This window comes from Papio anubis, chromosome 6 (genome assembly GCF_008728515.1).
Source record: "Papio anubis isolate 15944 chromosome 6, Panubis1.0, whole genome shotgun sequence".
Classification (NCBI taxonomy): Eukaryota; Metazoa; Chordata; class Mammalia; order Primates; family Cercopithecidae; genus Papio; species Papio anubis.
This window is the reverse complement of record NC_044981.1, coordinates 63,493,793-63,565,881: the sequence shown is the minus strand read 5'-3', so window position 1 is coordinate 63,565,881 and position 72,089 is coordinate 63,493,793. Positions and strand designations below refer to the sequence as shown.

Here is a 72,089-nt window from a genome sequence, read left to right as displayed (position 1 = left end):
CGAATTTTTCTAAGCCTTTTGGCTTTCTTGCTTCTAGATTTGCTTGACATACAAAGGAGGACATCTACCTTGCTAGTATACTACCTTCATCGTCTAATAACTTGCATACTCCCAATGAAATAAAATCCTAGGCTGCTAATCTCCTTATGGGCTAGCCCCAGAAAGTGAACCTGGTATGTATTTGACTCTATAGCAGGGTCTAATTTTTACTCCTTAAATCATGTGATGAGACTAGCAAGTCAGGCAGTTAACCAAGGATTCAACAGGCTAACCATGCTCTTCATTCATCTCCATGGGCATATGTCTCTCAGAGGGAACATTTTTTTCTGAGATCTAAAATGCTCTGTTAGTTTCCGAATAGCTGCATTAATACCTCTATTATCTCTTGTTCTTTTGAGCATGCAAAACATATCCTGGAGGTCAGGGCCCTTGAAGGGTGACTTTTTGTAAGATAACTGCAGAATCACATGCAGTTACAAGTAGTTTTAAACATCTCTATTTAGATCATATTTGAACAACCCTTAATCTCATTCTAGACCAAAAGTAGTCGAATCCATAAAAAGGTTAAACAGTCATTTAAAATTACATGTAGTAACTGATGTAGGAAAATCCACATGATTCTCCTTAAATTAATAGCAAGTGCCTGCTTCAGATAACTTTGTATAATACCATTCTTTATGACACTATATTTAAATCATTTTTATTAACATGCTTCTAAATGGAACATCACAGTATTACTTACTCGTCATTTCAAAAAATTTATGAATACTCTATTATGCACATAAATTTTCCTGTACCCCAATAAGATGCAAAAAATATAGTAGCACATTATTTTTCTATTGAAGAAAATGTATTAAGGCCATAGCTGAATTCATATCTTTTCAGAATTAGTATGTGAAGATATTACTCATACTTACCTAACAATGGAATAAATATGAGAAAGTGAATCAAATCAGACCAGATCTAAGACTTATCTTTCAGGAATTTTACCAGTTACTTCACTAAAAAGAATTAAAAATGAATTACAGGACCACAAGGAAGCTTGTGTGTAATATATATTATATAATTATGCTTACACTCTCTGATGGAAGGGATTGCATAGACTCTATGTTGATCAGTTCTTAGCTCTAGGACTGAAACACATATACCACTAGCTTCTAGAGGTTGGCTGGCTACCTTGCTCAAAGTCATGACTTCTTTTTAGGGGTTGCTGCATCCAATGACTGGCCAGTGCCTAATAAGGTAAAGCCCCTTTGCCTGTCAGAAAGCTAACTCCATTTCAGACTGTGCTTTCCATTGAAGTTGATCTTCAACACCATTCTATACCCAGAGCTGTGCATAGGGTAAGGCATAAGGCACATAGTGGATGCCCAGTAAACATTTGCTTAAAGAGGTGCAGTGAAGGTAAATTGTACATAGAGTGGTCTTCAGGCTCTGAGTTATTTTCATTTTGACTTTCTCTAAAAGTTCATCAAAGATTTCAGAGAGGTGATACAATTTGATGTGACAAGATTAATTTTAATCAATATATTTCAGCTTTCCTCCTTTTTGAAGGTTTAGTGACAGTAAGATTTATTCCTTGATTATAATGATATGGGAAAGTTTCAGCACCTGTCACACTCAGGAACATAACAACCAAATATAAAAATATGGTTGACCCTCAGTTTAACTACTATTAGAAGTCAAGATCAAGTTATACTTAATTAAAGGAACAAGTGCTACATGCAATTAATTCCAGATTTGAAGTAATGAGTATTTGAAGAAAATGCTCATTCATTTTCAGGTAGTGAAATTTTAAAGTTTTGAAATTATGGCCAACTTATAATAATAATCACATTAACTTTGTGGAATAAAAGCATGTTTATGTTTTTTAGAAAAGAATTTATGGGTTGAATATTTATTTTGTAAAATTATTGATGTTTCATAAAACTCCCTGTTTTGGTGTAAATTTTCTTAAATGTAAAAGATGAACCACCAGGTGCAACATCTGTTACTATGAATAAAATGACATTCTCATTCAGCAGGAACAAATACAGCAACTGCAAGGTCTTCTCTTTGGAGGAAACTACATTAGGAAAAGTAAAGGCCCTGTAGAACTACCATGAACTGACATTGCATAGATATATTAACACATTCTTTAATATTTTGTATTGTGCATAAATGGCGAAAGTTAGAGTTTGGTTTATTTTCCTAACGTTTACAGATGTCTTAAAGTAAATGGTGTTTATCATTGGATATTAAAATAATATACAGGACATTTTATATCAACGATATGCATATGTTTTGCTGTTGCTTTTTTATTATTTTCCTTATATTGCCCACTATCACTCCAAAAATTGTTACATATCATACCTTTCAGATACAGATAATACTATATCCATCAGCGCAAAGTTATATCTGCAATAGTACAAAACACAAAGCATTTAGTAACTCAAACGTTTTAATTTAGGCAATGTGGAATAATTCCTGGGCTCTTTGTATATTGTGAATTCTGCATGGAGCTTTAATTTAAAGTCTTTTAGCTTGAGATAGAGACTTCTAATATTTTTGCTCATCCAATTCTTCCTTTACTCTAAGTAAAGGATGAGATTATATTTCCAAACTGTTTAAAAATACGTAGAAATGTAACTTCTCAAGCCAATGTATTTTGAGCAGAAGTAATATGCATCATTTCCTTAACAAAGCATGTAGTCAATGACTTAAGACCCCGCAATATTTCTTTTCCTGTTGCATTGCTGAAGACATCACATATTGTAGATAGTGCAGCAGCAGGCTGTGGATCCTCCATCAACCTAGAATTCTGAGGAGCCACGTGGAGGATGGTGTTCCTGGAAAGAATCCCAGGCCCAGAAAAGACAAGTGAAGAATTAATTCTTGTTAAGTCACTAGGATTTTCTGACTGTGGGTTGCCACATCATAATCCATTGTGTTCTGACTTTTGCATTCATGAAAACAACAAACTGGGACTCATGAAGGCATAATATAGGCATAAATAGCCAAATAATCATTAAATATAGGGAACCCATATGATAATGAATTAACCCAACTGATACTCAGTTTTCCTATTTGTAACATACCTGAAATATATGTTATAGGTTGGTGCAAAACTAATTGTGGTTTTCACTATTAAAAGTAATGGCAAAAACACAATTACTTTTGCACTAATTTAATATAAACTCTGTTTATGCTCAAAGGAGTTAATTGGAGTAAATGTGTTCTAGAAAGCTGAGGCAGAAATACTGGTTGATTTGTTGCTATTGCTGAAGTGGTAGAATTAAAGAGAGTGTCGTATATAAAAGACAAACTTTCTCAAACTATTCTAAGAATGAGTGGACTATGAGTTTTGGTAATATTATATGGTATTTGGCTTGATGTCTGATAGGGTTTGGCTGTGTTCCCACCCAAATCTCATTTTGAATTGTAACTGCCACAATTCCCACGTGTTGTGGGAGAAACTCAGTGGGAGGTAATTGAATCACAGGGGTGGATCTTTCCTGTGCTGTCCCCGTGATAGTGAATAAGTCTCATGAAATCTGATAGTTTTGAAAATGGGAGTTTCTATGCACAAGCTTTCTCTGTTTACCTGCCACCATCCATGTAGTATGTGACTTGCTCATTCTAGCCTTCCGCCATGATTGTGAGACCTCCCCAGCCACAAGGTGTAAAAGTAATTACACCAACCTAATAACATGTATTTCAGGTATATTACAAATAGGAACACTGGATATCAGATGGGTTAATTCATTATCATATGGGTTACCTTATGATAACAATTTAATGATTGTTTGGCTATTTATGCCTGTATTATGCCTTCAGACCACAAGTCTCAGTGTGTTGTTTTCACAAATGCAAAAGTCAGAACACAAGAGATTATGATGTGACAACCCACAGTATGAAAATCCCAGGGACTTAAATCCACTAAAACTCTTTTCCTTCCCAGTCTTGGGTATGTCTTTATCAGCAGCATGAAAACAGACTAATACAGTAAATTGGTACCAGTAGCATGGGGTGCTGCTGCAAAGATACCCAAAAATGTGGAAATGACTTTGGAACTGGGTAACAGGAAGAGGTTGGGAAAGTTTGGGGGGCTCAGAAGAAGACGGGAAAATGTGACAAAGTTTGAATCTTCCTAGAGACTTGTTGAATGACTTTGCCCAAAATGTTGATAGTGATATGGACGATAAAATTCAGGCTGAGGAGGCCTCAGATGGAAATGAGGAAATTGTTTGAAACTGGAGCAAAGGTGACTCTTACTATATTTTAGCTAAGTGACTGAAGGTATTTTGTCCCTGCCCTAGAGATCTGTGGAACTCTGAACTTGAAAGAGATGATTTAGGTATCTGGTGGAAGAAATTTCTAAGTAGCAAAGCATTCAAGAGGTGACTTGTGTGATATGAAACACATTCAGTTTTATAAGGAAAGTAGAGCATAAGAGTTTGGAAAATTTGTAGCCTGACAATGTGATAGAAAACGAAATCCTATTTTCTGAGGAGAAATCCAAGTCAGCTACGGAAATTTGCGTAAGTAATGAGTAGACAAATGTTAATCTCCAAGACAATGGGGGAAATGTCTCCAGAGCATGTCAGAGGTCTTCACGGCAGCCCCTCTCATCACAGACCCAGAGACCTAGGAGGAAAATGTGGTTTTGTGGGCTAGGCCAGTGGTCTCTGTGCTGTGTGCAGCCTAGGCACTTGGTGCCCTGCATCCCAGCCACTCTAGCCATGGCTGAAAGAGGTCGATATAGAGCTTGAGTTATGGCTTCAGAGGGTGCAAGTCCCAAGTCTTGGCAGCTTTCACATGGTGTTGAGCCTGCGAATGTAAAGAAGGCAAGAATTGGGGTTTGGGGACCTCTGTCTAGATTTCAGAAGATGTATGGAAATGCCTGGATATCCAGACAGAAGTTTGCTTCAGGGGTAGGGCCTTTATAGAGAATCTCTGCTAGGGCAGCACAGAAGGGAAATGTGTGGTTGGAGCCCTTCACTAGGTAGGGCACCACCTAGTGAAGCTGTGAGAAGAGGGCCACCATCCTCTAGACCCTAGAATGGTAGCTCCACTGACAGCTCTCACTGTGCACCTGAAAAAGCCTCAGATACTCAGTGCCAGCTCATGAAAGGAGGCAGGATGGGGTGGTTACATCCTGCAAAGCCACAGGATCAGAGCTGCCATGACCATGGGAACCCACTGCTTGCATCAGCATGACCTGGATGTGAGACATGGAGTCAAAGGAGATAATTTTGGAGCTTTAAGATTTTACTGCCTTGCTGGATTTTGGACTTGTGTGAAGCCCAGTAGCCCCTTTGTTTGGCCAATTTCTCCCATTTGAAATAGGTGTATTTACCCAATACCTGTATCCCCACTGTATCTAGGAAGTAATTCACTTGCTTTTGATTTTACAGGCTCATAAGCGGAATGGACTTATTTGTCTGAGATGAGGCTTTGGACTGTCAACTTTGGGGTTAATGCTGAAATGAGTTAAGACTTTGGGGAAATGTAGGAAGCATGACTAGTTTTGAAATATGATGACATGAGATTTGGGAGTGGCCAGGAGTGGAATTATATGGTTTGGCTGTGTCCCCACCCAAATCTTATCTTGAATTGTAACTCCCACAATTCCCATGTATCATGGGAGGAATCTGATGGGAGGTAATTGAATCATGGGGCAGGTCTTTCATGTTGTTCTCATGATAGTGAATAAGTCCCTTGAAATCTGATGGTTTTAAAAACGGGAGTTTCCCTGCACAAGCTCTCTCTCTTTCCCTGCCACCATTCATGTAAGATGTGACTTGCTCCTCCTAGCCTTCCACTATGATTGTGAGGCCTTCTCAGTCATGTGGAACTGTAAGTCCATTAAACCTCTTTTTCTTCCCAGTCTTGGGTATGTTTTTGTCAGCAGTGTGAAAATGCACTAATACAATATCCAAAGACCACCTGAATCTCATCAGACATTTGCTTCTTTTTCTGTAAAATTTCTGAGTGAGATACACAAAAAAGGCCCAATAACATAATGGAAGAAAATACTGCCTTATTTTTAGATGGGCCCATACCCTGATACTCAACTTCAAGGCTCTGGTAATACTGGATCTGAACAAATTCCTTCATCCGAAAGATCAGTTAGGGTCTATTATCTCCTTATGTATGTCATAATTCCGCCAAAAAATAAAGCCAGCAGGAGAAAAAAATGCGTGTGTGCATGCACACACACACCACACACACACATACATATATATACACACACACATATATATATGTATATACATGCACACACACACACAGAGTCACGTGCTATATGTGACATTTTGGTCAATGAAAGACCACCTATATTGCAGTGGTCCCATAAGATTATAATGGAGCTGAAAAATTCATTTCGTCTAGTGACATCATAGCCATTTAAAGTTATAGCAAAACTCATTACTTACATGTTTGTGGTGATGCTTGTGTAAACAAACCTACTGCACTACCGGTCATTAAAAAAATGTACAGTAATGTCCTAGGTCTTCACATTTACTCACTTCTCTCTCACTGACACACAGAAAGCTCCATGCCTGAAAAGGACCCTTTACAGGTGTACAATTTTTTATCTTTTATATTGTATTTTTTACTACATCTTTTCTATGTTTAGACAGATTTGGATACACAAATACCATTGTATTATAATTGCATAAAATATTGAGTAAAGTACAGCAACATGTTGTACAGTTTTGTAGCTCAGAAGCAATAGTCTCTACCACATAGCCTAGGTGTGTAGCAGGCAATAATATTTAAGTTTGTGTAAGTACGCTGTATGAGGTATGCACAATGATGAAATCACCAAAAGGCATATTTCTTAGAACAAATACTTAGAGTTTAGCAAAAAATGACTTTGTGTGTTTGTGTGGGTGTACATGGCAGGAAGACAGGACTTAATGCTTCAATCTTGAGGCAGAATTTCTTCTTCTCCAAGAAGCCTCAGTTTTGCCATTATGGCCTTTGACTGATTATTGAGTGTAATGTCCTTTTCTTAAAGTTAACTGGTCATAGCTGTTACCTACATCTACAGAATACCTTCACAGTAACATGTAGATTAGTGTTAAATAAAACAGCTTGGTATTATGGCCTATCCAAATTAGTACAAAATATGAAGCATCTCAGCTTTCTTGAAGCCAATATCTAAATCTTAGAACTTATCTCCTATAATCAGATGCTTGGTGGAAGAACTTGAAGCAATCGTTAATTTCAGAATGCTTAGAGAGAGAGAGCGAGAGAGAGCAAGAGAGAGAGAGAGGTCAGCATGGTTAAGCTGTTCCTGGATTTGGACCTGCAGTAAAGATGAAAGAAAATCCCAAAGACAACTGTAAACAAAAACACAATTTTTGCAAGCACAGTGTTCTGTCTACTCACAGATGTAGCACATTTTATATTTTGCAAATTGGCCAAGAAGATAGCAATCCATCCTTAGAGGGAAGAAAGTAGACAGAGAGTTGGACATGTGTGGAGGCTTTTCTTCTCTCTCCACAAGCTCTTGGGTAAATTTACTTTAAAAATGGCAGCTCTAGTAGAGGGTGTTAGTGCTCTCTCCAAATCCTCCTAGCATTCATCATTCCTAATCATGCTAGCATTTTTCTATGGAAGTGCCAGGCAGTTAACATCACTGGGAACAGCTTTCAATTAATGATGAATAGAGGCTGATGAATAAATCCCTCAGGTTTCTCATCTCTATGTGGAACAACTCTGGTATTCTGCCCAGTCTGCAGAGATCCACAGTGGGGTTGAGCCTAAATTGCCCAGAGTGATAACTCTCCCACTACTATATTCTGTACTTTTTTAAAATTTGTGTGTCACTTACCCACTTTTTTTCTTTCTTTTTACTTTTCTTTTCTTTTCCTTTTTTTTTTTCCTTCCTGGGGTCACTTAGCAAATAAATCACTTTCTGTTGGAACCTTTGACTTAGACTCTGCTTTGGAGAGAGAGGGTGGGTGGAACCTAAAACTAAGACAAATACATATAAGTTGCTTACATAATCTTATTTAAAACTTTAAAAGTGATACAATAAAAAACTGAATCTCTGTATAATTCAGCGTAATCTAAATTTATGTAACCACAGGGGAGTTTTTAACAGTGTGTTTATTTATATACTGACCAACTGGAGTTCTATTAAACTTTGAGAAATGCTGACCTAGAAAAATAATTGAATATATTTATCCATTGTATTGGTCCGTTTTCATGCTGCTTATAAAGACATACCCAAGACTGGGCACTTTACAAAAGAAACAAGTTTAATGGACTTACAGTTCCAACTGGCTGGGGAGGCCTCACAGTCATGGCAGAAGGTTAAAGGCATATCTTATATGGTGGCAGACAAGAGAAGAAAGCTTGTGCTGAAAAACTCCCGTTTTTAAAACCATCAGATCTCATAAGACCTATTCAGTATCATAAGAACAGCATGGAAAAGACCCACGCTCATGATTCAGTTACCTCCCACTGGGTCCCTCCCACAACACCTGGGAATTCAAGATGAAATTTGGGTAGGGACACAACCAAACCATATCATTCATGATTCTTAACTATTGTGATTATTAATTATTTCATCAAAAAATATGTATTTAGCATTCCATTTACTAATATAATTTTTGAAATTGTACAGTTTCTGAATTGATGGCTTTATTTATATCTAATGTTTCTCTTGTGAAAGTGTTTGTAGGCAAACAGGGAAGAGAGACATGTTGGCGGATAGGAGACATGGCTAACATACAGCTTCCACTTGAACAGACAGAACAGCATGTGGAGACTCACACCATGATATTCTCCAACAGCTACCACAGGAATGTACCATGAAAACTAAAAAAAGTTCACAGATCCTTTGAAAGAAGTGACATGCCACTGAAAAATCCACAAAACAGGCAAAAACTGTGAGTTCCCACGGTGTGAGAGGGGGAAAATCTGCTTCTGAACCCACATTTCCACTAGGAAATCCGAAAATCCAGATCACAGGAGAAAGATTTAACTTTACCTAAAGCTGAAACAAATTTAGGGAGTCATATGAAACATAAAAGTAGAAGAAGCAGCAGGAAGAGACTTGCAGGCACTCCCAGTCTTCAGCTTGAACGCTGGGAGGCCATTCCTGACTATATCTCACAGGGGCCCTCAGGGAAGGCAGCAAGTGGAATTGGGGAGGTGTTGTGGGATAAAGAAAGCTTCCAACTGAAATTGGTAGTAGTTTCGACTGGACACAAATATTCCTGAGCAGAGTCAAGGAGATGAGCAGAAGCTGCTGCAGATATGAGCACAGGAGCCACCACTAATGGAGTGACCAGATGGAGAGGGGTGAAATCCATAAGGCAAGTTTGCTTTCTCAGCAGGGAAGCTCACAGCCTGGGGCAAGGTCTGAGCAGGACACTCCCCAGCTGTGTGAGAACTGTGTGAGGCTTCTTGCTACCAGCTATCTCCCCATTCTCTGGTGAACTATATGACACAGCAGAGGCAGCCAAGATCCTCTCTTGAACATAACCCCATTGGCCCAAGAACCACCTCCCACATCCCTCATAGTGGCCTTGCAAACCAGCAAACCCCGCCACAAAAACGTCTGAGTCCAGACCAGCCTAACTCTGCCCCTACTTGATGGTATTTCTCTACCCGCTCTGGTAGCTCAATATAAACATATAAGCTCTTGGGGGCTTTAAGGCCCCACCCATCACCTGAGAAACCAAAATAGTTACCCTGGCTAACTTAGGGCAAGATTAGCACTATCCCCACAACCCCCGCCGCTACTACAACAGCTAGTGCTCTCTTGAAATTGCCACCTCCTGGCTGGAAGCCAACCAATTCAGGCCTTTACAACAACTCATGACAGAATATCCATGATCTTAGGAAGGAGAAGACAATACCTAATTCCACTGGCTGCAACATCTTGGCTAACCAGAGGTCCTGAGTGTGTCCATGTGACAACTTCACTGCTAGCACAACCAGCATTCAAGAAAACCAGCACGCTAAACATATCTACAACCAAGGACTGTGACAGAGTACCCCACTCCCCTGCCACCTCCACCAGAGCAGATGCTGATATCTGCGGCTGGAAGACCTGAACAAAGGTCACATCACAAGACTCTTTGCAGACATTCTCCCACAGCAGACCATAGCCTAGTAACCCCACTGGGTGGCTAGACCCAGAAGAGATATAACAATCACTACCGTTCAGCTCTCTGGATGTGCCATCCCTAAAGAAAGGGGAAGAGCACCACATCAAAGAATCAACCCATGGATGACAGCATCTGAACAGCAGGCCTTGAGTTTCAGACCTCTGCACTGAAATAGTCTACCCAGATGAGAACGAACCAGAAAAGTAATTCTAATATTATGACAAAAAAGGATTCTATAACACCTCCAAAAGATCACACCAACTCCCAGCAATGGATCCAAACGAAAAAGAAATCTCTGAATTGCCAGAAAAAGAATTCAGAAGGCTGATTATTAAGCTACTCAAGGAGATACCAGAGAAAGGTGAAAAACAACTTAAAGAAATTTTATATATATATATATATATAGGACATGGATGAAAAGTTCTCCAGAGAAATAGATACCATAAGCAGAAAACAATCACACTTCTAGAAATGAAAGACATACTTAGAGAAATACAAAATGCAGTGAAAAGTGTCCACAATTGACTAGAATAAATAGAAGAAAGAACTTCAGAGCTTGAAGACAAGGCTTTCAAATAACCCAATCAGACAGACAAAGAAAAATAAAATAAAAATAAAATGAAGCCTCCCAGAAATCTGGGCTTATGTTAAACAGCCAAACATAAAAATAATTGGTGTTACTAAGGAAGAAGAAATCTAATACAAGTTTAGAAACCCTATTTGATGGAATAATTGTGGGAAACTTCCTTGACCTTGCTAGATATCTAGACATCCAAATACAAAAAGTTCAAAGAACACCTGGGAAATTCATCACAAAAAGATCATCACCTAGGCACATAGTCATTGGGTTATCTAAAGTCAAGACAAAGGAAAGAATCTTAAGAGCTGTGAGGCAAAAACATGAGATAGCCATGGTGTCATGGAATACTACTCAGTAATAAAAGAAATGACATAATAGCATTTGCAGCAACCAGGATGGAACTGAAGATTATTATTCTAAGTGAAATGACTCAGGATTGGAAAATCAAATATCATCAGCTCCCACTTATAAGTTGGAGCTATGCCATGAGAACACAAAGGCACAAGAATGCTTTTTCCTTTAGGTAAATACCCAGTAGTAATATTGCTGGGTTAAATGGTGGTTCTACTTTTAGTTCTTTCAGGAATCTTCATACTGTTTTTGAGAGTGGTTATACTAGTTTACATTTCAACCACTAGTGTAGAAGTGTTGCCTTTTCACCACATCCATGCCAACATTTATTATTTTTTACTCTACCATTATGGCCATTCTTGCAGGAGTAAGGTAGTATCTCATTGTAGTTTTAATTTGCATTTACCTGATGATATAAGGACGTAGGGGACTCAGGCGGAGGGGTGGAAGTGGGGTGAGGGATAAAAGACTACACAATGGGAACAATATGCACTCCTTGGGTGACGAGTGCACCAAAATCTCACACCTTACTACTAAAGAACTTATTCATGTAACCAAAAACCACCTATTTCCCAAAATATTTTGAAATTAAAAAAAAGAAAGTCTCTGTAGGCAAGATACAACATGGTGAAGCTCTAAAATTAAAAATAATATCAGATATTTGAATGCATAAACATAAAATAATTATGTGGCAAAAATACTGTAAAGAAGTCAAAATTGCAAAAAATAGTTACAAGTCACACTTCAAAGGTATAATTTCTTTAAATAAAACTATTATATTTGAGGATGAAAACGTCAATATTAAAAAATAAAATGGGCAAAGAATAAGAGTTACTAAAATAAAACTTCTAAATTATGAAAAGGTGTTCAACTTGATCACAACTACATACACACAAATATAACCACATTTGGATGCCATTTTCTCCTATGTGAATGATTAAAACAATAATTTAATACTTCACAGTATGACCATACATTCCTTATAAAAATGTAAACTGGAAGAACCCCACTGGAAGATAATTTGGCAATATGTATAAAATTACTTTTCTAGGAATCCATGTTACAAAGAAACTCACGTGTGAAAAAAATCAATGTATAGGAATATCTATTGAACTATCCACAGATAACTTGGTAAGTTAATAATTATACAATTAGCATTTTCTTGACCTTGTTATAGAGCAAATATAGAAGGGAGAGGGAGGAAGAGAGAATGAGAAATGTGAATATCACATGACTATATTTCTACAATGAGAATTATTCATGGAAATTAAATTCATTGAGAGCCAGCTACAACTGGACACCAGACCCTGTGCTAGGTGGGAGAAGATTCAGATAATTGACAGGAAAACCTGCTCTGAAGATCTCAAGGTCAATGTCAACTCCCACATGGGAAGAGGATCCCGGAGATTAAACAATTTTTCACACACTTTAATTCAAGTGTACACAGTTGACTGAAGTCTTTCTACATGGAACAGATTGTATTATGCACTGAAAGGACAATAGTTCATAAAGGGTACAGACTAAAATTTATTTCATTGACAGAAAGCTTTGTAAACAAATGGCCTGGGGTTATTTGTTTTGAAATATCAATTGTGAAATATCATTATATCTCTTTCAGTTGGAGACATTTTCCTTAGTGAGCGGCAAATTTGCAAACTGTTTTTGATGCAGATAGCATTAGCAAAAGGAAGTCCCAGAACCGATTCCTAAAATGGTGTGAATTCTTACCATAAGAAAGTATTCTATAACAAACATATAACACATTTTAAAGAGAAATTTCAAGCTTTGTAATACCACAGAGCACCCCTTTGTCTTATTTTCTTCTTCAACCATCACTACAACCTCGTCCATGTGTCCTTTCTTAGTTTCTGCAACACTTTTCCTTTTTTCTTTGTTGTTGTTTTCTTCCATCCTCATACTATCACCAAGAAATGCTTAAAAGGAGAATCTGGCACATAATGTTTAGCACCCTAAGTCTGAAATTTTTTTTTTTTCCATCAGTCATTGAACATGCTTGCTACCTACCTAGATTCCAGTGGCCTCAGGTCTAGTCACTGTACTTGTACTCTTTTCTTCTCCCTGCTTCCGCAGTTTGACCTGTGCAGTCCTTCTGATGCCTTGTTACACACAAATCAGATTCTCTGCGTAGTGATTCTCTTTCTCCTCTAAGACCTTCAGGCTGACATCTGTAAACACTATTCCAAGGTTTATCTTCTGGATGGGGTCTCCTACCTTAAATGATATTCCTCCTACTAGGCATTCTTTTCTTGAAAACCACAAACTAAACATGGGGATCTTCTAATCCAGTTTATATATTCCGTTTTTTACTAAGTATTTGAAGAATACATGTAAGAATATTTATGTATTTGCTTTATTGTTCCCTTAAAAAACCTTGTTTGCATGTCAGCTGTATAATATATATGCTATTCTGGAATTTTAAATTTGTGCAAAGAACATTTGTTTGATCACCAGTAAAGTTATAATGACTTTATAAAAAACACACCTTCTTGTTCATGTTCTGCAATGTGGCTTTTTTATAAACTAGAAATATTAAGATATAGTTTCCTTTGCAATTTCACTGTAGTTTCCTAAAGTAAATATAATAGTTTAATGAAGTATGAAGATACCAAAACTTGAGATGATTAACAGCAAAATTATTGAATATTTTCTACTGGATATATTTGCAATTTTTATAATTATACACATTTTGATCGGCCAAAAGAGGAAATTGCTAATTGCCAAGCTATATTGTCTGTGTTGGTATTAAAGTCAATGCAAGCCATAGAAATTTTAAAAGCACACTGGAATACTGAAACTATTATTCAAAGTCATTATGGGTGCAACTAACAAAAAAGTTGTGCAAAGCATTGAAGTTAATGAAACGATTCAATGAGCAAAATAAATACTAGGCAGAAAGCTTCCCTAGAGTGTGGAAAGTTAAGAAACTGATTTGGAAGAGTAAGCAAATACAAGTTAAGACAGAAAATAATAGAGCAAATTCACTGTGTCAAACTGAATAGAATATTTCAGCTAACAACATTGTATTCCTCAAATCTATTCATAGCGGACAGAAGACAAGAGTGACAGGGAAGAATTATATCTTGTGGCTAGGAAAAAAGAGGTTTGCTAAGCAGTTTATTTTTTGCTACCATCAGTACAGAGATAGGTCCAGATTCTTCATATATATTTCTTTGTTATGCCAACTGTCTAGAATCATTAGTACCACACCCAGTCAGAACTGACTACAGTGACTCACTCCAACCCTTGACTGACTTCTCAGGAAATACAACTAAGGTACTGCCCACTTATAATCAGTAGGTGTCTTTACTGTGTTCTTGATGAAATGTGAAAGTAGAACAATATGTTTTATTCTAGTTAGCAAACCTGCCACAAGTTTTAATAGGCAGTTTTGATTCTCACAAATGCCAAACTATCTGAACATTATCATCCCAGAATGGTACAGTGTCAATCAGGTAAAAGCGAGGAGACAACGAAGTTTATTTGACCATAATCTAGTCTGATAATTCGATATAAATGCTAAAACACAAATGCCTGGGACAACCCTCAGATATTCTGCACTTGTATGTTTGGGTGCGCCATATAAATTTACCTTTTCAAAAGCTTTCCAGTTATGTTGATGCTAACAGTCTGAGCATCACACAGATTAGTGCTAGAGAGCTTTCGATTTGTACACTACCTGTGTAAGTGATGACTGCCTATTTATTCCCAGATCCATTTCCTTTCCTCTGCTCTGGTCTGTAACATGGGAAACCACATTTATCAGGCCCTTTGGATTCTAGGTAAGATTGTTTAGTGAGAGGTGTTCTGGGTGTATACTCACTTCTTTTTTTGTTTTATCTAGTGCTGGGGTGTGTAGTGGCTTTCTGCTGTTGCTAACCTCTGAATTGCCTCACTATCCTCTGTTTGACTTTAGAGCTATTCTATCACAAATGTAAACAACTCCCTGTGTTAAGATCTGTTTGTGAAAGATCAAAAATTGCTTTTCTTTCCTGGATGAACCCTGAATGAAAATGTGTATTACTTTGCCTCATGAAATCAGCATATTCATAGATGCTTCTGGATGAGCAAACCAGAAAGTTGACAAGAGTAAAACGTAGACTTTGGAATAAACAAAATTGTGGGAACTTGCTTGTATACCATTTCCAATAGATAAATTGTAAAATTGTTCCCGTGTTACAATATCCATTAAATATAAGGGATTAGAATCCCTTTTCTGGAAATAAGTTTAAATAGTGATAAATAAGTCATTCTATAAATTCACAAAATCAGCTAATTTCGTTGAAGAATAAGAAGGATGCTGGACACAGCTTTCAACTTCTTATCTAGGCCAAGAGGAGGTTGAAACATGTAACTTCAATAAATCACTATTTGTGGACCTTAAAAAGGTATGATATTGGCTTTGGTCTAGCTAAATGTGGCCAGATAATAAGTCCCTTCAGTTTAAACAAGTTATACCACTAGAGAATAGAAACCAGTTGAAGGTCTGAAAACTCTAATATTCCCGACAGTACCTTCCTACGTTGTTCTCAGCATATTGTTTAGGTCAGGGTCATACAAATATTCTTAATATTTGGTGATAAGGCTGATTACTTTTAAAAATTTTTGTCATTTTAGGTATCAGATACAGAGATACTTAAGATATCAAAACTCAAGACAGCTGGTTTGCAAACCACTGATTTAAATTATTGCTAAGTGGTTTCCCATAAGGAAGTAATTATTGAGCCTATGAAAATTTTTATATTTGGTGGGAGGTGAAGGAAGAATATATGAGAAATTCTTTGCTTACCAGGCTCTGAAACTATTTCAGTTATATATTGGAATAAAGATTTGTTACTAAACATGTTAAGTTTATGCTTCAAAAGGAAAATCAAATGGAATAAAACAAAGTAAGAATTACAGTCAACTTTGAAGTATTGCTGTGTGGAATATATAAATTGTACAGAAAAAAAATGTTTGATATTGTTTTGATACCTGTAAGATTTGATAACTGAAAATAATACATTTATTTTCTTCAAATGCTTAAAATGTGTAAGGTAGTTCCTAAGTGCTTTACATATTTTAGTTTATTTAAGAGTCAAAAGAACCCTATATGTTACGTACTATTATTATTTCCATTTTATAGCTGAGGCATCTGAGACTAGAGAAATTCAGTAATTGCCCAAGATACAAAGCTCATAAGTGACAGAGCCAAGATTTGTACCAGGACAGACTGTCTCCAGAGTCTGTAATCTTAACCACTAAGCATATGTTCTCTCTTCTTGTACTGTAATACCATGATACCCGTTGCACATTCTATGCAGAGAATCTAGACTCAAAAAAGTTAACAGAGTCGTGCTGAGCAGGAATAGAGTTCTGAAGAGGCTCTAAAAAGGAAGAAGTTGCTTATATGTTTAGAAAATAAGAGTTGGAAGCTTTGAATCCTAGAATTTTTTAGACTTTTCCCTCTGTTTGATTCAAGTATTATGTATGTGTGTGCGCGTGTGTGTGTGCGTGTGTGTGTGTGTGTTTATATTTGCCATGTGTTTATTTAGCAATCAAGGTGTTTACCTCATATTTCTAAGCATATGGTTGCTAAGTGGAAACAAAATAGTCATTTTAACACTGTAGAGAAGTGAGTCAAATTGAGCTTTAGAAATCTGTCTTCTTCCCTCTCTGGTGGTAAAAGTTTGATGTGGGAAGCATAGGATGTGGTAGCTTTATGACTGCTATGTAGAAGGGGCTGCTCCACAGTAAGAAGAATCGCAGCCAACATGTTAGAAAGCAGAGAAATAAGGGGGTCTGCATGTGTTGGGAAAGGAGGAGAAGGCAGAATGAGAATCTTAGCAGTGTTCCAATCCCTAGGTCCAATTGTTCCAGAGATTTCTGCTTTTCCCATAGTTACATGAGCTTTAGTATACATTACTTTTTTTTTTTTTTTTTTTGAGACGGAGTCTCACGCTGTTGCCCAGGCTGGAGTGCTGTGGCCGGATCTCAGCTCACTGCAAGCTCCGCCTCCCGGGTTCCCGCCATTCTCCTGTCTCAGCCTCCCGAGTAGCTGGGACTACAGGCGCCCGCCACCTCGCCCGGCTAGTTTTTTGTATTTTTTTTAGTAGAGACGGGGTTTCACCGTGTTAGCCAGGGTGGTCTCGATCTCCTGACCTCGTGATCCACCCGTCTCGGCCTCCCAAAGTGCTGGGATTACAGGCTTGAGCCACCGCGCCCGGCCTACATTACTTTTTTTTAAAATCAAACCTAGTTTGAAATTTTTGTTTCTGCTGTTTGCGACCAAAAATACCTACTGAATGTGTAAATATGCCTTTAACATTATGCATAAATGGTCTTCATTGAAGATCGGGCAAAATCTTTTCAGAGTTTGATTCAGAGATATACTAATCTCGGGCATCCTTTAAAAGCAGGGAGTGTGAGTGAATCTCCAAACATAGGAGAAAGAGGGAAAACAAGAGGGAGGGAGTGGGCAGATTTTTATCTCTTCAGGGAGGATTCTCTAATCACATTGTGTCAACCATGAGCTCCAAAGGGAGACAGCTCTCATAGTATTTCCCAGAGAAATAACACAAACCAATAAACAATGGGGTAAATGATATCAAATAATAAATATCCCTGTACTATTTCACCAATGTTTCTTTAAATATGCAGTCTTTTAAAATACTGTTTGGCAAGTGAAGGCAAGGATTATTATCCATATTTTGGGATGAATTAATACAGGATATAGTAGCAGTAAATGTAGAAATAAAGAATAACTTACCAGTGTTCAATGCAAATAGGACAAGCAAAAATAGAAAGTGTATATTTTTTCAAGACTTCAATGAAGGCTTGAAAAGGGGATTTGTATAACACTATAAATTAAAAACTTGAATGTTTTTGGATATGAAGGGATAGGATTCTGTTCAAAATATGGAAAATCTTTGTTCCCTGGATACATAAGGTTAATACTTTTATAATCGTCTATATCAACATCAGTTCCATCAAAATAATTATAATTCAGATAACTAAAACTGGCTTTACAGGTAAAATTAATAAAGCTAAGTGAAGGATGAATATGTTTGACTATTTAGAATTAAATTAAACAACTATGTATGTCAAAAGTGACCAAAATCAAATAACAATGTCAAACATTGTAAAAAAATAAAAAAAAAAAAGAAGAGTCTATGACATAAAGCTACATTTTTTTTAGAACTTTAATAATTATCCAGACAAAGACATTCCTATGGAAATAATGACCAAGGACATGGAGAAATCTTTAAATTAAAATGGCCAATAATCACATTAAGAGGTGTCAAACATAAATAATTTAAAATACTGCAGAAATTGTTGTGAAGATGTAGGAAAATGATCATTTCATATAATACTATAAGACATGTAAGATTATTTACCAGTATAGAACAAGACATTACAAATATGGACCTTCAGAAGTAACTAAATGTCTAAGAATATAAATTGGCTTAATCAACAATTCTACAGCAAGGAAATGATATTATGGAAGAGGTAAAAAAAAAAATGGGATAATAAAACTTTGTGACATATTTCAAGGTGGATAAAGCAGGCTACAAAACACTATAGTATAATGCCTTGTAAAAAAGTATTGCATATATGTAAGTAAAGGGAGATATACCAATTTTCTTTTTTTTTTTTTTTTTTGAGACGGAGTCTTGGTCTGTCGCTCAGGCTGGAGTGCAGTGGCGCGATCTCGGCTCACTGCAAGCTCTGCCTCCTGGGTTACGTCATTCTCCTGCCTCAGCCTCCGGAGTAGCTGGGACTACAGGCGCCCGTCACCATGCCCGGCTAATTTTTTTTTTTTTTTTTGTATTTTTAGTAGAGACGTGGTTTCACCGTCTCTGACCTTGTGATCCGCCTGCCTCGGCCTCCCAAAATGCTGGGATTACAGGCGTGAGCCACGGCGCCCAGACAATTTTTAATACTTGTATCTTGATAAGATAGTATTTATGGTAGGGTTAATTATTTTTCCTTTTTTTTTGCGCTGGGCATGAGTTAATATTTGAATTATCAAAACGCTAATGAAATTTTATATATATAGTTATATATAATATATATTTTATATATATTGTATAATATATAATAAATATATATTATATTTACATATATAATAATTCGCATGAGATAGGACATATAAAACCCTTCTCTCTCCTAGAGAGAACAAAACCTTCTCATGATTGGAAGAAATAGACTCTGTTTATTAAATGTCTCAATACCAAGTGGAAACTATTTTTGTTAGAACATAAGAGAGATGATTCTCTAAGAAGTAAGTGTCGTGAGTGGGAGTTAGCAAACAGCTATTTTGTCGCCACAACAAAAACGTTAGTCTAAGATTTGTTTTCCTATGTAAAACAAATATGTACCAACGTTTTAGGAAAGAATTGGCAGGATGACTTATAATTACTTAAGATCTTTCATGCTTCTTTGGATTAACTAGATTCAGCTGGGAAGTTCTCACCTGGGGACTTTCTGTGACTGCAAGTTGCCGTCCCAGTGGGGCTGTTTTTCTAAGATGGCTTATTCACAGGGTTGGCTGTTGATGTTGGCTAGGATCTCACACGGCACTGTTGACCGGAGTGCTCACATATGGCTTCTCCATGTGACTTCGATTTATCTCAGGATCAGGTCTAGGTTGAAAGTGGGAGTGTCCTAAGAGAGCATTCCATGTACCCAAATAGAAACTCAAGGCCCATATTAAATGGGTAAACCCTTGTTGAAGAACCATTCTTACAATCCCTTAACTTTCCTCCTCAGACCATTATATGCTATTTTAATGACATATCCACCTGTGTGTCTAGGCTATCTACCCAAGGATTAGTCTTGTTGTCTCCTTGGCTTGCTATTGTATTTACAGTGACTAACATTGACTTAGGACCTAGTAGGCACTTATTATTTGCCAAATAGTGAATAAACAAATGAATAAATGAAATAGATATAAAAGAGAGAGATTTTATGTTCTACAGTGACCAGAATCAATGCTCATATTTTCCTAATCATGGAAATGTAAGAACCATGACTATTGGATCTTTAAAACATGAATACATTGGTGCCCATCTAAACAATGCCAAAAACGCTCATGAACATTCAACATGGCTATTTTATTTGAAATTTGCAATGCCAATTTTTATACCAATTAAGTATCACTTACCAATTTATTTCAGTCACATACATACTTGCATGGGAATTATATTTTGAATCTGGTGAAGTTAGAGAATTTATCTTAAATCCAGAAATTTAAAAAATAATAAAAAATAATATATAAATCTCCTAAGAAGTTTCTTTACGTTGTTGTGGTTTTGAGATTTTCAATAGTACTAGGTATTTTAAATTCTTTGTAGACAATAATTTTTTTCTATATCTAGAAATAAAGAAATTTCAATGTGTACATTCACATACTACTTTTCTCTATGAGAACTGAGGACAGAGGAAACTTCGTTTTCTTTTCCTAGTTTTAAATTATTGACCTTATCAAATCTTTAGATTCTTATGAGTATTCTAGAGTAAGTTAATTAGAAAAAGAGGATAGTAGTTGGAGTTCGAATGTTAATACAATATATATGGGTCCATGGAATTATAGTAAGATTCATATTATATTGTCTACCTTCTTTTCCTTAGTTATTTTAAATACTCAGCAAATATATACTAAGCATATTCTAAGTGAAGGTGTAGTATATGATATGATAGGGGCTAGAAATGTGTAAGACATAGCCCCTGATACCAAGAAACTTAAGATCCATTGGGAAAGTCATTCACATAAATGGAGTATTTTGGGAGCACAGAAGAAACACAGTTACCTCATACTGGATGAGTTAGGTCAAGCTTCTTGGAAGAGATAAGGTTTCAATAAAGGCTTATATATTCAATGAAAATCCATTAGTTAAAAATAAAATTGAGAATGAGAAAGAAGACTTTTTAGTAGACAGAACAGAATAAATAAATGCTTAGAACCTAAAAACAGCTTGTATGTTCAGTGAATGAGAAGTATTTTTATCTGTCTGGCACATAAAGTATGAGGTCTAGAATGGTTGGAGATAAGGCTATGGGAATTGGCATGAACCACTGTGGCTGTCCTGAGCAATTTGAATTTTATCCTATAGATACTGGGGGTAGTGCACGATTTTAAGCAATATCATAATGTAACTGACTATATTGCATTTTCAGTAGATCATTCTGTGTAGAAGAATATTATGACACTGGAGACAAGTATATATTATAGAGAAACTTCACACATTGTTTAAGAATTATAAAAAAGATGTATTATCATCTTCAAAATATGAAAATTAAGTTTGCAAAACATTTCTTATTAACAACAATATATTCAGAAGATGATGCTGAAGCACAGAAGCTGGCACCTATAATTCTATGCCCCGCCTAAATAACATCAAAGAACTAGGGGAATTAAGGCAATTCTAGACAAAGACTAAGACAATTCATGTTTCACAGATCATCACAAAAATAGTATTTAAGGGATGAATTTTAGCAATAAGAATTGTAAACATAGAGAAATGAGTAGATTTTTAAAGAAATAATAAAACCTGTAGTGAGCAAATAATACTGTTAAATGTAATTAAACATTGGGGTCATCAGAAAACCATTTGTCTTACATAAACAATGTAGAATTAAATTTCCTAACCAAAAAAAGGAAGACAGATAAGGTAGTGAGTGAGGTATTCAGTGAGGGGTTCAAATATGTTAAAGTTTTTTATTATCCTTAAGAAAAGGATATAGATTCAAAATAGCTAAAATTATTTATTTAAAAAATACATAGTACATTTAATTATGAAAGAACAATAGATTTTTTTCTAAACTCTCCTGTTATTTCTGTTTACCACTTTGTTCCTCTCTGTGGCTCAGATAAGCTCAAAGTAGAAGTTCCTTCATTGTTTTCTCTATGTTCTAGTGGTAAAAAAAAAAATGATCAACAGAGGGAGCCTAAAATTTATGGAGCAATTATAACATATAAAGTATTTTACTGCACTTGTATTGTTAGTAGAGTGAAACTTCCTTTATGTTTTTAGTAACATAATATTAGCTAGTTGTCTTTGGCAGAGTTTAAAGAGACAGTTCATGGTTTTAGGTCTAACATTTAAGTCTCTAATCCATCTTGAATTAATTTTCGTATAAGGAGTTTCGTATAAAGGATCCAGTTTCAGCTTTCTACATATGGCTAGCCAATTTTCCCAGCACCATTTATTAAATAGGGAATAAAGACACATGCACACGTATGTTTATTGTGGCACTATTCACAATAGCAAAGACTTGGAACCAACCCAAATGTCCATCAGTAACAGACTGGATTAAGAAAATGTGGCACATATACACCATGGAATACTATGCAGCCATAAAAAAGGATGAGTTCGTGTTCTTTGTAGGGACATAGATGCAGCTAGAAACCATCATTCTCAGCAAACTATCGCAAGAACAGAAAACCAAATACTGCATGTTCTCACTCATAGGTGGGAATTGAACAATGAGATCACTTGGACACAGGAAGGGGAACATCACATACCGGGTCCTATTGTGGGGAGGGGGGAGGGAGGAGGGATAGCATTAGGAGATATACCTAATGTAAATGACGAGTTAATGGGTGCAGCACACCAACATGGCACGTGTATACATATGTAACAAACTTGCACGTTGTGCACATGTACCCTAGAACTTAAAGTATAATTAAAAAAAACAGTTCATACACCCATTCTCCATTCACAAATAATTGAGCTCACCTGCTCCTGTTTGTGTCTCTGTACTGAGGAAGACTTTAGGAACAAGGGCCCATTCTTCAGCATGCTTAGCAGCCTCTGCTGCTTCATGCGCTCATATTTATCTGAAACACAGTAAATTGACAAAGTCAGTGTACTTTCAAATAGGGAGTCCTAATTGAACACTTCTACATGTAATCCTGAGTACTTTTGTACCTACCTACAAATGGGGGGGTGTGGGAAGTAGGAAATGAGGAAAGAGGAAAATAAAAAAAAAATTCGGGGCACTGTTTACAGAAAGAATTATCCTCTCAGTTGGCTCTGAAAATATTATGTCTCATTATACGTACCTGAGGGAAAATTACTGTTCCTTCTGATAATAGTTTGTTTATAAACCTTAATATTTCATTAAATACAAAATTCAGAAGTTTAATTGTATTTCAAACAAAAACATATCGCTACTATCAAGAATACATAATCTATAAGAAAATAAGAAAGTGTTAGAAGCCTGTGACTTCAAGCTCTGTAGATGATACATATGTTAATTTGTACCACTAGATAGAAAACATGGTTTCTCTGTAACCATGACTGGCTATTCAAAGATTTTCACATAAAATAAGAAATTATATTTTTCTCATAAGTTTGTTTAAAATGTGTTCCTCTACAAACTTCCCAAGAAAATAGTCTCAGTTCTATTCATATGGCTCTTCCCTCCTGGATATTATAAATGCTTTTCTATTATTCTAATCTTCTGGAGGCATTTTTGCAGTTAATATAAATTATTAGAGCCTTTTTTCTGTGATATAAACACTTAAAAGATAACTTTTCATTTGTCTGAGCATGCCTACGCAGACTTTCTTTGTCATTTATACTTGGGAGAGAATGATTCTTGTCCCACCAAAAGTCTACGACACAAAAGGAGGCTAGTCTAATTGTATATTGCTACTTGCTCTGGCTTATAGAATGTCACAAAAGTTTAACTACAGATAAAACAGACTAGGTATGACATGTCTGAATTTCAACATAATAAAAATAAAATACTTCTAGCTGATATTTTCTTAAAATGTCTCACTGGAATATATGTTTTTTTTCTTCGTTTACCATTAAATTATCTTGAGAGAGTTTTGAAGGTCTTTAATCAACCCCTACACTTTCTGTCTTTAGATTAATATGCTGTGTCAGAAATAAGTGAGTCTTGGGTCTATGGAAATTACATGAGCATTGAAGTGGATCCTAATGGCAGCTGGGTGCAATTATAAGTTAGTTCAAGTTGCCTTCTATGTCCCATTGGGTATGTCCTCTTTCCCTTCTAACAATTCTTCCATTTTTCTCTAATTACCTCTTCCTGATCACAGCCAAAGATATTAGTTATATTGTATTGGTATTAGTATGTTTTGTCCCTTTATTTTTTGGAATATAATTATCATTCCCTGTCTAATGATTTTTAAATGTTACCATGCAGTTAGGTTATTTGAAACCAGAAAGCCATTGCCATTTGGTGTGGGGAAAACCCAAGCTTTACAGAGAGATTGGAATCAGAATCTTTCCTCTATACTGTTTATCAGATGTGTAACCTTTGTCAAGTTAAGTAACATTTCTGAGGCTCACTGTCCTCATATATAAAGTGGGGTTCATGAAAATATCACAGAGAGTTGTGATGGCTGGAGAGAGTAAAATCCCTAATACATAACAGAAACTTAATACATGTTGGCTTCTTTGTTTTTCCCTTGCTTTTACAACTTTTCTGTTTAAATTCATTCAAAACAATACTACTTATCTTTAAATTTATGAATACCAATACTAGTTCTGGGATAATATTTGATGAGACATATTTTGATTTTAGAATGCTCCTATCTTAGGAACTTGAGCTTAAGGACTTAATCCTGGTCCTTGGCAGCCTTATGCTTCCTCCTTCCTCCTTTCTACTCAAACCTGTTCTTAGGAAATGATCTGCTAATTTCATTTACTCATAGTTGAAAATGACTCATGAGATTGAATGCTCCCAGGGAAATTTGCATTTTAACAGAGCTCAAAGTTTTACAGTGAATGTATATTCCCTAATAGGAGAATTCAGAGAAACTAGTAATGGACAGCAGATGAAAATTTATTTTCTTTTTTGTCTGGACTCTCCATAGGCATCACTCATATTAAACCACATAAACCTCTGTCCTTTGAACCTTCCCCATGATGATTGAGACTGTGAACATTTTACTCTGAAAAGAAAGAAAGATAGCAGTGGTAATGTGCATGACCTCATGAGGCAAGAAAGCCGCATAAGGCATTTGACTAATTTGGGAGTTAAGCACTATGAAGGCACACTTGTCATGGGAGGACACTTTCAGTTCCTGTCCTGAATCATGCATATATCTTCACTGAAGCTAAGTGCTTTAAAATTCTCTGTGACTTTAACCTCTGATTCATCTCACTTCAATATATTCTATCCTATATTCTAATTTATCCTAAAATTTCTTCATACATTTTTTTCCAATCTTTAACATTTAAGTCTGCCATCTGCTTAATTTGTTTTACTGTGCGGGATTTAGCTGGAAGCACAGTGAAAATAAAGCACTTATGGTGAGTAGCTTTCATGCTGAAAGTAACAAAAAAAAAATAAAACAAGGTCTATAAAATAAGCACATTGTTGAATATTCTTAAATAGCAAATGTTAGAAGAGGTAGGTCAGAGGGAACATTTGCCTAAATGTGCTGAGGGCAGTAATTGTGTGCATATTTGGGGTAGGGGATGGGAAGAAAGAAGAATGGGTAGCACAGGGAATAAAGGTAATTCAACCCCTTTGATATGGATGTAGAGATTGTATAAACATGGTTAGTGCTCACTCGCCCTTGTGGGGATAGGGATCTTCTAGGTGCAAACAACATTTCTCTCTGTGTAGCATGACTTACACTATGGCATCAGGTCCTTTTATTAAGAACTTCATTCATTTTAAGTCCAGGCATATTGTTTGCCTTTAGTCTGGCCTAAAAAAGGTTTGAATCCGTTCACTCATCCATTCCACAGTGATTTTCTCACCTCTACTGTGAATAAGTAGCACTTATGAAAGGAGTAGGTGCTTGGACTCTGTGTCTAGGCCATCTGGTTTTGAATTCCAACTCTGCCATTTAATTGTTATGCAATGATGAACAAATAACATAAATGCTTCATGCTTTCGTTGTTACCATCTATAAAATAATGATTATAACACCTCCTATTAAATGATGAAATATATTTTAAAAATAGATTCTGAAACAAAATAAGTATTCAAAATTGCTCAACAGAGCAATTTGTGTTATGCACAAGAAATCATTGAGACTGTTTTCCTCTGTTTCTTTGTATGGTTATTCTGTAGCCTGCTCAATTAACTTCTTTTTTTTTTTTTTTAAAGTAGAAAACTGTCTTTCTATTGACTGTGAACATGGAGACTTATTTTCTTGAAATAGAATAAGTCCAGAAGACCCATATCCTTAGTTTTGAGGGGGGAATTTTTTTGTTTATTTTTGTTTTTGTGTTTAAGAGTTGAATGTGTCAAATCAGTAAGTTGTCTCATGAGGAGACCAAAGAACATCAAAGATAATGTAATATGGGTTGGTAATTGGAACTGAAACTGAGCTCATACTAAAGATTTGGGAAAAATGAGTATACAGCAATGAAAGGGAATATTTTGATTGTCCAGATTTGGATCCAAAGATCAGTCCTACTGGGGAGCAGTAGAATGGGGAGACACAAAGAGTGACAAGGTTGGTCTCACAAAAACACCTGGATTGGGGTCAGATTACTGTGCAATTAAGGACCATTACTGTACAATGAAGGACACTTCATTCTCAATGAAAGGGAAAAAAATAAACGTTCACTAGGTTTACCGCATAGTAATCCACAAACATTTTTCTATTCATACATGTATGTTAAAAAATACCAGTTCCAACCTAATGCAACTACTTTAACATAATACTGAAAATGCATTTGCCCTCTCCCCAAAGATCGATAACCCAAAGTCTTTTTCAATTTCTACATGCAGTTCCAAGATTAGAATCTTTGGATGACATAACTCACTCTTATTCAGATTAGATGTTGCACTAAGTAAATTTGTAATCTGCAGCTACATGATGAATCTAAAAAGCCCCAACATATCAAGTCCAAAATTAAGAATTAAGACTAGAATAAACATTTTCACATAAAAAAAAAAAAAAAACAAAAACAGAGAATAGTAACTAGCATACAGTGGCCTTTGAGTTAGAGCACATATTACTTCTGCTGGACCGAAACCAGTGGCAGTGGTTCAGTGGCAGATGAGTCAATGTCTTGACCATCCTGCCTCTCTCTGCCCTCTGTAGGACATGCCTTGGACATTTTCCTCTATGGCTGCATCTGAGATTATTGGAGGATTTCCATTTCTGAAACAGCACTGTTTTGGTAGGCAACTTCCTTTTTGTGTAAACTCATTGATGTGCTAATTGTCTGAGGCATTGAAAATTTGCCAATATTGAAGTTTCTCTGGCAAAATAATGCCCTTAAACCCTCAGCCGACTTTTGTTTGACTGCTACCTGCTTCCTCTCTGGACTGGTAACCAGGGTCAATGAGTCTCATCTTAATCTAAATTTCATTCTGGTGGTTTCTGTTTCTTAGCAACCCATTTCACTGTTTCTGCCTAGGGCAGTGAGACTAGTAATCTGTTCTTTATTTTTGGCTGCATTAGAGTACATGGTTGTTAATACTAGGGCCACTATTTTTTTAAAATTTTTTGGACAGGAAGTGAACAACGATTGAGTTTAGTCATGTCTTGATTTACAATGTGGATGTTTTGTTCAGTGTGAATTTTTACATTTTTTATTTTTAAAATTATTTCATTAAATATTATATTTCCTAATTACCAAGGTTTTTTAGTGACTCCTTAAATTTTGTGCTTGAAATAACTGCCTCAATTATCTCACACTAATCTTGTCCTTGCAGGATAAAGTTTCTTCTTGGTGTCTGGCTTCTGGACTCTAATAAAAAATTTGCTGATTTCTCTACCCCCTTGCGCCTTTGCTTTCACTGACTGTCTTGGAGTCATATTTACATGATTTGGTTTTTTCAGCCTGTATGACTTGGTCATATAAATTTTGACAACTTTGACATCTTGGATATCACCTTTGTTAGGGAGAAATGGCTGCTACTCTCTGCTTTGAGGGAAGTTAGTTTAAGCCAAAGTTGATCTTAGGACCTTACTAAAGGCTCCGGGAAGCATTCAATAAACTGTAGCATCGCAACAGATGTTTTTGTTTTGTATGTTTGTTTGTTTGTTTGCTTGCTTGCTGGCTTCTAATGTGCCCTAAAGCTCCCAGATACTTTATTTACATTGTCTGGTTTTCAAGATACAACAGGTAAAAACTTAACCATATTCTTTACCATCACATAAGGAGTTTGATAAACTTCCCAATATAAGAAATAATTTCTGTCATACTGCTTACCTTGATCTAGCTAAATTCATATTTGAATTCCTCTCTCATGCAATAATCCACTTGCCAGTACCAATTTCTGCATCGTCGGAATTCTGTTAGTTAAAGGTATCAAAGAGTGAGTGCAAACTCATTTATTCAATAAAATTGACTAATACAGCAAGGGAGGGGGAGAGGTTCTGTTTTAAGAACAGCTAGATCCAGATTTCCAAACAATGCCATAAGGTCTCTTTCTCAGCATATCTTAATCTGTTTTCCTTTGCTTGGCCACATTCCCAGCAAGTTATTATTCTATGGTGATAAATTGATCAGGCTTGTAATTTATATCATATATATACATACACATATACATATATATGTGTGTGTGTGTGTGTATATATATATCTTGAGATCCCATTGAACAAAAAACTTTCCCCACAATAGTGACAAAATTATGGGAGAAATTCTGGTTAACATAGCTTAAATCACGTACCTTTCTCTGAAATAATTGCTATAACCAAGTGACCTCTGGTCATAGTGTACTCGGATTGGCCAGGTTTTGGTCACATGCTTACTCATGTGCAGGGAGTGTGAGTTTGTCCTAGTACAATCACAAGACTGCATAGGATTACTAATAAGTGATTATAAAGTGGTTCCTCAAAAGATGGAATGTAGAGAAGACAAAGAATAGTCCATGATAATATGACTCATCTGCTCTGGGCGCAGACAGGCAGTAGGGTTATACCTTAATGCTCTGGAGGAGAGGGACAGAGAGTGAGGTGATCAAATGAAGTAATAGTTGTGAAAATTCACAATTCAGGATGGACTGTCCAGAGTGACTGCTCTGGTCTTCCCTGGAGTAAAAAAGACATTAGATTGGAACATTCTTTTCCCCACCTTTGTTGGCTCAGCCCAGGGATATGCCAGGGTTTCTTTTTAGGATGGCAATTTTCTCCCTGCAGTTAAGCAATCCCAGTGGAGTGTGTGAAATGTGTGTTTTTTGTGTTGAGGAAGGTGGGGAAGACAATGCATTAAAGAAGCTTTTCTTCCCTCCTGTGTAGTAACTAGGAGATAGGGCATACAGTGAAATGCATTGCACAGATATTTTTATAGAGTAGATTCTTCTTTATAATTTTTCATTGGTCAAATAATCTCTGGTAATTTTTTAGTATTACAGTAAAATTCTTTTTTTTTTTTTTTGAGACGGAGTCTTGCTCTGTCGCCCAGGCTGGAGTGCAGTGGCCGGATCTCAGCTCACTGCAAGCTCCGCCTCCCGGGTTCAGGCCATTCTCCTGCCTCAGCCTCCCGAGTAGCTGGGACTACAGGCGCCAGCCACCTCGCCCAGCTACTTTTTTTGTATTTTTTTAAGTAGAAACGGGGTTTCACCGTGTTAGCCAGGATGGTCTTGATCTCCCGACCTCGTGATCCGCCCGTCTCGGCCTCCCAAAGTGCTGGGATTACAGGCTTGAGCCACCGCGCCCGGCCTACAGTAAAATTCTTAATAATCTTCTTGCTGTTCAAAATACTGTGCCTACAAATAATAGAAATCAGTAATTTTAAATCATGTGCTAGAGAAAATTCTGGGCACCGAATAAAACAGTTTTAAATGAATATTCTCTAGCAGATTTTAGTAGAGTACTTTAAATTCCTTCAACATGTATGAGTAAATTCAGTTCGGAAATGAAGCAAATGCCTAAGAAGTGATTACATAAGCTGGCCCCTTCTCCTCCCGTATGTGTGGGGAACAAGCTGTCTCAAGGGCACATAAGGCATCTTACTCCCCACAAAGCTCAAGTGAGGGCTGTTTCTTCCCTGGGTTTCAGAAACACGGCCCCGGAATGTCCTATCTCAAATTGGGGAAGGGGATAAGAACTTATTTGAGAGTTAAAGTCTCTTAGGAGCTTTTTTACACATAACTCCTGTAAGGGTGATTATAGATTTAATTTCTGCTTGATGCCAACACCTTCCTTTTTCCTTTTGGTGGTTGTTAATCCCAAGTTTATGGACACATAGAAAAGATTTGGTTGTTCCTTGAACCCCTTGAAATTGAAGTAATGCTACTAATATATGTTAGTGTGAACGTTTGTCTCGTGAAAGGGCTTTTTCAGTGTTATCGAATATTCTAAAATGAATTAAAAATTATAACTCATTCAGAGGAAACCAGTTCTGAAAAGATGCTTATGTAACAGATTAGAAAGATGTTTGAATCCCTATGCTTTGATGCATCATTTGAAAATGTGAAGTATCCATGCCTAAATTTCTTCACAGAATTATACTCCTCAGTCTGCTATAAAATGTCTATGTCTACCTTTAGGTTGTTGTGATTGAGAAATGGATATCCTCTGATCTGTAATCCCATTATTCCAAACAATAAGTCCTACTTTCAATAAAGAAATACAGAATTGTGGTAGTTCTCCAATCGTCTCTTAACCATACTTTACACAACACTATGAAAAGATGTAGTTGTTGAAGAGATTCCAGCTCTCATCTGCCACAAAAAATACATTGTGGTATTTCCTCTCCATTACAAAAGGAGGAACTGAATAGGCTCACAGCTGCATTTTCCCTAATCTCAGGAGAGCAGGAAGCTCAGGTTAGCTTCTGCTCAAAGGGTTGTCCAGAGCTGACTACACTGAAATTTTAGAGTATTATGCAATTTCTTCACTGGATATCCAACATATGGTATGTGCCACTAGGTGTGAAATGATTGAAATTTTAATGAACAGTTTATACTTGAGTTTCTGAGGACCCCAGGCATTTACAGATGGCTGGTCTGTGAAATACTCATGAATGAAAATGACCCCAGGTAACTGAATATTACTCTACAGATGTGTGTATTATACAACCAAATAATGAAATGAAAGCCTCTCAGAATGCTGATTGTATTTGACATGCAGTTCCTTGTAATTGTTGCTGAAATAAAGTGACATAAGAATTTTTTCCACAGCTTCATTATAGATATGGCTAGATACATTATTTGGCAAGTAAATTATACAATATTAATATAAGTGAAAGTGGCTTCTGTGGACATATCCTGAATGTCACCACCTCAGGTCTTTTGAATAAAATGCAGCTTTGACCAATAGACAAAATAGCAACTGATTCATTTTATGGGTAAGAAGTCATTTATCATGGCACCTTAGTAAACACAAAAATCTTAAAAAGTACACACTCTCAGAAATGCAATCAAGTATAAGCTTCATCTTTTCTATTCCATAAACAATTTCTGAATGGTAGATGCTTAATTATACAGTATCAAGAAATCTTTTCATGAATATATTAAAAATGAATGCAAAAAAGTAGTAAGCCCCAGAATAGATTTAATGCACACAGTATACTTTTGTAACCATCTGTTAATTCTCCCTGGCCATACAATTCCTCGGCTAACTAGAACTGCAATTAACCAAGCTATCCCAATTCTTAACCATACTGTATAAATAGGCATTTATTGTATTTTCTATACAAAGAAATGATTCTGTGGGAATTCTTCTAGTATTTCCATACCTGTCAGTCACTTATAACTACTTTCAGGGAAGAGACAAACTCCAGAGCAGTGAGAAGACAAAAAATAAAAATTCACGTAAAAGTGTGGCTCCATAAAAATAATTGAAAATTAGTAGAGTCAATGAATTTAAGGCTGAAAATAAAGATTTGAGATATGTAAGCACCACTGGGGTAAATTATTTTTATTTTCTCATGACGAGGCTTAGAGCATGGCAAACAACGCACTCCCTGATTTCAAGAAATATTTGGTAATACTATAGGCCAACTTACTACTCAAATTTACTTTCTCATGGTCTGGTTTTGATGCACATATGATCATGATTATAATTATTATGATTATGGATACTTTTTGAAGCATTCATGGACAATCTACAAATTATTGGACAACCTACAAAATATTTAAGGGTAAGTATGCAACTCAATAATTGGTTACTTATTTTTATTTGTCTTTCAAAAATCTTTTTTAAATTTTTCTCCTTTTTTATTATTTCCCCCTTTTCCTTTCTTTCTCCTTCCTTCCACCTTCTTTCTTTTTCTTTTTTTGTCTCTTATTAATAATTAGAATTATTCTTATACATCTTAATGTACATATGTAGATTTTCCCAGGAAACTTTGTCATCACCACCTCTACTTTTGCCTCTGTTACTTGCTGTATTAATTTCCCTGCATCTCAATGTCTTAATCTAGACCATGGAGATAATAATCTCTGACGCATGGTGTATTTGAAAGCAATGGACGGATAATGTGCAGGGCCCCTAGCCAAGTTCACACTGGGTGCTCATCATCCTTTCTGCCATTGAGGTGTCATAACAAGGAGTTATGCTTCCCCTCTCATTTCAAGGCCATCCACTGCAGAATGTCTCCTGTAGCAGTCAGTCCCTTGTGGCAATCTCCCGCATCTCACCCTTTGCCTAATATTAACCTTTATCTGCCTTATCTTGTTCTTTAAAGATTTTGGTCGCATCTAAGAGATAGGGCTGTTTGGACAAAACTAATATAATTTACCAATTGTTTGGATTCATAACTTTCCTAGAAAATAACGTTTTTTTACACTTAACTTCAGTTGGCAATGTCTGTGTTACTCTACCGAAATAAATTTGATGTGAAATATTATAGATGACCTGGCAGGTGTGTGAAAGATAATTTTGGTTTATTGGGTCTTTCCAAGCCCATTAAATGCTGTCAGGTATAAACTATATATGTACATTGTAAATTCTGGTCCAGTATATGGTACATGCACAATAATCAGATAGAATTTTCTTCATTACTTTATTAATAAACCAAACATTTCACTTATGTTGTTATTGGCTTCATGTGAATTTTTTAATATCTTAGGACAAGACATTTATTGATGTGATGTTTACTATTTAATGTAATTTATCAATTGGAAACTCATTAGTTCTAACAGCAAAACAAGCTTTTTGCTTCTCTGATTAAAACGTTCTATGCCACATCTAAGAGGATGAAGCAGAGACAGTGACTCAGAAAGACAGCTGGGTTAGGAAAATATTGCAATCCACAAATGCATGGGCATGAAAATACTTAGAGAAATATGAAGTCCATGACTATTTCCTTCATTAGCATCACAAATGGTTTCTCTGGAATTTGATTGTGGGTAAGAAAGAGTAGTCCAATTTTAATTCCCTAAAAGAGAGAAAAAAATAACAAAAGTTATTTAAATCTCTGCTGAGGATACAACTAAAGAAACACTGATTTTCTTAGCATTGATTGCCCCTTCTTTATACCACATACCTATTCCTTCACTATTACATCTCAAATATGTGATTGTGAGATTTTTACCTCCCCAAATATTAACTATTCAATGATCTTTAAGCTTTATAATTTTAATCTTTTCCTACACAAGTTTAGCATTGGGAAATACCCCCTCAATTAGCATCCCAACATAAGATATCCAACATAATGATGGCATTAATATCCAGAATGTGTAGTGGGTAAGGCATGTGGGGTGAACATAAATTTGGGAAATAATTATAAGACCGTTGAAAATACTTAAAATCAAATTTGTTTCATGCTCTGCACCAATTTCAAAATATAAAATTTTTGTCTTAAGATAGCAAATACAATATAAAGAGAACTGTGTTATGTTATAAAGAAAACTGCCACTGCCACATGCCAGTTATCTGCCTGTGCCTGCAGCATTTTTTTCTAATCTATTTTTCTGAATGTTCAGAATTGCAACCCAGCATCCTCTATTTTACTGAACTCTCAGCGTTAAGGCCTAGTGAATGTGACCTTGCCTTATTTACTTACGAAAATTGCCAATTGGTTATCTTGAACTTTAATGTTCTTTATTCCCAAGTTGGTATAAAGGGAAAATGTTCAGTAATTGATCTTTGAAGTTATTCCAATAGATTACGTATGCTGATTTTATTTTATCGGTTAGCATTTATGTAAATTTTTAAAAATATATATATAGTAAAACAATTAGATCCTGTGTATTTCACATTTAACCAATGCCTACCAGTTTACTAATATCAATTGTTTACATCTGGTATCATTTTTTATTAGTCAGTATCCATGCTTGTTCAATTAAATGTTCTACTATCAAGCATGTTTGTAGATACTAGAAAATATACAAGTGATTTTATTATTTTTAATTCAAATAAATACTATCTACCAAGGTCTCTGAAATTGGTTAATTTCAGATGAATATTCTCAGATAAGTAAAAGTAAAAATTATATCCTAATCTACAGCAGCCTGGACACATTTGGACTTTTGAGTTATTCATGGAATTATAAATAACACAAGTGTAAGCAGCACAGTGCACCTAGTTAAATATGATAATGTGTAAGTATACTTGCTGTGACATTTTCTGAATGGTAGACAATACATCTAAACAATGGGTCTATGTTTTTGTTTTTGTTTTTTCTCTGTATCTGTATCTGTGTCTATCATTGTTAAGGAAGTACATTCAATTTTTCTCCAGTCTAGGAAAGTAGTATTATTTTTCTAAATTACTTGTGATCATCTATACAGAGAGCAAGAATATTTTCTTCATAATATGAAATGCCATTTTGGCCTTTTATTCTTCACAGGGATATTTTCAGGTCACAGAATAATTTTTGAGCAAAACCAAGCACATGACTTTACATATTATTTGTTTAGTGGTCTGTGTGCATTTCTATCATATCTGTGTTCATAATACTTACTAGCTATTAGAGTATGTGTATTTGTTCATTATTGCATCTTCAGCATTCAACCCTTTGTCAAGCCCACAGCAGACTTGAGATAAATGTTTACTCATTGGATGAGTGAATAAATTACTTCAATTGCTGACGCTTTACTTTCAGTTTGTATGGTTGGAGATCTATGACCTCTCTCTACAAATATATTCAGAACATCTTGGTGTTGAACTAGAATTTGAGCTATAATCTTGTGGTACATCTAAAAATGTATCATTTTTCAACATTCATGAAAATAAAGGGCTACTACACCCCAAAGAAAATGAAAAATTTTTTACAAAATTAGAAACTCAAAAGTGTTTTGGGGGCATAAAATATTGCATTAACTTTATTCAAAGTTATCATTAACATGGTTACTCAACCAACAAGTCCAAAGACATTAGAGCATCTTTTGAGTCCTTGTGTGTTGCATGGACCTGCTTGATTTGTCATACAAGTGGATGCAACAAGATTGAAGAAGATTCCAAAATAAAACAAACAAACAAACAAAAAACAAACACAGAGGAAGGATTGGCAGGTAATTGCAAAATTGCAGTACTAAATCAAACAACAGAGAAGCCTCTAGCAATAATTAAACTCAGAGTAGGAGTGGGGCAAAGAGTAAAGCCCTTGTTAGATGGAAAATATTTTTGCATGATACATATTTATGATCTCTAGCAAATTTCACTGATCTGTTGGGAATTAATATCCCTGTTTCCTCTCTTTTTTTGCTTTTATGTATAGCTATCTCTTCTTTATCATAAACACTACAATCTTCCATTCCTCTAGTGCCTGAAAAGTAGCAGCAATGTGCCCTGCAACAGAATCTGCACACTACAGAGGCACTACAAAAACTACCATGAAGAAGCTACATAGATGATCACTGGGTTGTACCTCTCAAGTACTTTCTCAGAAGCCACATCCATATTATTGCTGAGAGTACATGCTTTGCTATAAACCCTAACTGGGTTGACTCCTGGCTCTGCCATTTAGTAGCTGAGAGATTTTGACCAAATTACTGGCAGAGACCTTTGTCTCCTTGTCTATGAAATAAAATAAAAATAGCTACCACTCTGAGAATTTTCAATAAAACCTGTTAAATTTTACAAGGTTAACTGGCTGGTATTTAAGGTGTGCATTATCATGTGCTATCCTGGCCATCTTGAGAGCTGTGTTGATAACTGGCCTCACACAGATCCACCAAATCCTTTGGAAAATCCTGGTGAGGCTGACTCTTAAGGTTAGCAGACTGCAATCTTTACTCAGGTTCCAAAGCAAGGTGGAAAATTACTCATAATACTACATGAAGATGTCTACATATTTCAAGTTAAATCTGCTGTCATATCAGAATATAATTTCATAAAACTAAGCTTAATATCTTTTCTTTTGAACTTTTTTTTTCCTGTTCATTGTTTTTGCCAATATTTTACTTAAAAAGATCAACTTGCTTTCGCGCGTAAGGGATTTCTGGAAAATACATTAGAAGGTCAAGCATATTTTTACAAAAAAAATCCTGAAACAACTAGGGGGCAGTGCTGCCAAATGATAGCTCGAAATCATCATTAGTCAGCTGAGGTGTGAAAAGCCATTTAGATCCAAAAAGCAGATGAGGGATTGTGAAGAAATGTATTAATTAAATTGAACGTCATATGAAAGCCAAATTCATGGTAGATTCAGACCACCATATTTTTCTATGTATGGGAACCTATGAGCCCTGAGTCATCTTTGGCTATTCCTCATTCCCATATTCATGAGGCCCAGCCTCACCTTTGTTGGGGTCTTATTTGGTTGGTAATGTATTTTTCAGCAGCCCTTTCTTTCTCATAATTCCAGTCTTAGTTCAGCTTCTTATCAACTAGACTAATCAATACCTTACTTGATACCAGTACATTTAAAAGATGTTGGCTTTCCAAAATTCAGCTTTCCTCCCCAAGAGGCGTTATAACATACAGTATAACATGCATGAGGGCCTGGCCCATGATGTCAGAAATATCTGTATTTGCAACTTGGTTTCACTATGTACTGCGAGATTTTGGGTAAACTGATTTACCTGGCTTAATCTCAGATTCTCAACCTTAATGATATAATTTTTTAGAACATGCTCTCCCTGAGAATGCACATCCCCCTTCCAATTTCCTTCTTGTTTCTCTGCTTTTTAAATAGACTCCTTGAAAATAGTATTTGTACTGCCATCTCCATTTCTTCACCTCCTGTCTCTCTCTACAGCATACCAACTAGGCTTTTGCCACTACCTGTCTTTGAAAATAGCCTTTGTCCTCCTAACTAATTTTCTGCCTTTTGTTGTAGGCATTGTCAGCCCTTCTCCTCTACTCCTCTCACCTAATCCTTTATCTTCTCCTCTCTCCTCTTCTGTTCCTTTTCTTTCCTTTTCTAGGTAATGTCATTGTCTCTTAACTTTAAATAATAACTATACACTAACACTCTCAAAATCTGAATTCCACTCTAACAAAACATCTTGTGTACTCATAATTTTGAATTGTGACTGTCATTTGAAACTTTACATAACCCACGGGAATTTCCATTTCTGTCCTCTGAAACTTCAAGTCTTTCTTATTTCGATTTATGCTACCACCATCCACTTGCTGCTGCAAAAATAAAGAATAACAACAACAATAAAACAAACAAACAAAAACAGGAGTCATTCTTAATTCCTTTCTTTATACTTACCCTATATCTGATCGCTCTGGTAGAATTCAGTCTGGTGGGCTTTTATCTCCAAAACACATATCCATATTTTTCCCATATATGTCCACTGCTTATGCTGCCAATGTATCTCAAAGAAGACTGTTTTTCTGCATCTACTCTTGTATGCTTTACAGGCTGTTTTCTACACAGCATGCACAGTCTATTAATAGCAGTTATTATATCAGGTCAGTTTTTTTTCTTAAAACCCTCTAATGACTTCCTGTTGTAATTTGAATATGATATAAATTTCATGCCACTGCCTAGAAGGCCCTGCTTGCTTTATATACTCTTTTTAGCTCTTAATTCCTCTCAATACACTTTCTTTCTTAGACGCCATCCAGAAACAGTAGCCTTCTTTCAGTCTCTATAATCACACCATCCAATATGGTAGCTATGAGTCACAAATGACTATGATTACTTAAAGTACAATTACCATATCTAAATGTTCTGATTTAAATTCATTTTGTAAGTCTGAAATATGTAGCATATTTTTAAACCTTAGTATAAAAAATTAAAGTAAAATATTTTCATTAATGTTTAATTTGATTAAATGTAGAAATGCTTTTTAGGGTACATTACATAAAATAAGACAAAATTTAGTATTATTGTAATGGAACCACTTTTATTTTACTCTTTAAATGTCTAACAAATTTAAGGCTACATATGTGTCTTGTATTGTATTTCTAGTGTACCACATACTTCTAGAACAGACTAAACTTCTATCTCAGAAACTTTGTAATTTTTCTTTCTGGTTATCTTTTCTTTTTAATATTCTCTCCCAAAAAGCTCAATTTATTGTTTGTTCACCTCTCAGATCTCAACTCAAATTACATGGCCTCAAAATATTCTTGATTGATCATCCTACATAAAATTTACCAGCTCCCAGCTTCCCAGTTCTACCGTACTTACTCTTTGTAACATTTCTTATTTCGTTTCATTCTTAACCCTTCCAATTCTTTGGAATTATTAGTTTGGTCATGTATAAGTTCAGCAAATGGAAGGATATTGTCTACCTTGTCAATTTCTGTGTCCTAGGATTCTATCATAGTCACTGGCAAACTGTAGACACTCAATTTATAGTAATTGAGATACTGAATAACTCGCTGGCTAACTGTCTACAATACTGTCATTTTAACCTCCATTTTCACTTACCCCATACCTAGCAGGTTTTTTTTTTTTTTTTCTGGGATTATAAAAAACAATTTCAGTTGGGGAAAAAATAAACTAGGATACTCTTGTTTGTCATTAATGGGGTATAGGAAATGCTACCCCAAAATGTGGAATCTTGCCATACTATTTTAAGCCAAAATAAATTGAGAAAACTGTGAAGCAGGAAGGTCGCTCTGACTTCCCCTCTCTCCTGAAGAACCTCATGTGACAGATGTCCTGTCTTATTACAGGAGGGAAGAAATGTCACATGGGGAGTCCAAGAAGAATCTGAACAAACAAGCCTTGTTAAGTTTACCCCAGTTTATTATCCTTAGGTCATACTCTTTTGTGCTCCAATCACACTTCTGTATGACTTCCTGTAAAAATGCAGTTTTCCCTGGTTCTTTACATGTTCATTTCTGAAGGCTTTGCGTCATATAAAGCTTATGTTAAATACATTTGGTTATCCTACTTTTCTGTTGTTAATCTGTGTTTTGTTATAAAAGCCTCAGACATGAACCTTGTGATGGGTGAAAAATATTTTCTGTCCTACCTCATGTTGATGAATATGTGCCTAGCTTCAGTTCTCATTGCCATATGAGAACACAGGCAAGCGCTTCCTTGGGTTTTGAATTTCTCACAGGCAGTTTGCATAATCTGTACATATTAATTATTCAATAAATTCATGTTGATTTTTTTCATAAACCACAAGGAGCAGATGCATCAGATCTTTAATTGAATCTGATCTTGTTAGAACACATATAGATTCAGCTGTAGTCAGTTACTTTTCAAAGATTCCCATGGAAACCTACAAAAAGGAAGGTAATAAGAGAAACAAAGATATTAACTCATTTAAGTTTCACCAAATGATATCCATTTGAATCCTTTATAAAAAAATTCTTATTTTTTATAAAGAATAGAGATCTGTTTTCTTTAATATTGATCAATGTTATGCTTTCAATTATAAAAAATCAGAGATGCATTTGTTGTGAATCCCCCTAATAAGCAAAGTAGAAACATAAAGAAATGCAGTGTGGAGACTGACAAACACACAGACTCCTTTGCATGAGTGCCACTTTTTACACTTTTCTCAGACAGAATTATATTCCATTCTTATTTGGAGCTGGTTATTTGATAGGGAGAAGTTGGTATATCTTAGGTTGCTTTCCATAATGAAAAAAACTAGTTCATACCTGGTATAGAGGATACAGAGATGTGTCTTCCACATCCCCATTTAAGAAAAGAAATGCTAGCTTCAAGGACAGTGGTTATCTAACAGCCTCCAGCTATTAGCTTCTTTATGGTCAGCCTCAGATTTCAAGCCGAGGTGCCAATCTTCTCAGAGTGGCTGCCAGCCAGTGATTGACCAAGGCAGTGGTCCAAGGGCTCAGCCATGTGCAGCTGAAATAGAACTCCTCTAACAGGCAACATTTACTCTAGAGCTCCTAATGGGGGATACAACCTCTGTCACATCTAACCATCCCTTCTTCTTCCCCTTCTTTTGCTGATGTAAATTCTCAATAAAAAGAGTTGTACAACCAACTATGACTCAGTGTTTTCTTCCTGTAGTACCCAAACTGCAAAGCCTTCTGTTGTCCACAGTGGACACTTTCGGCACCTATTCTGTAGCAGTCATTCTATTTTATATACTGATAAGGTCTAGGAAAGGAACAACAACAACAAAAATAGTTAATACATTTCTTCCTTCCCTTACTTTCCACCCTGCTTTCCATTCTTCCCTACCTCCTTCCCTTCTTCCTCCCTTCTTTACTTTCTCCATGTTTTCTTCAATAAATATTTACTTTGCAATTAGACCCAGGATGTATAATAATAAACAAGAGAAAATACATAATTCCTGACCTAATAGGTGCCTACTCACCAGTAAAAATGCATTTTTAATAAGTTAGGTAATAGAAATTTTAAAAAATTGGAAATAGGTAAATGATAGATTAGATAGATAGATAGATAGATAGATAGATAGATAGATAGATAGATAGACATGGTATCCTTCAAAGTCACACAATTTCACATTTCAGGTTGTTATGAATACACCAAAGAGAGTGAACCCCATGAGTAGCCTAGATCTATAGAGATTCACTTCTGTTACTTATTGTAAAAGATGATATTTGTTTTTCCACTATTGGAGTTTATAATGATTAAATTTTTAATATGTCAATAAGACTGGAAAAGTAAACACAAAAATCTAAGAATTATGAAGTTCACTTAAGTTCAGATATTTTAAAGAGTTCTGAGAAACTGGTTGTTCCTTATCTGGATTTACATAAGCCTGGTAGCTTGGATCTGATGTTTCCAAAGCCTGCCTTCAGACAGATTATATATATTATATATATATATAATATATATATACATAGAATCACTATACATACACACGCATACACACACATACATGCATACACTTAAGTCTTGAATTTTTTATGTCAGAGGAATCTAGAAATCTGGCAAAAAAAGTTTTATGTAATGTTTATGGAGCTGGGAATTTTAATAAAGGCCATATAATCAAGACAAGTACTATTACTTAAACACAGCATGTTGCCATATTAGGCCTTGTTCCTCTGTCTGGTTAACAAAAATCTTTAATATGAAAGCATAAACATCTAAACTGATGAAATATTTTCCCTTATACATTTGCATGCATTCAGCAAAAGAACAATGCTTGAGTGTACTACTATTACACAAAAAATCCAGAAAACATATTTCTAGAAATACATTTTCTTATTCAACTATGGTCTTTAAGCATAATAGAGCTTTGCAGAAGGAAAACAGCTGCAGTGAAATTTTCTCTCTAAGAGAAGGAAGTTGGGGAGCAAAAAATGGTTGAATGTTTTAAGTGGTTGTTGATCTTCCTAAGAGTTAAAGTGGGTCAAGGAAACACATACAGAAACACCGATAAACGCAAACACAGCACTCACAAATACACAAGGGATCAGGCTGTCTCTTTCATAAGAAATTTCAAGTATAGGTAAAGGAGATATGTACTGAGAAGGTAAATTGGGTTTATTGCTAGCAGCAATAAGACAGCAACTATATAAGCAAGCCCTCTTTCCAGGAGCAGTTGAAAGGTTTCTTTGAGCATGACTGGACATGGCACCTGGCAAAGCAAACAACTTTGCAATTAGGTATGTTTTCCACAAAATAAAAGCAGTTCCCCAAGGTTCCGTGTGTGTGTGTGTGCGCGCGCGCACACATGTGTGTTTCTATACCCTGAATTCAGACTTATTCACAGCAATATCCACTTTGTGGTACCTCCTTTTTTCATCGATAATTGAGGACTAAAGGATACAGACACTGCTGAGACAAGTGAGCTGAGGAACTTCAGAAGACCTGAACAAACGGAGAAAAATAATTGATACCTTACTTGTTTTTATGAAATGATTTCATTTGGATGTGAGTTTTTTTCTTCCAAAGACATAGGACTCAAATTGTAGTCAATTAATGATTTAAAGATTCAAAACGACATTTTTGTATTTATGGTCAATTGTATAAAGTCTGGGATGTTGAACTATATCTTGAAAAACATTTTCTTTTTGCTGTGAGAAATAAACTTCCTTGCAATTTTGCTTCTGTCCTCAATATCCTCTTGATGAATAAAGGGTTGAAAACATCATACAGGTCAATATCATCAACAAAAATATCTTCTATGAAAAAAAGAACAGGCTAAGTATTGTCAACACAAAGATGTATAGTATAGAATTGATATGGTTTGGCTGTGTTCCCACACAAATCTCATCTTGAATTGTAGCTCCCATAATTCCCAAATGTTGTGGGAAGGGCCCAGTGAGAGATAATTGAATCATGGAGTCTGTTCTCCCATACTGTTCTTGTCATAGTGAATAAGTGTCATGATAACTCACGGTTTTATGAGAGAACTTGGTTCTCATTCTCTCTTGCCTGCTGCCATGTAAGACATGACTTTCACCTTCCGCCATGATTGTGAGGCCTCCCTAGCCACATGGAACCCTGAGTTCATTAAACCTCTTTTTCTTTATAAATTATCCAATCTCAGGTATGTCTTTATCAGTAATGTGAAAACAGACTAATTGAACAATATAAAATATGAAACTTAAAATCCGTTTACTTATAAAATGTATTTAATTAACTATATGTTATTTTAGTAACTATACATTTTAAAATACATGTTTACAATTCTTATAAATACGCAAATTTGTAATAGTTTTGCCATATCTATTGAGTTGAAGTTGGGATAAGTACCCTCCACAATAACCTCAGAAAATCTCTTTCCTCTATGAAAATCTCTTTCATATTAAGGCAGTATTTAGTGCTTGTTTGTCTAACATTGTTCTAGGAATGCTTGGGAGATATAACAGGAAAATACATTAGCATGGAAGTATGCACTTGTATTTTTGCATATTTTAAAGCCATAAGTTAAAACGAAAAGCCCAATAGAAAGATTAGCATAAAGGTTGGACAGGAATCTTTGGGTAGCAACAAAAGCTTTACCAGTGAATTTGAAAACTTGTCTCCAGCCATTTGGAGACTCCATATACATTGACTTAGGAAGAATAAAAATAAATCATATTTTCATACGGCCGCTGTTTCTGAAGTTACTCTGTTCGCTCTCAAGAAAATGCAGCAAAGTTTCTTGAAGAAGTCTAGTACCAATGAACAACTCCAAGGCAGTATATATTTTTATAGATAAACAATACCTGGAGTCAGATTGACTGAATTTATATTTGATTTCAGACTTTTTAGCTACGTGACCTAAAGCAATTTATTCAGTCTCTTTGACCTTCAGTTGGTTACTTTATTTGTACAAATGGGGACAATAATGGAGTTGTTTTGAGGATTAAATGAGTTCATACATGTAAAGTATAGTCCTTGGAACAGTCATAAATGTTCAATGAATGTTAATGTTAAAAAGGGATCCCTAGAGGTCTCAAGGGTGGCTGGCAAGACAGCCAAATGGGAACAGCGCTGGTCTGCAGCTCCCAGTGAGATCAACGCAGAAGGCGGGTGACTTATGCATTTCCAACTGAGGTACCCATTTATCTCATTGGGACTGGTTAGACAGTGAGTGCAGCCCACGGAGGGTGAGCCGCAGCAGGGTTGGGCATTGCCTCACCTGGGAAACACAAGGTATTGGGGAATTCCCTCTTCTAGCCATGGGAAGCGGTGAGGGACTGTGCTGTGAGGTACAGTGCATTCCAGCCTGGATACTACACTTTTCCCATGGTCTTCACAACCCGCCAACCAGGAGATTCCCTCAGCTGCCTACACCACCAAGGCTCTGGGTTTCAAACACAAAACTGGGTGGCCTTTTGGGCAGACACGGAGCTAGTTGCAGGAGTTTTGTTTGTTTGTCTGTTTCATACCCAGTGGCACCTGAAATGCGAGCAAGACAGAATCGTTCACTACCCTGGAAAGGGGGCTGAATCCAGGGAGCCAAGTGGTCTAGGTCAGCAGATCCTATCACTATGGAGCCTAGAAAGCTAAGATCCACTGGTTTGAAATTCTGACTGCCAGCACAGCAGTCTGAAGTTGACCTGGGGCGCTTGAGCTTGGTGAGGGAGGGGTGTCCACCATTCCTGATGCTTGAGTAGACAATATTTGTCCCCTCACAGTGTAAATAAAACCACCAGAAAGCTCGAACTGGGCAGAGTGCACCACAGTTTGGCAAAGCCACTGTAGCCAGACTGCCTCTCTAGATTCCTCGTCTCTGGGCAGGGCATCTCTGAAAGAAAGGCAGCAGCCCCAGTCAGGGGCATACAGATAAAACTCCGGGCTGGGTGCAATGGCTCACATTTCTAATCCCAGGACTTTGAGAGACCCAGGCAGGTGGATCACCTGAGGTCAGGAGTTCGAGACCAGCCTGGACAACATGGTGAAACCTCATCTCTACTAAAAATACAAAAATTAGCTCTGCGTGGTGGCAGGTGCCTGTAATCCCAGATACTCAGGGGTTGAGGCAGGAGAATCTCTTGAACCCAGTAGGCAGAGGTTCAGTGAAGTGACATGGTGCCATTGAGAGGTGACAATGTGCTAGCAGCCCTCACTCTCAGTGCCTCCTCGGCCTCCGGCCTCAGCGTCCACTCTGGCGGCACTTGAGGAGCCCTTCAGCCCGCCACGGCACCATGGGAGCCCCTCTCTGGGCTGGCTGAGGCCAGAGCCTCCTCCCTCAGCTTGCCAGGAGGTGTGGAGAGGTGCAGGTGGGAACCGTGGCTGAGTTTGTGGGCCAGTGTGAGTTCCCACGGCATGGGCGCAGGCTGGGCGCATCCCACACCCGGAGTGGCCAGCCGGGCCGCGGCCCAGAGCAGTAAGGGGCTTAGCACCAGGGCCAGCAGCTGCAGAGGTTGTGCTGGGTCCCCCAGCAATGCTGGCCCACCCGGGCTGCACTCAAATTCTCACAGGGTTTAGCTGCCTCCCCAAGGGGCTGGGCTTGGGACCTGCAGCCTGCCATGTCTGAGCTCCCTCCATGGGGTGGGCTCCCACACAGCCTGAGCCTCCGGGAGGGGCGCCGCCCCCTGCTCCGTGGCGCCGGGTCCCATTGATAGCCCAAGGGCTGAGGAGCGCAGGCCCCGCTGGGGACTAGGGCAGCTCCACCTGCAGCCCCCCTACATGATCCAGTGGGTGAAGCCAGCTGGACCCCTGAACTGGATGGGGACTTGAAGAACTTTTATGTCTAGCCCGGAGGATTGTATGTGCACCAATCACCACTCTGTGTCTAGCTCAGGGTTTGTAAATATACCAATCAACACTCTGTGTCTAGCTCAGGGTTTGTAAATACACCAATCAGTTCTCTGTGTCTAGCTCAAGGTTTGTAAATACACCAATTGGTACTCTGTATCTAGCTAACTCTGTATCTAGCTAACTAGCACTCTGTGACTCTTTTAGCTCAAGGATTGTAAACACATCAATCAGCTCTCTGTAAAACAGACCTATGGGCTCTCTGTAAAACAGACCAATCAGTTCTCTGTAAAATGAACCAATCAGCAGGATGTGGGTGGGGCAGATAAGGGAATAAAAGTAGGCTGACGGAGTCAGCCAGTGGCAACCCGGTTGGGTCCCCTTCCACACCCACGGAAGCTTTGTTCTTTCACTCTTTGCAATTCATTTTGTTGCTGCTCACTCTTTGGGTCCACGTTGTCTTTGAGAACTGTAACACTCACCGTGAGGGTCCGCGGCTTCATTCTTGAAGTTAGTGAGACCAAGAACCTACCAAGGCACACCATTGCACTCCAGCCTGGGTAACAAGAGTGAAACTCTGTCTCCTCAACAACAACAACAACAACAACAACAACAACAACAACAACAAACTCCCATTTCTGTGGGACAGAGCACCTGGGGGAAGTGGCAGCTGTGGGTGCAGCCTCAGCAGACTTAAACGTTCCTGCCTGCTGGCTCTGAAAAGAGCAGTGGATCTCTCAGCACAGCAGTTGAGCTCTGCTAAGAAACAGACTGCCCCCTCAAATGGGTTCCTGACCCCTGTGCCTCCTGACTAGGAGACGCCTACCAGGAGTGGTCAACAAACACCTCACACAGGAGAGCTCTGGCAGGCATCCAGCAGGTGTCCCTCTGGGACAAAGCTTTCAGAGGAAAAAACAAGCAGCAATTTTGCTGTTCTGCAACCTCCACTGGTGATAATCTGGCAACTCCAGCAAACTCCAGCAGACCTGTAGCAGAGGGGCCTGTTACAAAGAAAACTAACAAACAAAAAGGAATAGCATCAACATCAACAAAAAGGATGTCTGCACAAAAACCTCATCCAAAGGTCACCAACATCAACAACCAAAGGTAGATAAATTCACAAAGATGAAGAAAAACCAGCACAAAAAGGGTGAAAAGCACAAAAACCAGAATATCTCTTCTCCTCCAAAGGATCACAACTCCTTACCTGCAAGAGAACAAAAATGGTTAGAGAATGAGTTTGACGAACTGACAAAAGTAGGCTTTAGAAGGTGGGTAATAACAAACTCCTCTGAGCTAAAGGAGCATGCAAGGAAGCTAAGGACATTGAAAAAAGGTTAGAGGACTTGCTAACAAGAATAACCAGTTTAGAGAAGAATATAAATGACCTGATGCAGCTGAAAAACACAGCATGAGAAGTTTGTGAAGCATACACAAGTATCAATAGCCAAATTGATCAAGCAGAAGAAAGGATATGAGATTGAAGATCAGCTTAATGAAATAAAGCATGAAGACAAGATTAAACAAAAAAGAATGAAAAGAAATAAGCAAAGCCTCCAAGAAATATGGGACTATGTGAAAAGACAAAGCCAACGTTTGATTGGTGTACCTTAAAGTGATGGGGAAAATGGAATCAAGTTGGAAAACACTCTTCAGGATATTGTCTAGGTGAACTTCCCCAACCTAGTAAGACAGGCCAACATTCAAATTCAGGAAATACAGAGAACACCACAAAAATATCCCTTGAGAAGAGCAACCCCAAGATACATAATTGTCAAATTCACCAAGGTTGAAATGAAGAAAAAAATATTAAGGGCAGCCAGCGAGAAAGGTTGCATGACCCAAAATAGGAAGCCCGTTAGACTAAGAGTGGATCTCTATGCAGAAAATCTACAAGCTAGAAGTGAGTGGGGGTCAATATTCTAATTTATTTATTCTTAAATAAAAGAATTTTCAACCCAGAATTTTATATTCAGCCAAACTAAGCTTCAAAAGCAAAGGAGAAATAAATTTTTTTACAGACAAGCAAGTGCTGAGAGATTTTGTTACCACCAGTCCTGCCTTACAAGAGCTCCTGAAGGAAGCATTAAACACAGAAAGGCAAAACTGGCACCAACCACTGCTAAAACATACCAAAATGTAAAGAGCATCGACACTATGAAGAAACTGCCCCAACTAATTTGCAAAATAACCAGCTAGTATCATAATGACAGGATCAATGTCATACATAACAATATTAACCTTAAATGTAAACAGGCTAAATGCCCCAGTTACAAGACACAGACTGGCAAATTGGATAAAGACTCAAGAACCATCAGTGTGCTGTATTAAGGAGACCCACCTCACATGCAAAGACACATATAGGTTTTTTTGTTTTGTTTTGTTTTTAGTTTTAGTTTTTGTTTTTTTAGTAATATTTACCAAGCAAATGGAGAAAGAAAAAAAAAGCAGGAATTGCAATCCTAGTCTCTGATGAAACAGACTTTAAACCAACAACGATTTAAAAAGACAAAGAAGGGCATTACGTAATGGTAAATGGATCAATGAAAAGGAAGAACTACCTAACCTAAATACATATGCACCCAATACAGGAGCATCCACATTCATAAAGCAAGTTCTTAAAGAACTATAAAGAGACTTAGACTCCCACCCAATCATAGTGGGAGACTTTAACATCCCACTCTCAATATTAGACAGATGAGTGAGGCAGAAAATTAACAAGGATATTCAGGACTTGAACTCAGCTCTGGACCAAGCAGACCTAATAGACATCTACAGAACTCTCCACCCCAAATCAACAGAATATACATTGTTCTCAGCACCACATCGCACTTACTCTAAAATAGACCACATAATTGAAAATAAAACATTCCTCAGCAAATGCAAAATAACGGAAATCATAACAAACAGTCTCTCAGATCACAGTGAAATCAAATTAGAACTCAGGATTAAAAAACTCACTCAAAACCGCACAACTCCATGGAAACTGAACAACCTGCTACTGAATGACTACAGGGCAAATAGTAAAATTAAGGCAGAAATAAATATGTTCTTTAAAACCAATGAGAACAAAGACAAAAGGTACCAGAATCTCTGAGACACAGCTAAAGCTGTGTTTAGAGGGAAATAGCACTAAATACCCACAGAAGAAAGCTGAAAAAATCTAAAATCGACACCCTAACATCACAACTAAAAGAATTAGAGAAGCAAGAAAAGACATTCAAAAGCTAGCAGAAGAAAAGAAATAACTAAGATCAGAGAAGAACTGAAGAAGATAGAGACAAAAAAGCACTTTAAAAATAATCAGCGAATCCAGAAGCTGGTTTTTGAAAAGATTAACAAAATAGATAGACCACTAGCCAGACTAACAAAGAAGAAAAGAGAGAACCAAATAGACACAATAAAAAATGATAAAGAGGATATCACCACAGTTCCCACAGAAATACAAACTACCATTAGATAATACTTCATGAAATGTATCTCAAAATACTAAAAGCTATTTATGACAAACACACAGGCAATATCATACTCAATGGGCAAAAACTGGAAGCATTCCCTTTGAAAACCAGCAAAAGAAAGAGAGGAAGTCAAATTGTCTCTGTTTTCAGATGACATGATTGTGTATTTTGAAAACCACATCGTCTCAGCCCAAAATCTCGTTAAGCTGATAAGCAACTTCAGCAAAGTCTCAGGATACAAAATCAAAGTGCAAAAATTACAAGCATTCTTATACATTAATAATAGACAGAAAGCCAAATCTTGAGTGAACTGCCATTCACAATTGCTACAAAGAAAATAAAATCCCTAGGAATACAACTTACAAGGGATGTGAAGGACGTCTTCAAGGAGAACTACAAACCACTGCTCAAGGAAATAAGACAGGACACAAACAAATGAAAAATATTCCATGCTCATGGATAGGAAGAATCAATATTGTGAAAATAGCCATACTGTGCAAAGTAATTTATGGATTCCATGCTATCCCCATCAAGCTACCACTGACTTTCTTCACAGAATTAGAAAGAAACTACTTTAAATGTCATATGAAACCAAATAGCCAAGACAATCCTAACTAAAAAGAACAAAGTTGGAGGCATCCTGCTACCTGACTCAAACTATACTACAAGGGTACAGTAACCAAGACAGCATGGTACTGGTACCAAAACAGATATATAGACCTATGGAACAGAACAGAGGCCTCAGAAATAACATCACACATCTACAACCATCTGATCTTTGACAAATCTTACAAAAACAAGCAATGGGAAAAGGATTCCCTATTTAATAAATGGAGTTGGGAAAACTGGCTAGCCATATGCAGAAAAGTGAAACAGGACCCCTTTCATACACCTTTTACAAAAATTAAACCAAAGTGGATTAAAGACTTAAATGTAAGATCCAAAACCATAAAAAACCCTAGAAGAAAACCTAGACAATACCATTCAGGACAAAGGTATGGGCAAATTCCTCATGACTAAAACATGAAAGCAATGACAACAAAAGCCAAAATTGACAAATGAGACCTAATTAAACTAAAGAACTTCTGCACAGCAAAAGAAACTGTCATCAGAGTGTACAGGAAACCTACAGAATGGGAAAAATGTTTGTAATCTATCCATCTGACAAAATCTTTCCATCCAAAATCTGCAAAGACCTTAAACAAATTAACCAGAAAAAAACTAACAACTACATCAAAAAGTGGATGAATGATATGAACAGACATTTCTTAAAAGAGGACATATATGTGGCCAAGAAAAAAATATGAAAAAAAGCTCAATATCACTGGTCATTAGAGAAATGCAAATCAAAACCACAATGAAATACTATCTCACACCAGTTGAACTGGCGATCATTAAAAAGTCAGGAAACAACATGCTGGACAAGATGTGGAGAAATAGGAATGCTTTTATACTGTTAGTGGTAGTGTAAATTAGTTCAGCCATTGTGGAAAACAGTGTGGCGATTCCTCAAGGATCTAGAACCAGAAATACCATTTGACCCAGAAATCTCATTACTGGATGTATACCCAAAGGATTATAAACCATTCTACTATAAAGACACATGCACATGTATGCTTACTGCAGCACTATTCACAATAGCAAAAACTTGGAAACAACCCAAATGCCCATAAATAATAAACTGGATAAAGAAAATGTGGCACATATACACCATGGAATACTATGCCACCATTAAAAAGAATGAGTTCATGTCCTTTGCAGGGACATGGATGAAACTGAAAACCATAATTCTCAGCAAATTAACACTAGAACAGAAAACCAAACACCGCATGTCCTCACTCATAAATGGGAGTTGAAGAATGAGAACACATGAACACCCTGAGGGAAACATCACACACCAAGGCCTTTCTGGGGGTCGAGGGCTAAAGGAGGGATATTTTTTGGAGCAATATCTAACGTAGATGACGGATTGATGGGTGCAGCAAACCACCATGGCACATGTATACCTATTTAACAAACATGCATATTCTTCACATGTATCCCAGAACTTAAAGTATAATTTAAAAAAAAAGAAAGAAAAAAAGCAATAGAAGACTCAGATGTAAAATATTATCATTTCTTTTATATTACTAATAAATGCACAATCCTCAAAGACGATAATGACTGTATTTGGATTTGAAGGAATTAAAATGGAAGAAAAAAAAGCGTTACATATTCATAGTTTTCTAGGTATCCTTCTCTAATCTAACCAATCTCCACTTGCTAATCATTTCTAATTTCCATCACTCAGCTATAGGTCAGACCAGGTAATATTGGATGACAAAATGGAAGGGATTCTTTAAAAACATTCTCATTTCTTCTGACTTTCACCTGCAGAGAGTATCTTACATGTTTGTAAAGAGTGTGTTGCTCTAATTTTAAAAGGGAAAGTTGGCTTGAATAAGAATGTCTTGAGGAAGTGGACACATGGAAAAAAAATATTTCAAAATTATATATTACTATTTGACTATTCAATTTAAACTACAAAGAAATAGATGTCAGGTGAAGCTCAGTGAGAATGCTGGGTCAATGAATCTAAATACCTAACTGGGCATGACAATGATCAAGAGAGCAGAATGTCAGTGTCACAGGATGCATATGGCATTTGCAGAGAATTTAGAAACTCTTAAAGAGGGTTGAGGCATGACGGATTGCTGTCAGAGCATTGAAAAGTAGAGAGAGCCTTAAAAAAAGATAGAGTCTAAAAAAGAGCAGTAATATGAATAATAAGTTTTATAGGTCACACTCGATATTTTTTTAACTACACACCAAAATTGCCTTCTTTCTTTCAGATATGAATTTCTTTGTTAGAACTGGTTGGTCATATTAGAAAACTTTAGGCTAGAAGAAGAAAGAGCTGTGTTAACTACTCTTGAGTAGGGGAGGGCAAGAAAATGTATGGAATCATTAATTAAAAATACGTTTAACCTCAGCTGAATTATCGAATTAAGTGACATTTTTTTGTAAGCCAAATCCTCTATATTTTTGGAAGAAAGAAAGAAGTAGCCCCTCCATGGTTCAGTGAGAAGATCTTCTCATCAAACTATCATGTTTTTCCAGCTAGAAAATTATGAGGTTATAGAACACAGCAAGATTCTTAATATACAGAAATATTTGGAAAAAATGAAGTTGCCTGCACATTTATTGTGTTTAAAAGAACTCCTGGGTGGTGGTACAAAAAAGCCAGGTGGGTGAGTCTGAATTACTTACTAATCTGTAAGTTTTTTAGGAACTATTACTCCAGGGACAGAGAATCATCTTTTTAACTCTTTTACCTAAATATATGTAACACCCTCTCCAAGTTTAGCATGGCCTCTCTAAATCTATCCCCATTATTAACTGATATGCTCATCCCTTGAGTCATTCTTTGACATTTACAGCACATAGCATAGTGGAAGTAATATAGGATTTGGATCTCTGAAGGTCTCAGAGGGAACACTGACGCTCACATGCTCTGAGAAATTGAGCAATTAACCTCTTGGGGGCCTAGTTTCTTCATCTCTAAAATATGAATTGTACTTATCTCATGTAGTTGTTAAGAAGATCATATAAGATTATGTTTAAAGTACCCAGTGCATAATAGTTACTCAAAAATTGAGAACTGCTAGTTGTAGCATAGGCTTATTCTTTAGCATTTATACTCTAGTCATGGATTGCAGTACCTGGGGAGAACAAATAGGGACAGGCATGTTTCTGTGGGGTGAGAGAAGGATCAATGAGAATGGACACATTAGTGAATGACTTAGTAAGGCAGAACTCAGATGACAGGACTCCTGAAGGAATTTGGAATTTTGGAGGCAGAGTAAAGAAACCCACTCCGTTCATTCAATCAACAAATATTTATTAAGCATGTAATTTGCAGTAGGTAAGTGAGGTACTTTGAAATAATGGTAACATCAGTGTACCGATGGTCTTAATGAAATGGAAAGATTTGGGAAATCAGAATTCTAGAGGAAATGAACTAGAATTTGGAGGTAGTGAACCACAGCATGACTTTCTGAAATTAAAACTGTGGAAAAACTATAGTTATTAGGCATTACAGGATCTGTAATAGGGTCAGCGGCTTTTCCTTAAAAAGCTAGGTAATAAATATTTTAGGCTTTGTGGGCCAAGAAGCAGAATTGAAAATATAATTTGGGTGCTAACATTACCATGTTAAATGTGACCATTTAAACTTGTAAACTTTATCTTTTTCATGGGCTGTAAAAAACCAGGTTGTATGCCAGATTTGGCCAATGGGCTGTACTTTGCCAACCCTTGACATCAAATATGATTACATGAGTGTATGTTTATGGTAGGATGGAGGACCAGATGATTGAGATAGGAGACTTCACAGGCTAGAGACGCCAAGGTGATAAGGGAAAAATAATTTAGGAAGACCAGTGGAACCAGCGAGATATTCTCGGAGACAGTTTATTGACAGCAGTGCAAATTAACTCAACATAGTGATGGTCAAAGAGAATGGGGAATGGAAAATTCATAAGAGAGAGAATTATAATACCTACTTACACAAAGGAGGCTCTATACAAAAACTGAAGGAACAAGGTTAGAGGTAGGGGTCATGCAATGGATCTTTTTAGCAGATGACTGCGATTCTGTGTGGAGGCCTAAAGCAAATACTTCCTCGCCTGATGTGCTACAATATGTTCTTTTAGATGTGATGTGAAGGAGTCCAACTGCATTAAAACGGTAAAGAATTTAGTTGTGTATGGAGCCTCACATCTGTAATCCCAGTACTTCAGAAGGTTGAGACAGGCAGATTGCTCAAGCCCAGGAGTTTAAGACCAACCTGGGCAACACAGTGAAACCCCATCCCTACAAAACATACCAAAAATAGCCAGGAATTGTGACATAACCTGTACTTCCAGCTACTCAAGATGCTGAGGCAGGAGGATCACCTAAATCCTGGAAGGTCGAGGCTGCAGTGAGCCGTGATTGTGCCACTGTACTACAGGCTGGGCAACAGAGTAAGACCGTGTCTCAGAAGAAGAAAAAAAAAGAAAAGAAAGAAAAGAAAAGAAAAAATACAGTATTTGGTGGGCTGACTGAAAACGCATAAATATAAATGAGAAGTGTCCCTCCTCTTTAATACTCGTTTGCTAGGTTTTTCTTTATGTAGAACAGCAGAAAATTTGTAGTCCAGTGCTATTATTTTCCATTGCCTGTACACATTTCTCATTTGTTGACAAATATGCAATGGAGATTCATACTGTTTCTGTGTCCCATCTTCCATAAGGATTTTCTTCTGGATTGTGGTAGTGACACTCTCTTGCTGATTGCAGCAAATGTTCCAAATCCCTAGAATATATACATAATGCCCACGACTGTTCTTGTGCATGAGTTGACATCGCTCCACCATAGTTCCCCTCCAGACCTGTCCTTGAGTAGGATCTGATCCTTGGGCAGAAACTTGTAGAAGTTGGCTTAGCGTGTGGCACAGTCTAGAGCAGAGTGCCTCAGACTCCATGTGCAGTACAATATTCCTTTAAATGTGCTCAAATGTCATCTCTGTTGGCCATCCTGAGCCAAGGTATATTAGTTAATTCTTGCACTGCTATAAAGAACTACCTGAGACTGGATAATTTACAAAAACAAAGTTTAATTGGCTCACAGTTCTGCAGGCTGTACAGGAAGCACGGCGAAGGAGACCTTAGGAAACTCACAATCATGTCCAAAGGTGAAGGGAAACAGGCATGTCTTACATGGCCAGAGAAGAAGAAAGAGAGAGAAGTAGGTGCAGCACATTTTTAAACAATCAGATCTTGTGAGAACTCACTTACAATCACAAGAACAGCAAATAGAAAATCCATAACCACAATTCAACCACTTTCAGCCAGTCCCCTTCCACAACACTGGGGATTACAATTTGACATGAGATTTGAGTGGGACATGGATCCAAACTAATCATTAGCCTTCTTGTGAGCTCACCTCTCCTTGTAGCTCTGAAGGTATGGCCCCTGTCACTGTGTCAAATTATTGAAACTTTGTAAGTTTTTTCCTACCACATCAACTGCTAGACAACTTTTGTTTTATTTTCTTGCCTGGGAGGTAACTCATTTTGTAGGACTTTCTTCTCACCGGTGAGCACATACATATCCTTACAACCACTCCCATATTTTTTCCCAGAAAGACCATGTCCTTATCAGTGATATGTACTCCAATGTTCCTGGAGACCTGAGTTGGAGGTCAAGAGGGATGTTTCAATGACAGGAGGTCTTTTACTACACAATGGCTTGGGGACAAGATGAACTATCATCTTTTGCATGAAAGTTAAGGAATCTTAAAAAAAAAAAAAAAAAAGAGACTAAATAGAAACTACTTCAGAAAAAGACTTTCATTTCTGTCTCACTAAAACACACATTTATGTATACGTGTATATGCAAAATATATTAGCTACTTTATTAAATAAAATAATGTAAATGAAAAACTGACATTACTTTTTAAAATTATACTTTAAGTTCTGAGATACATATGCAGAATGTGCAGGTTTGTTACATAGGTACACACGTGCCATGGTGGTTTTCTACACCCATCAATCTGTCATCTACATTAGGTATTTTTCCTGATGCTATCCCTCCCATTGGCCCCACCTCCAACAGGCCTTGTGTGTGATGTTCCCCTCCCTGTGCCCATATGTTCTCATTGTTCTACTCCTACTTATATGTGAGAACATGTGATGTTTGGTTTTCTGTTCCTGTGTTAATTTGCTGAGAATTATGGTTTCTAGATTCATCCATGTCCCTGCAAAGGACATGAACTCATTCTTTTTAATGGTGGCATAGTACTCCATGGTGTATATGTGCCACATTTTCTTTATCCAGTCTATCGTTTATGGACTTTTGGGTTGGTTCCAAGTTTTTGCTATTGTGAATAGTGCTGTAATAAACATACATGTGCATATGTCTTAATGGTAGAATGATTTAAATTCCTTTGGGTATATATCCAGTAATGGGATTGCTGGGTCAAATAGTATTTCTGGTTCTAGAACCTTGAGGAATAGCCACACTGTCTTACACAATGATTGAACTAATTTACACTCCCAGCAACAGCGTAAAAGCATTCCTATTTCTCCACAACTTGTCCAGCATCTGATGTTTCCTGACTTTTTAGTGAATGCCATTCTGTCGTGAGATGGTATTTCATTGTGGTTTTGATTTGCATTTCTCTAATGACCAGTGATGATGAGCTTTTTTTCATGTTTTTTGGCCACATATGTGTCTTCTTTTGAGAAGTGTCTGTTCATATCATTGGCATACTTTTTGATGTGGTTGTTTTTTTCTTGTAAATTTAAGTTTCTTGTAGATTTTCAATATTAGCCCTTTGTCAGATGGGTAGATTACAAAAGTTTCTCTCATTCTTTCGGTTGCCTGTACACTCTGATGATAGTTTCCTTTGCTGTGAAGAAGTTCTTTAGTTTAACTAGATCCCATTTGTCAATTTTGGCTTTTGTTGTCATTGCTTTTGGTGATTTAGTCATAAATTCTTTGCCCATGCCTATGTACTGGATCATATTGCCTAGGTTTTCTTCTAGGATTTTTATGATTTTAGGTCTTACATTTAAGTCTTTAATCCACTTTGAGTTAATTTTTGTATAAAGTGTATGGAAGGGATCCTGATTCAGTTTTCCTCATATGGCTAGCCACTTTTCCCAACACTATTTGTTAAATAGGGAATCCTTTCCCCATCACTTGTTTTTCTCAGTTTGTCAAAGATTAGATGGGTGTAGATGTGTGGTGTTGTTTCTGAGGCCTCTGTTCTATTCCATTGGTCTATATAACTGCTTTGGTACCAGTACCATGCTGTTTTGGTTACTGTAGCCTTGTAGTATAGTTTGATGTCAAGTAGCATGATGCCTCCAACTTTGTGTTTTGTTGTTGTTGTTTTTGCTAAGGATTGTCTTGGCTATATGGGCTCTTTTTTGGGTTCATATGAAATTTAAAGTAGTTTTTATTCTAATTCTGTGAAGAAAGTCAATGGTAGCTTGATGGGGATAGCATTGAATCTATAAATTACTTTGGGCAGTATGGTCATTTTCACGATATTGAGTCTTTCTATCCATGAGCATGGAATGCTTTTCTCCTTTTGTGTCCTGTCTTATTTCCTTGAGCAGTGGTTTGTAGTTCTCCTTGAAGAAGTCCTTCACATCCCTTATAAGTTGTATTCCTAGGGATTTTATTCTCTTTGTAGCAATTGTGAATGGGAGTTCATTCATGATTTGACTCTCTATCTTTTATTGGTGTATAAGAATACTTGTGAATTTTTGCACATTGATTTTGTATCCTGAGACTTTGCTGAAATTGCTTATCAGCTTAAGGAGATTTTCAGCAGAGATGATGGGGTTTTCTAAATATACAGTCATGTCATCTGCAAACAGGGACAATTTGACTTCCTGTTTTCCTAATTGAATACCCTTTATTTCTTTCTCTTGCCTGATTGCCCTGGCCAGAACTTCCAGTACTATTTTGAATAGGAGTGGTGAGAGAAGGCATCATTTTCTTGTGCCAGTTTTCAAAGAAAATGCTTCCAACATTTGTCCTAATTAAGTGTGATATTGGCTGTGTGTTTGTCATAAATAACCCTTATTATTTTGAGATACATTCAATTGATACCTAGTTTATTGAGAGTTTTTAGCATGAAAAGGTGTTGAATTTTATTGAAGGCTTTTTCTGCATCTATTGAGATAATTATGTGATTTTTGTCATTGGTTCTGTTTATGTGATGGATTACATTTACTGATTTATGTATGTTGAACCAGCCTTGTATCTGAGGGATGAAGCCAACTTGATTGTGGTGGATAAGTTTTTGATGTACTGCTGGATTCGGTTTTCCAGTATTTTACTGAGAATTTTTGCATCGATGTTCATCAGGAATATTGGCCTGAAATTTTCTTTTTCTTGTTGTGTCTCTTCCAGATTTAGGTATCAGGATAATGCTGGTCTCTTAAAATGAGTTAGGGAGGAGTCCCTCTTTTGTATTGTTTGGAATAGTTTTAGAAGTAATGGCACCAGCTCCTCTTTGTACCTCTGGTAGAATTTGGCTCTGAATCCATCTGGTCCTGGGATTTTTTTGTTGGTATGCCATTAATTACTGCCTCAATTTCAGAACCTGTTATTGGTCTATTCAGGAATTCAATTCCTTCCTGGTTTAGTCTTGGGAGGGTGTATGTGTGCAGGAATGTATACATTTATTCTAGATTTTCTAGTTAATTTACATAGATGTGTTTATAGTATTCTCTGATAGCAGTTTGTATTTCTGTGGCATCAGTGGTGATATTCAATTTAACATGTTTGTAGTGTCTATTTGATTCTTTTCCCTTTTCTTCTTTATTAATCCAGCTAGTGGTCTATTTTGTTAAACTTAAAAAAAAAAAAAAACAAAAAAAACAAAAAAAAAAAAAAACAGCTTCTGGATCCATTGATGTTTGAGGGTTTTCCATATGTCTGTCTCCTTCAGTTCCATTCTGATCTTAGTTATTTCTTGTCTTCTGTTAGTTTTTGATTTTCTTTGCTCTTGATTTTCTAGTTTTTTTCTTTCTTTTCTTTTTTTTTTTTTCCTCATATTCAAGGTTTATTAAACAAGAGATAACTGTTTGCCTCTCTCTCAATTTCCTATGGCCCAAGGAGCTCAAAGGTCAAACTTCTGATTTGGATTAGAGGTTTCTCATATGGCAAGGCAGTGTTTGATCCTAAATCAAGCCAGCTGTAAATAAAGCTTCTAATAGATTTTCTGAATTGCATAAACAACACAGATTTTTTTTTAACTAAAAAAAAACGCCATTGTAAAGGTGAGATCTAGTTCTTTTAATTGTGATGTTAAGGTGTTGATTTTGGATCTTTTCTACCTTTTCCTGTGGGCATTTAGTGCCATTTCCCTCTAAACACTGCTTTGGCTGTGTCTCAGAGATTCTGGTACCTTTTGTCTTTGTTCTCATTGATTTTTAAGAACTTATTTATTTCTGCCTTAATTTTATTATTTACCCTGTAGTCATTCAGTAGCAGGTTGTTCAGTTTCCATGGAGTTGTGCGGTTCTGAGTGAGTTTCTTAATCCCGAGTTCTAATTTGACTGCACTGTGGTCTTAGACACTGTATGTTATGATTTCTGTTCTTTTGCATTTGCTGAGGAGTTTTTTTACTTCCAATTATGTGGCCAATTTTCGAATAAGTGTGATGTGGTGCTGAGAAGAATGTATATCCTGTTGATTTGGGGTGGAGAGTTCTGTAGATGTCTATTAGGCCTGCCTGATCCAAAGCTTAGTTCAAGTCCTGAATGTCTTGTTAATTTTCTGTCTCATCGATCTGTCTAATATTGACAAAAAGGTGTTAAATTCTTCCACTATTATGATATGGGAGTATAAGTTTCTTCATAGGTCTCTAAGAACTTGCTTTATGAATCTGGGTGCTCCTGTATTGAGTGCACATATATTTATGATACTTAGGTCTTTCTTTTACATTAATCCTTTTACCATTATGTAATGTCCTTCTTCATCTCTTTTGATTTTTTTTTTTCCTTTGGTTTAAAGTCTGCCTTATAAGAGGTTAGGATTGCAACCACTGTTTTTTTTTTTTTTTTTCTTTTTTCTTTCCATTTGTTTGGTAAATATTCCTCCGTCTCTTAATTTTGAGCCTATGTATGTCTTTGCATGTAAGACGGGTCTCCTGAATACAGCACACCAATGGGTCTTGACTCTTTATCCAATTTGTCAGTCTGTGTCTTTTAATTGGGGCATTTAGTCTTTTTCATTTAATTTTAACATCGTATGTGTGAATTTGAACCTGTCGTTATGATACTGGCTGGTTATTTTGCATATTAGTTGATGTAGTTTTTTCATAGTGTTGATGGTCTTTACATTTTGGTATGTTTTGTAGTGGCTGGTACCTGTTTTTCCTTTCCATATTTAGTGCTTCCTTCAGGAGCTCTGTAACGCATGCATGGTGGTGACAAAATCTCTCAGCATTTGCTTGTTTGTAAAAACATTTTATTTCTTCTTCACTTATGAAGCTTATCTTGTATAGATATGAAATTCTGGGTTGAATTTTTTTTTTAAGAATGTTGGATATTGGCCCCCTCTTTCTTCTGGCTTGTAGGGTTTCTGCAGAGAGATCCACTATTAGTCTGATGGGCTTCACTTTGTGGGTAATCCGACCTTTCTCTCTGTCTGCCCTTAACATTTTTTCCCCTTCATTTCAACCTTTGTGAATCTGACAATTGTGTGTCTTGGGGTTGCTCTTCTCGAGGAGTATCTTTGTGGTGTTCTCTGTATTCCTGACTTTGAATGCTGGCCTGTCTTGCTAGGTTGGGAAGTTCTCCTGGATAATATCTTGAAGTGTCTTTTCTAACTTCCTTACATTCTCCCCATTACTTTAAGGTACACTAATCAAATGTAGGTTTGGTCTTTTCACATTGTCCCATATTTCTTGGAGGCTTTATTCATTCCTTTTCATCCTTTTTACTTTAATCTTGTCTTCGTGCTTTATTTCATTAAGTTGATCTTCAACCTCTGGTATCTTTTCTCCTGCTGGATCGATTTGGCTATTGATACTTGTGTATGCTTCACAAAGTTCTCATGCTGTGTTTTTCAGCTCCATCAGTTCATTTATATTCTTCTATAATCTTCTTCTATACCAGTTAGCAGTTCCTGTAACCTTTTGTCAAGGTTTTTAGCTTCCTTGCATTGCGTTAGAACGTGCTCCTTTAGCTCAGAGGAGTTTGTTGTTACCCACCTTCTGAAGTCTACTTCTGTCAATTATTCAAGCTCGTTTTCCATTCAGTTTTTTCCCTTGCTGGTGAACAGTAGTGATTTTTTGGAGGAGAGGAGGCATTCTGGTTTTTGTAATTTTCAGCCTTTTCATGCTGTTTTTTTCTCATCTTGTTGGATTTATGTACCTTTGGTGATAAATGTTTGATGTTGGTGACCTTTGGATGGGGTTTTTGCATGAGTGTCCTTTTTGTTGATGTTGACGCTATTGCTTTCTGTTTGTTAATTTTCTTTCTAACAGTCAGGCTCCTCTTCTGCAGGTCTGCTGTAGTTTGCTGGAGGTCCACTCCAGACCCTCTCTGCCTGGGTATCACCGGCAGAGGCTGCAGAACTTCAAAGATTGTTGCCTGCTCCTTCCTCTGGAAGCTTCATTCCAGAGTGGTACCCACCAGATGCCAGGCAGAGCTCTCCTATATAAGGTGTCTGTCAACCCTCCTGGGAGGTTCTCCCCATCAGAAGGCTTGGGGGTTATGGACCCACTTGAGGAGGCAGTCTGTCCCTTAGCAGAGCTCGAGCGCTGTGCTGGGAAATCCACTGCTCTTTTCAGAGCTGGCAGGCAGGAACGTTTAAATCTGCTGAAGCTGCACTCAAAGCCGCCCCTTTTCCCAAGTGCTCTGTCCAAGGGAGATGGGAGCTTTATCTATAAGCCCCTGACAGGGTCTGCTGCCTTTCTTTCAGAGATGCCCTGCCCAGAGAGGGGGAATCTAGAGAGGCAGTCTGGCTACAGAGGCTTTGACACACTCCAGTGGGTTTCTCACCAAATTAAAATTTCCGGGCGGTTTGTTTACACTCTGAGGTGTAAACTGCCTACTGAAGCCTCAGGAATGGCAGATGCCCCACCCTGCATCAAGCTTGAGCATCCCAGGTTGACTTCAGACTGCTGTGCTAGCAGTGAGAATTTCAAGCCAAGGGATCTTAGCTTGTTGGGTGCTGTGGGGATCGGATCTGCTGAGCAAGACCACTCAGCTCCCTGACTTCAGCCCCCTTTCCAGGGGAGTGAGCAGTTGTCTTGCCATTGTTCCAGGAACCACTGGGGTAGGAAAAAAGACTCTTGCAGCTAGCTTCGTGTCTGCCCAAACAGCCTCCCAGTTTTGTTCTTGAAACCCAGGGCCCTGGTGGTGTAGGCACCGGAACAAATCACCTGGTCTATGGGTTGCAAAGACTGTGGGAAAAGCATAGTATCTGAGCTGGATAATGCCATACCTCAGGTTATAGTCCCTTATGGCTTCCCTTGGCTAGGGGAGGGAGTCCTCCGACCTGGTACACTTCCCAAGTGAGGTGACACCCCACCCTGCTTCTGCTGGCCCTCTGTGGGCTTCACCCACTCTCTAACCAGTCCCAATAAGAGGAACCGGTTACATCAGTTGGAAATGCAGAAATCACCTGCCTTCTGCATTGTCTCACTGGGAGCTGCAGATCAGAGCTATTCCTGTTCTACCATTTTGCCTGGGAATTGAATTACTTTTAAACCAAAGACATTACTAGCTGGGCAATACTTGAAAGGTAGCATCACATAGGGTTCTCCATAACCTTTACATTGTATCTTGAGCTATTATCATGAAGTCAGGTGAGTTTCATGTATTTGGCTAATCATTATGGACATTTAGAACAGCATAAGAATCTATGTCTAACTCTGTTTTTACTGTGACTTAAAAAAATACAAGATTATACAGTAGATCCTAAAGTATCTTCATAAAATATTCTAGCATAGAACAACACTGACCTTTCTCAGGTTATATTCTTCCTCATTTCATCAAAGGTGAAGGTTTACAATAATGTCATTCTCTTTGACTTAATTTAGCCAGCATTTTTGCTTGTCTTAAAAGGAATATCTCTGAGCTTCCAATTATTGGCATATATAGAGAGAGTAAATTTTTTAGCATGCCCCTCCATATTTTAGTGTTAATAAACATTGATTTAGAATAAGAAAATGAATGATGAATAAATGATAAAAACCATGGGTTTGATTTGTTGCTGTGTAAGAATATAAACAACAGAGTCCAGAATGGTGTATTGGCCTCTAACAGGAGATATTTGAAAAGTATTGACTTACTGAAAAAGGGATTTTACCCTATAATCAGTCAATGCTTCATGTACTTTCCTCATATATAGAATTCAGGAGGATAAGTGACATAAATCGCATCTTAAAGATGCCTGTTACAAAACAAACAAACAAACAAACAAAAACTACACCTGTCTTATTTTTGATGAAAGGACTCAATATAAGTATTTACAACCATGTGGATGAAAGAGAAAACTCATGGTTTAGTCAGAGGTTTAGCAACTCTGCAACCAAGTTTACCATAAAAACCAGACCTTATGTACACAAAAATAGATACTTTGATGTATTTACATTATATTATTTAAGTAACATATATATAAACTTGGAATATATGTGTAATTTGAATAATATATAAAAATTATATATATATATGTATACATATGTATAAAACTTTTAAACAATAGAAAATGGCCATTTTACAATTTTGGCCCAGAAAAAGATCCTTTCAAAAGTCACAATTTTGTATGAGTTTTGACATTAGACAAAGTGAAACACATTAATGAACCATTTGGCGAAGAGGAAAAAAGAATTCTGTATAATTTATATATATACATATATATATATGTAATTGGAAAGACTCATTTAGTTAGCTCCAATGGGTCACAGGTATGTAGTACCTATGCTCACTGAAGGCATGCATTTTCTTCCATTGAATGTGACTATTACTGACTTACTCAACATTCCTTTTTAATGTGTTAAAAACGGGAGAAATAATACACTGTAGAAATTTTTATTTGCTCAGTTAAAGGAAAAAAAAATGCACCTGCAGGGAGAATAATGGCTCAAAATTCAGTATATTTAAAAATATCGAAAATCAACCTTATATTTCAACCTACTACAAATACCTTATTTCAAGATCTATTGAGCCATACGCTGTGCTGTCTGGCATCAAGGTTCCTCAGCCATAGTGAGATAGAATAGTGCATTTGCTTATTCCAGTCCCAGGGGGACCGTAATGTGATTGTCTGTTAATGGCTTTGTTCACAAAGCTCCAAGCAAAAGATAGATTTGGCAATCATAGAAAGATCCCAACTAACAAACAAATTTTGTTCCAAGACCTATTTGTTCATTCGTTTATTCATCTATCTATCTATCTATCTATCTATCTACCTACCTACCTACCTACCTATCAATCTACCTATCCATCTATGAATCAGTTACTAGAAATGCACAATATACCATTTCATATAAACAAGTCAACAAACTGGAGTTAGGCTTCCAGGAACGTCCACTGAATGCAATTATAGAGTTCAGTATAGGTACTAAAGTACTAGACAAGATTGGGGAACTCTTTCTGCTTTCCTAGACACCTGATAAAAGTTGGGCAGTGATAGTCACCCCATTCTGACTTAACAGGGATCTCTCAGACCTCAGAGTGCTTCCCATACTCTAAAACAATTAGTATGATCTTTAGTCACGTGTAGGGTATACATAAGGTGCTTATCCCTAATTTGGAGAATATCTCCCTCTGATTAATTAGATCAATATAGGAAACATATTTGCATAATTCTGGGCATAAAGTAAGTTTATTTGGCTTCAAAAGATCTAGTTTGGCTTACTGCATAGTCACTTTTTCAACTGATTTCTATGTTTTTGCTTGGTAGATTTAGCAATTGGAATAAAAAGCTTTGCCTAAAGTGTTGTTTAGCAGTTTATGTCTCTAAATCAACCATAATAAGAGTAGTCACTTAATAGTTTGAAATAAGTAATCTTTATTCTTATATATCACGAAGTATTCAGTACTGCAGAAACACAAGCTCCTTTATTTTTGACTCTGATTTTTCCATTGAAAAATAAATCAAGTTAATTCTGACACTATGTGAATTTGAGTTTATTCAATTTCAAGAGACAGTCCAGAAATCTTTCTTATTTCTTATTTATAGTGTCCATTTTGCAAACTGTTCTCATTCCCATGTTTCTTACCAGTCATTAAATGCTCTGTTTCTATGTTCTTTCCAAATTCTCTCTCTCTCACTAAATTATTAAACAATTCCCACTGCAACTTCTTTCCTTAAGTTAGGAGAGCCAAAAAAAGGGCAGTGTCAGGCATACTAAAGCACAGAATTATTTGTTCCTCTTCGCCAAATGGTTTATTAATGTGTTTCACTTTGTCTAATATCAAAATTCATCCAAAATTGTGATTTTTTCAAGGATCTTTTTCTGGGCCAAAATTGTAAAACGGCCATTTTCTATTATTTGAAAGCTATACTTGTTAACTTATAAAAAAATTTTAAAATCCATTAAATGAGCATAAACGTGTATGTTTTTCAGCCTTTAAAGGGTTACATTTTAGTTGCTGCTAAACATATTTTAAGATCCAGAGAGAAATTGTTAAAATTAATATTAACTTGTGCATTTAAGAATTTTCTACATTAAACAAGGAGAATATTTTTGATATTTAATGACTATAAATATAGTTTAAAATTATTACTCAGGTAATCTATAACTGCTCCAATGACATTAAATTTCACCTTCTTTGCCTTGTTTTTTCATTTTCTTTCTTTTTATAATTAACATGAGTGTAAATTAATTTTTAAAAATTTCAGAATTTTGTAATGTTCTTTCAGAATAATTAAAAGCACTAGGTTTAGTTTCAGAAGAACTTAAATATGGGTACTGGAATAATATATTAACAAAGATTAGGGAACAAATAAAATAGATTTTAAAAAGTAGAGTAACAATGTAATCATTATAATGAAATGCTAATGTCTGCAGAAACTAAGTCTCAAAGTTTTTAACAAATGTATCTAAATACCTGTGTGGTAAGTTCAAGTAATTTATTTTCCTTCCTTCCTTCTTTCCTTCCTTCCTTCCTTCCTTCCTTCCTTCCTTCCTTCCTTCCTTCCGTCCCTCCCTCTTTCCTTCCTTCCTTCCTTCCCTCCTTCCTTCCTTCCTTCCAACTTGTATTAGGGATTCAGAGGGTACATGTGCAGAGTTGCTACATGGGTATATTGCATGATGCCGAGGTTTGGGGTACAAATGATCCTGTAACCCAGATAGTGAGCTACCCAATAGCCCACTCTCTCCCTCCCTGCTCTAGGTCTCCCTAGTACCTAGAACAATAGTATCTATTGTTCCTGTCTTTACCTCCATGTGTATTCAATGTTTAGTTTCCACATATAAGTGAGAACATGCAGTATTTGGGTTTTTGTTCCTGCATTAGGTCACTTAATTCACTAAAGATAATGGTCTTCAGCTGAATTCATGTTGCTGCAAAGGACATTCCATGGTGTTCACGTACCACGTTTTCTTTATCCAGTCCACCATTTATAGGCAGCTAGGTTGAGTCCATGTCTTTGCACTATGAATAGTGTTGCAATGAATATAAGAGTACATGTATCCTTTTAGTAGAACAATTTATTTTCCTTTGGGTACATATATATACAGTAATGGAATTGCTGGATAGAATGGTAGCTCTGTTTTAAGTTCTTTGATACATTTCCAAACTGTTTTCCACAGTGGCTGAACTAATTTGCAGTCTTATCAACAGTGTATAAGTGTTCCGTTTCTTCACAGCCTTGCCAGCATCTGTTGTTTTCTGACTTTTTCATAATAGTCATTCTGACTATTGTGACATAGTACCTCATTGTGGTTTTGAATTGCATTTGTCTGATGGTTAGTGACAAGCATTTTTGCCTAGGTTTGTTGACTGCTTTTATGTCTGCTGTTAAGAAGTGTCTGGTCAAATCTTTAGCCCATTTCTTAATTGGATTATTATTTTTTGTTTGTCAATTTGTTCAAATGCCGCATAGATTCTGGATATAGAAACTTTTTTGGGTGAATAGTTTGCAAATATATTTTTCTCCTATTCTGTAGGTTGTCTGTTTCCTCTGCTGATAATTTATTTTGCTATGCAGATACTCTTTAATTAGGTCCCACTCTCAATTTTTATATTTGTTGCAATTGCTTTTGGGGACATGGTCATAAATTCTTTGCCAAAGTTTACATTGAGAAGGTAGTTTCCTAGGTTGTCTTTTAGGATTTCTATAGTTTTTATAGCCTTACATTTGAATGTTTCCTCTATAGTTAATTTTTATCCATGTTAAAAGGTAGGGGTCCAATTTCATTCTCATGCATATGGATAACCAATTATCACAGCAACATTTATTGAGTTGACAGTCATTTTCCCATTGCTTATTTTTGTCAACTTTACTGAAGATTAGATAGCTGCAAGTGGGCAGGTTTATTTCTGGGCTCTCTATTCTCTTCCATGGGTGTATGTGTCTGTTTTTGAACAAGTACCATGCTGTTCTGATTACTGTAGCCTTATTATATAGTTTGAAGTTGGGTAAAGTGATGACTCCTGCTTTGCTCTTTTTGCTTAGGATTGCTTTGACTATTTGGGATCATTTTATGTTCTGTATAAAGTTTAGACAAATTTTTTTTTTCTAGGCCGGGCGCGGTGGCTCAAGCCCATAATCCCAGCACTTTGGGAGGCCGAGACAGGCGGATCATGAGGTCAGGAGATCGAGACCATCCTGACTAACACGGTGAAACCCCGTCTCTACTAAAAAAATACAAAAAACTAGCCGGGCATGGTGGCAGGTGCCTGTAGTCCCAGCTACTCTGGAGGCTGAGGAAGGAGAATGGTGTAAACCACGGAGGCGGAGCTTGCAGTGAGCTGAGATCCAGCCACTGCACTCCAGCCTGGGTGACACAGTGAGACTCCATCTCAAAAAAAAAAAAAAAAGAAAAGAAAAGAAAAGAATTTTTTTTGTATTTCTGTGAAAAAAGACATTGGTATTTTGTTATCAATGGCATTGAATTTGTAAATTGCTTTGGGAAATATGATCATTTTAATAAAATTAATTTTTACAATCCATGAGCATGGAACATTTTTCCATTTATTTGTGTTGCTTCTGGTTTCTTTCAGCAGTGTTTTGTAGTTTTCCTTGTGGAGATCAATCACCTTCTTGGTTAGATGTATTTCCAGGTAATTCATTTTGTTGTGACTATTTTAAATGGGATTGTATTCTTGTTTTGGCTCACAGCTAGAACATTATTGGTATGTAGAAACATGACTTATTTTTGTACATTAATTTTGTATCCTGCACCAAATTAATGTTTATCACATCTATGGACCTGTTGGTTAAATCTTTAGGGTTTCCATGTATAGAATCATATCACCAGCAAAAAGAGATAGTTTGAATTCTTCTTTTCCTACTTAGGTGCATTTTATTTCTTTTTCTTGCCTCATTGTTCTGGCTTTGACTTCCTGTATAAAGTTGAATAGCAGTGGTGAGAGTAGGCATCCTTGTCTTGTTTCAGTTCTCAAGGGGAATAGTTCCAGCTTTTGCCTGTTCAATATGATGTTGAATGTGGATTTGTCATACATAGCTCTTATTTATTTATTTATTTTTTTTAGAATGTTCCTGCAATACCTAGTCTATTAAGTGTTTTTATTGTAGGAGGATGTTGGATTTTTTTCAAACACTTTTTCACTGTCAATTAAGATGATCTTTTTTTTTTTTTTTGACTCTGTGTATGTGATGAATAACATTATTTGTGTATATTGAAACCAACTTACATTCCAGGAATAAAGCCTACTTGAATTAAGTTTTCAATGTACTGCTGGATTTGGCTTACTAGTATTTTGTTGAAGATTTTTGTGTCTATGTTCATCAAGTGTATTGGCTTATAGTTTTCTTTCTTTGTTGTGTCTCTGCCAGATTTTGGTATAAGAATCAAGCTGACTTTACAGAATGAATTAAGGAGGAGCTCCTCTGCCTTAATTTTCTCATAACAGTTTTAGTAGGATTGGCACCAATCTTTTTTGTATGTCTCACAGAATTCAGCTACAAAGCAATCTGATCCAGGGCTTTCTTGTATTAGTAACTGTTTTATTATTGATTCAATTTTGGAACTTGTTATTGATCTGTCCGGGCTTTCACTTTCTTCCTGGTTTAATCTTGGCAGATTGTGTGTTTCCTGGAATTCAGCCATTTCCTCTAGATTTTCTAATTTGTGTGCATAATTGTCTATGAGGATTTATGGTATTTCTGTGGAATTGGTTGTAATGTCTTCTTTGACATTTCTGACTGGGCTTATTTGGATCTTCTGTTTTGTTTTGTTGTTTTTCTTTGTTAATCTAGCTGGAGCTCTATCAATCTTGTTTATTCTTTCAGAGATCCAATTATTAGTTTCCTTGATCTTTTGTGTGGATTTTTGTGTCTCAGTTTCTTATAGTTCTTTTCTTATTTTAGTTATTTCTTTTTTACTGCAAGCTTTGGGGTGGGCTTTTTCATTTTTCCAAATTCCTCTTAACACTGGTTATCTAGATCCTAAAGATTTCCATAAGTTGTGTCTCCATTTTTCATTAGTTTCAAATAATGTTTTGATTTCTGCCAGGAGAAAGTTGTTTAAAATCCATGTTTTGTGTACTTTTGAGAGATCTTCTTGGTACTGACTTACATTTTTATTGTACTACAGCCCAGGGGTGTGCTTGATATGATTTCTATATTTTTTAATTAATTGAGATTTATTTATTACCAAGCATGTGGTCAATTTTAAAGTATGTTGCATGTGCAAATGAGAAGGATGTATATTTTGTGGTGGTTGGGTATAGTATTCTGAAAATGTCTATTGTGCCTAACTGCCTGACTGTCAAGTTTAAGTTCAGAATTTCTTTGTTAGTTTTCTGCCTGGATGATAAGTCTAACATTGTCACTGGGATGTTGAAATTCTCCCTATTATCATATTATTGTGTAAATCTTTTTGGAGGCCAAGAAGAACTTTTCTTAGTAATTTGAGTACTCCTATCTTGAACCATTTATCATTATTTAATGCACTTCTTTGTCCTTCCGAGTTATTGTTGGTTTAAAGTCTGCATTTTTCTGATATGAGAAGGGTGATTCTTGCTTTTGTTATGGTAGATCTTTCTGCATCCCTTTACTTTGAGCCTTTGAGTGTTGTTACATCTGAAATGGGTCTTTTGAAGACAGCTGACGTTGGGTCTTGTCTTTTCATCCAATTTGCATCTCTATGCCTTTTAAGTAAGATGTTTAGACTACTTACATTGAAGGTTAATAATGATATATAAGATTTTTAACTTATCATCGTCTTGTTAGCTGGTTATTTTATAGATGTGATTGTGTAATTGCAATTTATATTGTCTGTGGGCTATGTGCTTAAGTGTGTTTTTGTGGTAGCAGTTACTAATCTTTCATTTCCATGATTAGTCCTCCTTAAAGACCTCTTGTAAAGTTGGACTTGTGGTAATTAATTCCCTTAGTGTTTGCATGTCTAACAATAATTTTATTTCTCCTTTTCTTATGAAGCTTAGTTTGGCATGATTTGAAATTCTTGGTTTGAATTTCTTTCTTTGAGGAGTCTGAAAATAGGTCCCCAATCTCTTCTGGCTTAAAAAGTTTCTGCTAAGACATCAACAGCTAGCCTGATGAGGTTCCCTTTGTAAGTGGCCTGACCTTTCTTTCTAGCTGCCATTACGATCTTTTTCTTTCACATTGACCTTGGTGAATCTGATGACTATGTGTCTTGCAGATGGTCATCTTGTATGGTATCTTGCAGGGATTCTCTGTATTTCTTGAATTTTCCTATCAACCTCTCTCACAAGATTGGGCAAATTTTCATGGACTAGATCCTCAAAACCTTTTCAAAGTTACTTACCTTCTCTCCTCTCTGAGGAATGCTATTGAAATGTGGATTTGGCCTCAATATAATCTCATATTTTCTGGAGATTTCGTTCATTGTTTAAAGCTCTTTTTATTTTTGTCCAATTGATTTTATTCCAAGAAGCGGTCTTTCTGCATCTGAGATATTTTCCTCAGTTTGGTCTCTTCTGCTGTTAATGTTTCTGACTGTATTATGAAATTCTTGTAGTTATTTTTTCAGTTCCAGAAATTAAGTTTCGTTCTTTCTTAAATGACTATTTTGTCTCTGATTCTTTTACTGGATCCTTTGGTTTCCTTGGATAGGGTTTTGGCTTTCTCCTAGATCTCAGTGAGCTTCTTGCCATCCAGATTATGAATTCTACAACTGACATTTTAGTAATTTCAATCTGTTTAAAAACCATTACTGAGGAGATAATGTATCCCTTTGGAGGTAAGGGGACACTGACTTTTTGAATTATCAGACTTCTTAAACTGGTTCTTTCTCACTGTGAGGGCTGGTGGTCCTTTATATGTGACATAAATTGAGTATAGTCAGTTGGTTTCATTTCTGAATATTTTTAGAAGGCCAATGCTATGCAAAGAATCTTTATTTGTGGCTGGATTCCTGCCTTAGGTTTCTTAGGTACTGTATACTGGCAAAATATTTTTGGTGCAGTAATTTGGGCTACAATCCAGTAGATGGCATTTACGAATGATATCCAGGAGATAGGCCAAGTATGTTTACTATAGTGCTCTGTGGTGGGGTGGTAGAGAGAGATGACCCACTCACCATATCCATTCCTGGGCCTTGCAGGAGTCCCCTTGATCACTGGAGCCATTCCTGCATTTACTTTGTTAGATGTTCTGGGCCCTGGGGAATTCCTCAGGCAGAGCCTGCAACTGACAGACCACATTCCTTCCTGTGCTGTCCCTGCAGAGGGAGGCACCCCCTGCTTCCACACTGGCCCACAAACCCACAAATTTCAGCATTCTCAGTTTTCTGAGAGTGGAGACTCCTCTGCTAAGGCACTGCCAATCCAGTGAGTTAAGCCAGTGAGAGAACAAAGATCTGTGCCCTCCTGCAGTGTTCAGACAAGGGTGAAGCCACCCTGCTGGGAGCCCAAGCTGATGAGAACTGCCTGGCTAGGCACAGTTGGGGATGGGGAGTAACATGATCTTCCATCTGAGTGTTTCTGGCAGGAACACAGCACTATGCCCACCCACAGGCTTTAGCATGGGCAGGGCTGCTATGCTAGGAGCCCAAGCTGGGGAGACTTGCCTGGCTAGACACAACAGGAGGAGGGGGATTCACAAGGGTTGCTGTTCTGGCGTTTCCCTGGAAAGCTGAGCATTGTTCCTGCCTGCAGAGTTAAGGAAGAGCCAGTGTTGCTGAACTGGAAGCTGAGCAAAGCTTTGTCTAGCAAGGAGTGGGGTGGGCTGATTGCTTCCTAGAACTACGACTGTGGTCTCTATTGGAATTTATGTCAGTTGGTGCTGGGTTGCTCAAGGATGCAACGGCTGTGGGGCTTCCTGTGGTCTTGAGCAGTGCTTCTGCAAAAACTCCGAGCATCTCTCTGTGTCAGTCTAGAGGCCCAGGGGGTCAAGGGGTTTTTTCCATTCCTAGGATTGCAAAGGTCCCTATGGGAAATGTGGACTCTCCAGGGGCTCTTACTATCTCAATATTTCCATGAATTAGGGAGCCCCTCCCAGCTCCTTGCTGCTCGTGGGTGGGTGACTACCCAGATTTGCTCTTCTATGTTCTTTTTGGATCTCCTTGCTTCCTTCATGGC

General features: G+C 36.9%; 1 long non-coding RNA gene across 1 annotated transcript; it reads right to left on the bottom strand.

Annotated features, from left to right (window-relative positions):
• Nucleotides 1-33,017: 33,017 nt before the first annotated feature.
• LOC103883765 lies at nucleotides 33,018-37,998 on the bottom strand. Its single transcript, XR_002521601.1, has 2 exons — nucleotides 37,545-37,998; nucleotides 33,018-33,317 (listed from the first exon to the last, which is right to left on the bottom strand). It is a non-coding gene; the product is annotated as an uncharacterized LOC103883765 (long non-coding RNA).
• Nucleotides 37,999-72,089: the final 34,091 nt, after the last annotated feature.